General features: G+C 41.7%; 2 protein-coding genes across 3 annotated transcripts in view; both read right to left on the bottom strand.

The window, feature by feature from the left end:
* LOC132882858 (early growth response protein 1) overlaps window positions 1-162 on the bottom strand; it is a 1,705-nt gene extending 1,543 nt beyond the window's left edge. Inside the window, exon 1 of the mRNA XM_060915965.1 lies at window positions 15-162. Within this exon, the coding sequence (XP_060771948.1) occupies window positions 15-162 (148 nt within the window). The remainder of the gene's footprint in view (window positions 1-14) is intronic.
* Window positions 163-36,333: 36,171 nt separating this feature from the next.
* Window positions 36,334-52,021, bottom strand: mogs (mannosyl-oligosaccharide glucosidase). Of its 2 annotated transcripts, XM_060917178.1 has the most exons (6): window positions 51,915-51,969; window positions 50,433-50,625; window positions 43,258-43,625; window positions 42,810-43,033; window positions 39,085-39,278; window positions 36,334-38,480 (listed from the first exon to the last, which is right to left on the bottom strand). In XM_060917178.1, the coding sequence occupies exons 3-6, from the start codon at window positions 43,607-43,609 to the stop codon at window positions 36,722-36,724; spliced, it is 2,529 nt and encodes an 842-aa protein (XP_060773161.1). In that variant the 5' UTR covers window positions 43,610-43,625; window positions 50,433-50,625; window positions 51,915-51,969; the 3' UTR covers window positions 36,334-36,721. The 2 variants fall into 2 exon arrangements, with proteins under 2 accessions (XP_060773161.1, XP_060773160.1); XM_060917177.1 differs by lacking the exon at window positions 50,433-50,625 and having other exon boundaries at window positions 51,915-52,021.
* Window positions 52,022-72,089: the final 20,068 nt, after the last annotated feature.

Genomic DNA, 72,089 nt, shown 5'->3' with positions numbered 1-72,089 from the left:
AGAACTCGACTCACCGTGTGCAAAAGGAGGAGCTGTGCGCTCAGCATCCAGAAAGACATCCTGATGCTCCTTAGTGTCCATCATTCCGATGGCTGAGTCGTTACAGGTGTCAAACTGGGGGTAGAAAGAATCCTGAGAGTTCAAATCGACGTTGTTGAGCATGTTTTCCCCGAAAACCAAAAGCAAACAATATATCTATAGATATAGATATAATTATATTTGAAGATCCGGTCCAAAGATTTGCTTTCTCTTTTAAAATGGAGAATAAATACAAATCTGGGATGCAAAATGTCTCTGCGACAGACAAGTCCGTAAATAGATTGAGGTCCTGTAGAAACAATTTAAAAAAAAAAGTGAACAACAATAATAATGATCAGGAATTCCCTTTTCTGTGTGTATAATGTCCGGGATGTGTGCACTCGCAGTTGGCTGCTCCTCCGCTATCTGTTGCTGCGCTCCTCTCACCCACAGCCGCCTTTTATACCCCCGAGCTGGAGCCTCAGCCCTCCCTCCCTCATTCACTGCGTGCTGGGAGAGGATTCCCCCGCTGCGTGGCATCTTCATGCCCATATATGGACACAGAGGATGTGACGGGGTTCCCCTCCCCTTTAAAAAAAAGAAAGAAAGAAAGAAAAAGAAAAGGGAGAAGAGGTGCGCTCCTGACGCTTCCAACAGGTCTCTGGTACGGTAAGTTCAGCATTACTGGATTACAATCTCAGAAAATAAGGGTTCTAAGGGTACTTTTAGGACATAACTTTGACATTAAAAGGTGTATTCGTTACCTTTAGAGCTGTGCAGCTGAAATCATTTTCAAAGGTACTATAATATTCACATTTCCAGGTGAAAGATAACTACAAGGTACAGAAGAGCAACATGAAAAGGTACACTTCAGTACTCAGTATTCTCTGAAAGTGAGGTGTGTGTGTGTGTGTTATACTGTGTCTCATCTCATCTCATCTCATTTCATCTCTAGCCGCTTTATCCTGTTCTACAGGGTCGCAGGCAAGCTGGAGCCTATCCCAGCTGACTACGGGCGAAAGGCGGGGTACACCCTGGACAAGTCGCCAGGTCATCACAGGGCTGACACATAGACACAGACAACCATTCACACTCACATTCACACCTACGGTCAATTTAGAGTCACCAGTTAACCTAACCTGCATGTCTTTGGACTGTGGGGGAAACCGGAGCACCCGGAGGAAACCCACGCGGACACGGGGAGAACATGCAAACTCCGCACAGAAAGGCCCTCGCCGGCCACGGGGCTCGAACCCAGACCTTCTTGCTGTGAGGCGACAGCGCTAACCACTACACCACCGTGCCGCCCATATACTGTATCGTATAACAATAAAATACATATTTATTAAAAACTAAAGAGCATTAATTCCATGATGGTGAGATTCTGAGATTAACTAGGCTTGTTTGTTTGTATATTATACTACATTATTTTGTCGTACTACTCTTTTAAATTCATTTCATTTCAAGAGGAGCCCAGTGAATAAGTTTTTGTAGTTTATTATTATTATTATTATTATTATCTTGTTCTACGGCGGCACGGTGGTGTAGTGGTTAGCGCTGTCGCCTCACAGCAAGAAGGTCCTGGGTTCGAGCCCCGGGGCCGGCGAGGGCCTTTCTGTGTGGAGTTTGCATGTTCTTCCCATGTCCGCGTGGGTTTCCTCCGGGTGCTCCGGTTTCCCCCACAGTCCAAAGACATGCAGGTTAGGTTAACTGGTGACTCTAAATTGACCGTAGGTGTGAATGTGAGTGTGAATGGTTGTCTGTGTCTATGTGTCAGCCCTGTGATGACCTGGCGACTTGTCCAGGGTGTACCCCGCCTTTCGCCCGTAGTCAGCTGGGATAGGCTCCAGCTTGCCTGCGACCCTGTAGAAGGATAAAGCGGCTAGAGATAATGAGATGAGATGAGATCTTGTTTTACCAACTAGGGATGGACAATCTGTCAAAAACATCATATTCCAATCCTCGGTGATATCTTTACGATACATGATGTTTAGCTTTCCTAAGAAATGTCTTCTAGCAAAGCTGTAGTGTTGCATTAAACAAGCAGTGAATCGCTTTTTCTCCTCCAAAACCTGCAAAGTCCATTTTAATTCAATCAGAGAACAATCAAAATTTCATCAAATCATTTCCAGTTTTAATATTTGTACGAAGATGGATGGCATTCCTGTAACTCATCTCATCTCATCTCATTATCTCTAGCCGCTTTATCCTTCTACAGGGTCACAGGCAAGCTGGAGCCTATCCCAGCTGACTACGGGCGAAAGGCGGGGTACACCCTGGACAAGTCGCCAGGTCATCACAGGGCTGACACATTGACACAGACAACCATTCACACCTACGGTCAATTTAGAGTCACCAGTTAACCTGACCTGCATGTCTTTGGACTGTGGGGGAAACCGGAGCACCCGGAGGAAACCCACGCGGACACGGGGAGAACATGCAAACTCCACACAGAAAGGCCCTCGCCGGCCCCGGGGCTCAAACCCAGGACCTTCTTGCTGTGAGGCGACAGCGCTAACCACTACACCACCGTGCCGCCCCATTCCTGTAACTATAATAAGATATTTTAGAGACATTTTCAAACTGGTGAGTGAGAAAGTGTTCTATACAGGAGTGTGCAAACATGTTGACTGAAAGTAAAGCTCATGCATAATGTCTTTGAAATTCACTCTAATCATGTGAAAGTGCAACAGCGCAATGACCTTCAATATCACTGAAAAAGTCTACATCAGGAGCCAGATACAGAACTCGCAATCTAACATTACTGTGACCTGGTAGTCAGTGCTGTCAGTGCTGTCAGTAGCATTTATGATAAAATCGACTTATTTAGTGTTTTTTAAAGTAGATTTTAGAAATAAGCCCTTCAATTCTGTAAAACGTAACAGTTTCAACTTCTTCCAATCAATTTATTAAAAAAAATGTTTTATGATGTGACATGAAATCCAAATGTATTGTGACATAATTTATCACAGTAGAAATGTTATATTGTCATACAGTATTTGTCATCCAGCCTTACTACTATCACCAGTCCAAATGAAATTATTCTCCTAATGCTTAACGATTCATGCTCATTCATGTTACAAAATGCCGAAATTCATTTTTTAGACACCAGATCTGAGCATAAAGGCATAACAGCAGGAGAAAAAAAAACATAATAGGAGAAAAACATGAGTCATAAAAGCAGATTCATGAAAAATGATGAGAAGTTGTAGTCGAGAACACATTTTTACTCAGTAATGTCTGAATCTCAGTTGAGTCGCAGATCTGTAATGAAGGACAAACACCATGGACAGCGACACTGCTCATGGACAGCGACTCTGACGCTTCTTTCCTTCACAGCAGCCATTTTCAAGCTTTTAACTCCTTATTTTTTTTGGTATGGCCCTCCATATTTGGCAAACACCACGTTGTGACGCTAAATAGGCTTGGACATCAAATTGAGTGGTTGTTACTGAATTAGGGTTCCTTTAAAGAATCGATCATGTTTTCAGAACTGTTGCACCAGAGTTCCTGAAGCCGTTCTTTCTCCTGAAACCTCGAAATCGGAGACTTGTGAACTTTTTTTTTGCACCCAGAGAACTATAAAATAAAATAAAAACCACTGAGCTCTTGAGAACACATTTTTTGTTTTAATGAATCCAAATATATTTTTTAAATTCCTTTTTCATTTCTTTATCTTTATTTTCTTCATGACCTTTCTACAGACAGAAGATGCTAGATCCATCCAATATCTATCTATCTATCTATCTATCTATCTATCTATCTATCTATCTATCTATCTATCTATCTATCTATCTATCTATCTATCTATCTATCTATCTATCTAATACAGCTTGGTTTTTTTTCTTCCATTCCATTCTTTGAAGGAGAATAAGGACTTGGTTTACAGTATAGTGTTTAAAGCGACATTTTATGAAATATTAAAAGCACAACTAAGAAGCGGAGAGAAGAAAGAGAAGGAAAGAGAAGGAAGAGAAAATCTGAATAAATAAAATGAATATAAATTCAAAATTAAGAAAAGGAAATGACTAATGGGAATAAGAAGGGAATGAATAAATAAAATAAATATTGAAAATGGGGGAAATTAGGGGGAAAAGGAAATGAAAATGAAAGCAGTTGTGAATGAATGAAATATAAATAAATAACAAAATGAGAAAATAGAAGAAAAAACATTATACATGTGTGCATCCATGTACATATCACCAGTTAATTAAAACATGACACTATTTGTCAACAGACCAAGAATAAAAAAAAGATGGCAGGAAAGACAATAAAAAGAAGATAAAGAAAAAAAAACAATACAATGCAGCTGGAAAATTTTTAGAAGGTGAAATATACGCCATTTTGCTGAAACTCCACTGCTCCATGCTCCTTATTTTAATAAACTACTTTGGAAATGATGGCATAGTCACTCTACATAGTGACACCAGGCACAAATTTATCCATCAAAGCTGATCTGTAAAGTGAATGAAAGGCCCTGTATTAAATCTGTTTCCATGCATGATAAAGAGCAAAAAAAAAATCAAATCAATCATCAAACAGGATGTGTGCCGAGTGTTCTTCATACTTATTATGATAATGACACAATCGGACTCGTCTCGAAAAGGCAAATAAGTCTGACATTCTCTGGAGCAAATCATTTTCACCGTGGTAATGTGCTCTTATCTGAGGACCCGGTGTGTTGCCTCTCTTCCAGTCGACCGAAATCTATTAAGCAGTTCATAACACTGACGCTACTGTGGCGCTAACTGCAGAGCAACACTCACCTCTCGCCTCTGCAAAATGCCACCAAGCTCCATAATGGCTTTATGTAATGTGCTGCACTTACCAAGATTAATACACAGAAGTGTAATGCAATGGGTGTAAAAGTGTAAGGATGCAGACGTATTGCTATTTATTCAAAAGGCTGATTTCCAGTTGACTGACGCTGACTTGGAGCCAGAAAAGCTCCAGGATAAAAGGAACGATCCCAGGATGTTAGTCACTTGATGCAAAACAGCTGTTACTTGCCTCCCATCTGTGGCTGCATTCACAAAAATCCTGACCAAGAAGAGCCTTTAAAGTGGAACAAACATTCGTACCTAAGAGTGCGCTCCTAAAATCGATTTGCGACATGAATATGTTAAGTTCAGAGCAAAAAAGAGGATCTGTTGGAAGAAGGTGGAGCTTCAAGTGACTCCCAAATGTTTATTATTTCATAACTCTGTTTAAGGATTCATGGAGATTCAAACACCCTCTAACGATCTTACAAGAAATGAATGAAGTGTACTGTTTTAAATATTGGGCATTTGGACAATCTACAGTCATTAGAGCTTTCAGTGTGTCTTCATCCAGTTTGTTCAAGTCACCAATTGGACATGAATATTTTACAGTTTAGTTTTTGTTCAAACCCTTAAAGTGCTGATGACATGTTTTTGACATCTTTGGCGATGTTTTATAACATAAAAAGTAATTCCTGATGATCCATATATTAATTCACGAAGGCGCCTATTTTACAAGTTATGATAAAAAACGCGGCTATTTGGGCAAATTTGACGGGGCTGCAGCACCCAGGAGACGAAGGAGGAGCTATATGACGTCAGCGAAAGAACCTTCCTCCTAACTTACCAGTTTGTTGTTGATGCGGCAGGTGTTCAGTTTATCATTATTAGTATTTTTATTAGACATTATTATACATTATTATATATATATATATATAGTTATTATGCCTTCGCGTTGTGTTGCCGGCTTTTGCTCCAAAACCCACAAGGATGGGGTAAGTTTATTCAAGTTTCCCAGAGATCCCGAGCTGCATGCGAAGTGGGTGAAGCAAGTCAGGCACACTCGTGACAAGTGGGAGCCCTCACCAACATCCGTCCTGTGCTCTGAACACTTCGATTTGGATTGTTTTGACACCCTTCCCAGCTTAAAGGAATCTCTTGGGTGTTCAGTTCAGCACAAACGTGTGTTGCTACCATCAGCAGTGCCTACAGTATTCCAGAGGGGGTCTACTAGTAGCTATGCCGGATCCAGCAGTCGCCTGGGACAAGGCGACTCCTCCAAAGACAGTCCAACTGTCAGAACATGTGTTGAGAAACGACATACGATAAAGGTACGTAGAGCTATAGAGTGCTCCGACATGATGCTAAAAATAGTAACCATGTGGTCTGCGCGGCCATCTTGGAAGTGACTCACTCCAGAGCGCTCATAGAGTACACATCATAGAGTACACATTCATGATAATCATAAATGTAATCATAAAGTCGGCGTGATATCAGTCATGTATTTGCTTGTGAAAGCTTGTTTCTCAAAGCAAACACTGAGGGAAAGCTAACTTAGCCAGACAAGTAGGCTACAGATTGTCATTTGCTTACGCTGATGTAGGTTATCAAATATTTTGCTTCATTCAAGGATAAAACTAAGAAGCCATAAACTAGAAGACGTGCCTGCCAATATTATCCTAAATGTATCACGGATCAGGCATAGTCATAAGCTTATTATGTTAGCCGTTTGCATGCTCCATTAGGAACTATGTATTCAGTGTAGCATACGGCTTACATGATATAAGCAGTGTTTACACATGCAAGACAACAATACACAATATTAAAATATTGATTCCGTAACATTTTGAACAAATACGGGTTGACCTACCAATCCTTGTTATCCAACCTTGTGGTGTTCAATGCTGGGCTGTCTGCCTGTCTGCTGTCCATCTCGGAGTCGGAGTCGCTCTCAGATTGCACAGTAACAGGTTCAAACCTGTACGGTTGGATGCACCCGTGTTCGTCATCACTTGATTCTTCCGATCTATCCCACTCACAACACAATTCTAGACTCCCAGAAGAGGAAGAGCTAGAGAGTTCACTGGCGTTTTCATGCTCCATTTCCACTGAGTAAAACAGCCAGTGAACCGCAGCATGTTCTTCCGCTGACGTCACAGCATGGCCGCGAGCCACGGACCCAGTTTTCTTGCGCTGTGCAATTAAAAGTTGGATATTCGCGTAACAACAGCTTCTTTTCACATAATTATAACAGAAATCTAACATGTTTGCCATGTTGTATAGTTTATTTAAGAAATTGCATAGAGTCATGTTTGTGTCATCAGCACTTTAATGTTTCTAGATTTAATATACAGTGTTGTGCAAAAGTCTTAGGCACATGTAAAGAAATGCTGTTGAGCAAAAATGGCTTAAAAATAATAAAATGAACATGAATATGTTTCAACATAAAAAAATACTATAAACAGTAAGCAGTGAGCCATAATAAATGAAACAAAATCAATATTTGGTGTGAGACGACCCTTTGCTTTAAAAAAATAGTAGTCTGAGGTCCAGTGAGTGCAGTTTGATGTGGAAATGAGCTGTAGGTTTTACTGAGCATCTTACAGAACCAGCCACAGTTCTTCTGCACACTTTGACTGTCACACTCGCTTCTTCATTTTGCACCAAAACCCAGCAGCCTTCATTATGTTTTCTTTTTTTCATCTGAAAAGTGCTCTCTTATGGAATATGCTGCTCAGATACAAACTTTTTTTTTCCCTTGTAACATTTAATTTTGTGCTGGAAAACAAACATTTGGACTCAAAAATGTTTTTGTACCGACTCAGTAATGTAGAAGTCAGAAAATAGAAATCTATAACAAAGTTTGTATGAAAAAAAAAATAGGGGGGGGGGGGCTAAGACTTTTGCACAGTACTGTAAGTTGATGGAAATTATGCTTTTCTTAAAAGTAGTTTTTGCAGAAAAAAAATCATTATTTTTTAAGGATTTTCATTAAGAATCATGAAGGATTATTTATACTCATTTCGATGATAGTTTCATCCAAACAACATCCAGCATCCAGTTGAGACCATTTATCAGGTGGAGGATCTTAAAACAACAACAACAACAATAACAAAACATGTATATGATGTAAGTCTTGGAAAATGCCTCTGGTAGATGTGGACTAAAATTTCAGGTCATGCCGCTATTGGAAAATATAATCACAGTATTACATTAATTTTTTTTTTTTTAAAGATATTTTTTGGGCTTTTTTTCACCTTTATTATTGGATAGGACAGTGTAGAGACAGGAAATGAGCAGGAGAGAGAGACGGGGAGGGACCGGGAAACGACCTCGGGCCGGAATCGAACCCGGGTCGCCCGGACCCACGGCATGGCGCCCCATCCACCCGAGCCACGACGCCCCCACAGTATTACATTAATTTGAGGTATTTTTGTTTCTTTTTCATATACACTCACCAGCCACTTTATGGGGAACACCCATACATCCACCTGCAGGTTGATGCAGTTCTCTAATCAGCCAATCCCTTGACAGCAACATGATGCATCAAATCATGCAGATACAAATCAAGAGCTTCAGTTAACGTTCACTTCAAACATCAAAACGGGAAAAATTGGGATCTCAAAGTGTGACTTTCTTTCACTGTGGTATGGGTGTTGGTTTGAGCCAGATGGACTGGTCTGAGTATTTCAGAAACTGCTGATCTCCTGGGGTTTTCACACACAACAGTCTCTAGGGTTTACACAGAATGGTGCAAAAAACAAAAAACAAACACTTATTGAGCGACAGTTCTGTGGGTGGAAACAAACGCCTTGTTGATAAGAGAGCTCAGAGGAAAATGGTCAGATTGGTTCGAGCTGACAGGAAGGATATAGTAACTCATATAATCACTCTTTATAACCATGGTGAGCAGGAAAGCATCTCAGCATGCAACAGCAGAAGAACACGTTGGGTTCCACTCCTGCAGCCAAGAACAGGGATCTTAGAATCAACAACAAGTTCCTATTAAAGCGGATTGGTGAGTCAATAATGATGTGGTGACAGTTTACCTGACCGATAAACTTGTCCAAATGCAGTGTACGATTCTAAATGAAACAATTAACCTTGTATTTGTTGTGACAAATACACAATTGTGATCCTGTTGCAGAAAACACTGCAAACATTTCAAATAGCTGAAGTGATTATGATCAGATGGTTATGTAACAAGGGCGGCACAGTGTCGCCTCACAGCAAGAAGGTCCGGGTTCGAGCCCCGTGGCTGGAGAGGGTCTTTCTGTATGGGGTTTGCATGTTCTCCCCGTGTCCACGTGGGTTTCCTCCGGGTGCTCCGGTTTCCCCCACAGTCCAAACATGCAGGTTAGGTTAACTGGTGACTCTAAATTGACCGTAGGTGTGAATGTGAGTGTGAATGGTTGTTTGTCTCTGTGTGTCAGCCCTGCGATAACCTGGCGACTTGTCCATAGTCAGCTGGGATAGGCTCCAGCTTGCCTGCGACCCTGTAGGACAGGATAAGTGGCTACAGATAATGGATGGATGGTGGGTTATGTAACAATGGCAACAGGCTGTAACTTCCATTTCTGAATCAATGAATCGTGCCAGATCTCTTCCTCGATTCACTACTTGGCGAAAATAACAAGCTCTTCGAAATCTTCAACTTTTACTCCAGGCACTTCAATCACCTTTTTTGCCCCGATACACAACCATGTGCATTTCCATACAAGATGAAGAGAAGGAAGAATTTTTGGAGCTCTCTCAGCAGAGGTTGTTTCATATCACCCCCCACCCACATGCACATCATATTTCTGCATATGTCCCACATTATAATTCCCCTAAAGGCACTGGATGAAACCTATCAAACACAGGAACAATGGTGCTTCTGAGAAAGCGCAAAAAGGGATTGGGCGAGCTCGCATGAGTGAAACCTCGGCCGGAATCACGACTCACTATAAATACAAGACGCTCGTTCTCAGCTGCCAAGATTTTCTCCTCTCTCTTTATTGCTGTCATTGCTCTCTTTCCAGTCCTCAGCCATTTCTGTCAGTTTTTTTTCCTTTTTCACTCATGTAATATATACTGTTGCTTGCGCACTATTAAGAAAGACAAAGAAAGAAGTAAAATGAAGAAAGTTCATCTGTTTTTTTCCTCTTTTCCTGCTCTGTCTCCGGAGAGTGTGGGAGCAGGGTTAGGGAAGCCCGATGCATCTCATGAAGCCCCCCCGCTGATCTGCAGGTTTCCCTGATGTTCCAGAAATACACCCCGCTCGCCCACTCTCGTACCCGGATGCCTGTCCTCGCCTCTCTGGATGGGAGGGGAAGAGAGCTGAGAAGCTTTTCCTGATCGTGACTGCGGAGGTCTATAGCCATTTTTGAGAAGAACTACACACCTTGACCCATCAAATCCTTCAATTCCTGAAAGGAAACCTTCATTCTGAAACACATTAAATATATTTATACAGTATATTAAATACTTGTCATGCATTGGTGCCAGTTTGTTGGTTGGTTCTGAATGAGTAATTTAATAAGAGAAAAACATTCACGGATAATACTGTGTTTGTCAGTTTTGCACTTAACATGTATAAATTAATCATTTATACACCAAAGATGTTCAAAATCATTCTAATGAGAAAGCTAGCATTGAAAGAAATGAGACCGTAAGTAGCAATACATAGTACAACAGTAGCTTTTGCAGCGATCCAACAGCTCGGTGAGTTGGTGATCTTCAAGATGAAATGCACGATGGTGTTGATGGTATTGGCATGAAAGTTGAAGCATTGGAAGCTGATCAGTTCCAGAAGAGTGTACAGATGAGGATCGTAGAAAGAGAGAGATGGACGAAAGCTCTTCTAAAGGACTATAGCATGTAATGGAGGAAACTTAACCAACCAAACCAATGAGCAAGTGCCAAAGGAAAAAAAAAATCCTTTTGCATCAACCAAAGATGACTGCATGTTATAGTATTTATAAACACTGATATACAGCATTGTAAGTGTTTCCTTTGCTGAGATCTCCTCAGCTCCTTTAACAAACATGACCTCGGTTAATCTGGGTGACTAGAGATGATAAAACACCAAAATGCACTGGGTGTGCTCAAGGACAAGGATTTGGAAATGGTGAAATCACACATCTTGGTGCTTCAGGCCAAACCTGATGCCACCTGGAGTTATCTAACCACCACACTGAGCACTCTTGATCTTTGCATAAGTTTAATTTATACAGCAAATTATACACTAGCAAGAGGTTGCGTCATGCACTTCAGAGTTCTCGATAAGGATTCAGGATAAGGATTTTATAATAACATCAGTTCCAGAACTGAGCAGATGAATGGCCAGATGGCCAGTGCCATCATTACACATTTGGAATTGTGTGCATGATGTACAATGTTGTATGGTTCTATAATATAATATAATATAATATAATATAATATAATATAATATAATATAATATAATATAATATAATATAATATAATAATGGCTGCATTGTGTCTTATCCACAGGTTGTTCGACACAAATTCCACTTGAGGCAATAAAAGTTTGATTGATTAATTAATAAAAGTCAGAATACACAAACTTTCTTTTGAGTAACCTTGTTCATGCTCCTCGTGCTAATTCTGCAAACATTATGCACGACACAATCCCATGCAAAGCAGACTTCATAACTGTTGGCCCCACAGAAGGTAATTCAACGCAACCCTTTCAGTGAATTCAATACCCACACTGTGAAAAGGGACGAGCCTATTCAAACACACAGATCGCTGCTTTTCTGAGGAGACCGACGAAGAATGTAGCGCCTCTCTCTTTCCTTTTGCTAGCACAAGTAACTATGGTAACAGGCCCTCTGCATGGCACTGCTTTCCACATGCTCTCCAGAAATAAAACTGTTGGGCTAAGAGTGAGCAGGTAAAGACAAAAGATCCTGGGCGAGACTATTTTTAGTCAAGGTTTTACATAATATCCACCTGGACCAGTGAAAGCAGGGTGAGGCTCGGTGATGGTGAGGGCGGCACGGGGGCACTGACACTCTGGAGGAGAAGCAAAACAGGGCAGTGAGTGCGAGCTGATGGATCGAGAACCGATTCTGAAAGTCATGCTGAATGTGATGGAGATCACGCAGGAATACAGCAGGTGCACCAAGCCATACTCTCAGAAAAATATGGGTTCCTCAAAGGTTCTTTGGGATTTTAAAGATTCAAGATTTCTAAAGGAATGAAAAAGGGAAACACTTTGCTCTACCTTTCTACATGTTTGTTACGGGTTCCACCAAATAGACAAACCAAAAGAACCTTTCGGGGTCAGAGGTCTAACCTTTTTCTGCAAGAGTGCAAACTGATAGAAAAAAATAGGGATATTTGATATTTGATGGTTAGCAGTTAAAGAGGTTGAAAGAGATTCTACTTGGAAATTTTACTAAAATGGAAGACTTTTGGTTTAGGGTTCTATGTGTTCCTCATCAGTTCCAAGAAATCATATAACTTAAAAAAAACTGAGTCAAATTTTATACCTTTTTCTAATGGTTTGAATGTGTTGCATGTTTAAGTCTTCTTAAGAGGTTCTTTGTTAAAAAGAGAATCCTTTTATTTTAGGGTTCTACCCTTATAGGTTTCAACAAATAGACAAACCAGAAGAACCATTATGAGTCAAAGATCAAACCTTTTTTCTGCAGGAGCAAACAATGTTCGAAAAAGTGTTCGAAAGGGATTCTACTAGGAACTTTTGCACAAAAGGGAAACTGTTTGTTGTAGGGTTCTTCATACCCCTTAAGAGTTCTACTGGTGGGACAAACTGAAGAACTCTTCAGGATGCCCGATGGCAATCTTGAAAAAAAAAGTGCTGCTCATAGGTTCTTTAGAGGGTTATTCATTCTAGCTTTGTAAAGGCATTTGATTTGGAAAATTTTCTGAAAAGGGAAACACTTCTCTTTCCTGTTCCACCAAATGGACAAATAAATGCTTTTAACTGTCAGAGAGTCTTAACTTTATCTAAATGAGCTTTGAGAAAAAGTTAAAACTCTGACAGAGTGTTCTTTGGATATTTAATGGTTCTAGTGATCTAAAGAGGGTTTTTTCCCCTGAAAGGTTATCCTTTTGACAGTTTTGACAGACGGAAAAATTGAAGAATCCTTCAAGATGCCAAGGGGCACTTTCTTTTGTAAGAGCGCAAAAAGATATGGAATAACTGAAATGTGGAAAGACAAAGGAGGAAAAGGAAGAAGGAAAGAACCCAGCAGCTACATTTTTAGGGGAAAAAAGGTTTCTCAAAGGTTCATTGGATAGGAAATGGGTCAATATGTGAAACTTTTTTTGGAAAAGGAATCACAACCTTTTGTTGTGGCGGCATGGTGGTGTAGTGGTTAGCACTGTCACCTCACAGCAAGAAGGTTCTGGGTTCGAGCCCAGTGGCTGATGGGGGCCTTTCTGTGTGGAGTTTGCATGTTCTCCCCGTGTCTGCGTGGGTTTCCTCCGGGTGCTCCAGTTTCCCCCACAGTCCAAAGACATGCAGGTTAGGTTAACTGGTGACTCTAAATTGACCGTAGGTGTGAATGTGAGTGTGAATGGTTGTCTGTGTCTATGTGTCAGCCCTGTGATGATCTGGCAACTTGTCCAGGGTGTACCCCGCCTCTCACCCATAGTCAACTGGGATAGGCTCCAGCTTGCCCGTGACCCTGCACAGGATAAGGGGTTATGGATAAAGGATGGATAGAGCCTTTTATTTTGAAGGTTTCCACCAGTGGGACAAACTGAAGAACCTTATGGCCAGAAAACCTTTTTATTCCCAAAGGATTGAAAAGGGTTCAACAATGGTTCTCAGGATGGTTCATGGTTCTAACTTAATGTACACAATGTAGAACCTTTTGTTGTAAAGGGTTCCCTCAGAGGGACTTGGAAGAAGACAAACTTACTGAGCTCATTCTTCAGAAGGTTGCTGGTTCTAGATTTCTACCAAAGCTCTAATTAGAAGTGTTTGGAAAAAGGAAACTTTGTTTTGTGGTTCTTCATAGAACTCACTCATCAGAGTGAAGAGTGTTTGAGAAAGGTTATTTAGATGGCGAATGGATGGCTTTGCTTGCTAAAAAGGAAACCCTGTTTTAGACCTTTCAGGCCAAAAGATCTTTTTGTTTCCCTGGAGGGACAAAACAAATAATTATTTATGGTTTATCATTTGTTAAGGAAAGGAAACAGACCAAAGCATTAATATTGAGGTAGATGTGACTGATTTTGAGCTGGTGGCCAACATGAGTGTGTCAGTTGAAAGCTCCCAGGGGACATCTGCTATCAGCCCGAGGCAGCAGGAGAAAGAGGCTGATGAGCGTCACCGCACCACTTATTACATCATGCCTCCACTCGTTGAGGTAACAAGTGTTTACGAGCGAGAGGAAAACATTTGCAGGGGAAAAACAAACAGGCAGGCTTTAGCCACGAGGCACTGTGAGCCACGCTTTCCACTTTACACACTGACAGCAGTTACAACGTCAACGCATGATGTGGGAGTACTGCTGAAGGCCTGAGAGTTAGTTGGCAAACGCGTCAACATTTTCCCCTGTGAAGATGCAATATTATTGTGCTGAGAGTTGCTGAAGTTAAGGACAATATAATTGTTATAAGTGATCAATCAGAACTAACTTTGAAAAAGGAGAAATATTGAGAAATGATGTTAGGAGTAGAAAGATTTGTTGAACTTCATCAAATCCTGAATTTCCCCATGAAGCATGAAGAAACAGCTCCATCTAGCTAGAGTATGTGAGCATGACATCCCTGTATCAGCCTTGGTGAAAGTGGGCGCAGAGTGTAGTGTGGTCATCGTGTGTCATGTTTGTATGTCTGTTGGATGTTCAGCAGCAGTATGGATAAGATTGAAGAGTCTAGCACAGATCCTCGTGTAGGTACATGCACTATACAGTAAACCTGAACAAACCTTGATACTCTGATACACAGCCCTCAAGGTGTTCAAATTTGTTCAAGGACAGGAAATCATTTTGTCTGACACCACTGATCATTAGTGTTAAAATATTTGTTGAAGGCAACTAGTTTATTTAAGCTATACAAGATGAACAACCCCTGATATATCTAATTCTAATAAATCCAGACTTGTTCATTCAGCTGCACAGATTTAAGATGAAATAGATTTAAATTGTTTACTTCATAAATGAACATTAATCAGTGAACAAATGCAGCTTCCATCAATGGTGGAATATGGCACTGATATGCTATCAATCTGAATCCAGAAACATCCAGACTCAGTTCACATACCCATGTCCATGGGGTTGGATTTTGTAGGATGGTGATGCAAATTTTAGACTTCAACACAGAGTCAGCATTGAAGCTTCATCGTCTGATTTCCCATTTAGCTTTTAGTGAAGAAATGTCAAGCGAAGAGAACACTAGGCTTTCCAGGTTTTGTTGTACTCAATGGGAACACTATCCGTGCACTTTTATACAAGTAGCATGCCAATAATTTGACATACTTTCAGATTGAGAATGCTTGCATGCAATTTAGGATGCATGTCCAATGTCCAAATTGGTAATGTGGCACAAAATTCATCAAAGGAACTTGGGTATGATATGGTTCACTTCACAATAGAAAAAAAAAAAAAACAACCAAATGTGAAATTATTTTAGCATACCATGCACTGTTTAAGTGACAAAAAAGCTTTTGCATTACTACAGAACTACAGTATTATATTATAGCAACATACATTCTCAGAAAATAAAGTACATTATTGTACCTTTAGGGGTACACCAGCCTGTCTCTCGGGCAGTACCTAAGGTACTTATTTGTACCCTTTATATACTGCTTGGGAACATATATGTACCTTTTTGGCCTTAAAAAGGTACCTTGAGGTCCAACAATGAGCCCAAGGGGGTACATTAGTGTAGACTGTACCTTTGGGGACAGAAATGGACTCCTACTATACCTCTATTTCTGACAGTGTAGTAATTATGGAATTCAATCAGGAATACATCCTTTTTTCTGGATTGCTACTATTTTCCACCTTTACTCACTTCCAGTTTCAGAAGTGTTAGGTGTTGTAGATGGGGCATTTTTTTGTGCAAAACAGGACAATTGGTCTAAAATGAATAATTACTCAAGCAGAACCTTGGCTTTGGTCACGATGATGTCTCAAAGCTCCAGGCCAGGAACCCTGGTTCAATTCCATGCTGGGGTTATTGTATTGTAGAGTTTCACACATCTCATCTCATTATCTCTAGCCGCTTTATCCTGTTCTACAGGGTCGCAGGCAAGCTGGAGCCTATCCCAGCTGACTACGGGTGAAAGGCGGGGTACACCCTGGACAAGTCGCCAGGTCATCACAGGGCTGACACATAGACACAGACAACCATTCACACTCACATTCACACCTATGGTCAATTTAGAGTCACCAGTTAACCTAACCTGCATGTCTTTGGACTGTGGGGGAAACCGGAGCACCTGGAGGAAATCCATGCGGACACGGGGAGAACATGCAAACTCCACACAGAAAAGCCCTCACTGGCCACGGGGCTCGAACCAAGGACCTTCTTGCTGTGAGGCGACAGCGCTAACCACTACACCACCGTGCCGCCCACCGCCCTAGTTTCTCACACACACACACACACACACAGATATACACTGTCTGTATATATCTTTTTTGTGTTTGTGTAGTTTGATGTTTGTTTTTGTTTGAGTGTTTTTGTCCGCCGGTGGTGGTGTAGCTCCGGACCCAGTTTTGGGCATCGGTTCCCTCCAGGCCTTGGTTCGCCGTGGGTGATGCCTGTGCTCCCAGCTATGGACTGCATTGAGCTCGTTGCTCATTTTAACTTCGTGGTTGTCCAGCGCTCTGAGCTTTAGTGCTTGGCATGGTGTTCCGAGCGATGTTGCTTGGTGGCTTCATGGCGGCTGTGCAGGCGGTTTGGGACGTACCAGCGCTCTGCGTGGCGGTGCTTCTGTGCTCGCTTTGTGGATCCATGTCATGGTGTTTCGAGTGATGTTGCCCGGCGGCGGCTGTGCTGGCAGTGTGGGACTTGTTTTCATGCGCCTTTTGGTGGGACTGTGGCTGCTTCACCATTGGAATGACATCCTGGCCTCTATTTGGTGGACTTTTTATTTATTTATTTGTTTGTTTGTTCCCTATAATTGTAAAGCGACCTTGGGTTTTGAGAAAAGCGCTATATAAATTTAAATTATTATTATTATTATTATTATATTCTCAGATTAGGGGTGGCACGGTGGTGTAGTGGTTAGCGCTGTCGCCTCACAGCAAGAAGGTCCGGGTTCGAGCCCCGTGGCCAGTGAGGGCTTTTCTGTGCAGAGTTTGCATGTTCTCCCCGTGTCCGCGTGGGTTTCCTCCGGGTGCTCCGGTTTCCCCCACAGTCCAAAGACATGCAGGTTAGGTTAACTGGTGACTCTAAATTGACCGTAGGTGTGAATGTGAGTGTGAATGGTTGTCTGTGTCTATGTGTCGGCCCTGTGATGACCTGGCGACTTGTCCAGGGTGTACCCCGCCTTTCGCCCATAGTCAGCTGGGATAGGCTCCAGCTTGCCTGCGACCCTGTAGAAGGATAAAGCGGCTAGAGATAATGAGATGAGATGAGATATTCTCAGATTATACGTGTGGGTTTCTACTGGTTTCATTCGATCAGCAAAAACAAGCCAGTCAGTGAATTAACTCTAAATTGCCCCTTGCTGTGAATCTTCAATGGGATGACATCCCATCCGGGGCGCATTCCTGCACTGCACCCAGGGTTTCTGGGAAAGGCTCTGGGTCCAACACAAATGTGAGCAGAATGAAGAATTTTGGTTGAGTCAAATTTTTGTTTTCAATCATATTTCAAAGCATGTGAAAGTGGAGTGGCAGGTATAGCAGCAAACACCACCGAGGGTCATCCTGTGTATTTGCCCCTGCATAGTGATGTAATGTCACCTTGGTCTTTTAGTTTTATCTTTCAATACACTCCCTGTCTGTTTCTCTGATCAATGAAGGGAGCTTTGTGTAAGTGATGCATTAATTGGTCTATTGGTGGTCATGGACTATTCCCCCATGTATTGACTCATACAGATTTAGCCCAAATGCTCTGATCAAAAGAGGCAAGTTCAGGATCTCATCAATGCGCAAATGAAGCCCCTCTGACTCATTTATTTATGCCTGTGTTAGATCCCACTAATGCTGTTTTGGCTATTATCCCATTGCTCAGTGAGAATGAGTCTTTGGAAGAGGACAGCGATTGCGCAATGCATGCTTTAGTCACACCGATCAGGAACACACTACAAAGGCAGAGACACGCATTTCAAATGGGGGATGGTTTCTGCACAAATGAGTGAGGGGATGTGAATAGCGCTTGTGCGTTCAACTTGTACCTTATTGCTCCCATGATACCTTTTACAGTTGTATGTAAGGGGGTTTTATTTTGTGAAAAGATCAATCAGTATGTCAGTCATTCAGGGTTCAGCGTGTTGCTGATACAAAAAGAGGGCTTGCAACAGTTTGTCTCATTGACATGGTGCATAAACCATCAACTATGGTATGCTTCATAAAATCAGCTGAAATGGATAGCATCTATAAGAGCAAAGGATGACACAAGAAGGCATGTAAAGGCTTTAATGTGATAGCTGGTAATATGAAGCAGAGGAAACAGAGCATTCTAGTTATTTTAGCCGTTTAAATTCTGCAGCTGAGCTGCCAGAGAGGAGGCCTATTTATAGTACTGTAACCCTCCTGCAGCAAAGCTCTGCCTCTGCATCTATTCAAACTAGAGGCATGAAAGAGATGGTGCCTTGACCCTCTGTGGTGTGAGCATGTGAACATCACAGTCGTATGAAAGAAAAGACTGATAACTGAGATAGAGAAAGTTTACCAAAAGGCATGTTTCGATGCAAAGCACAGATGAGGTGCAGAGCTTCTTTTTTTCACAGCATTGTATTAAAATCTCATGAACTGCATCTCTAGCATGATGACTCTCCATGGAAACAACGTGCAACAAAAAAATTTGCTGGTTGACGTCAGTCATTAGCCTTCATCTGTCTGTGTGGAGTGACAATGGCATGGAGTGGGCGAAACTCAGGTTTCATCAGTTAGTTGAGTTTTCTCCTTATCCATGAAGACTGTCAAAAACCTTAAGATCTGGCTTCAGTGATCACTATGGGTCAGGATGGGGTTGTTAGAAACCGCCTTATTTCTTGCCTTGGGATTCGTATGTGAAGAAGTTAAAATTTAAAATAGGCCTTTTTAATTTAACTCATTTCAACACCTGCTAAAGGCTGTTTTTCAACCTTTAGACAATCAGATTTGAGGCAGTTTTTGTTGGTCTTTTTGATCTTTCAATCTTTTCTTGGAGTTGTTTGATCTTTAATGCAGAACATCCATCCATCCATCCATTATCTGTAGCTGCTTATCCTGTTCTACAGGGTTGCAGGCAAGCTGGAGCCTATCCCAGCTGACTATGGGCGAGAGGTGGGGTACACCCTGGACAAGTCGCCAGATTATTAATGCAGAACTCAATATAAAAAAAAGGAACTTGCAGGTAGGTACTGATTTATTCTTTTGAGCAAAGCAGAATTCTAGTGGTTCTATGACATTATTCTCTTTCCTTTTATTACATCCCATTGCAAATCACACCTGTGCATAGATTTACCACATTAAACAAGTTTACAAAAGGAAATATTTTTCTGGTACTCCATTTTCTTGAAAGTGTGATTTATAAAAGGTTTCTATATATTATTATTATTATTATTATTATTATTATCTCATCATTAACTCTAGCCACTTTATCCTGTTCTACAGGGTTGCAGGCAAGCTGGAGCCTATCCCAGCTGACTACGGGCGAAAGGTGGGGTACACCCTGGACAGGTCACCAGGTCATCACAGGGCTAACACATAGACACAGACAACCATTCACACTCACATTCACACCTACGCTCAATTTAGAGTCACCAGTTAACCTAACCTGCATGTCTTTGGACTGTGGGGGAAACCAGAGCACCCGGAGGAAACCCACACAGACACGGGGAGAACATGCAAACTCCACACAGAAAGGTCCTCGTCGGCCGTGGGGCTTGAACCCGGACCTTCTTGCTGTGAGGCGACAGCGCTAACCACTACACCACCGTGCCGCCCATTATTATTATTATTATTTTTTTAAAATCTCCAGTTTTGCAGTCAAACAGAGATTTTGTTGGGTGGCTACCCCGACCTTGACCTGAACTCTGACTCTGCTCTTCCCAGATATATGCTGAGGGTCAGCTGGGTGCGCTCATATTCCTGATGGGGTTCCCCAAGCAGTCACACCATACTTGTTATGGTCCATGATGCATGCAAGTGTCATCCAGCTATGCAAATCCCCACATTTCATCTTTGGAAGGGTGTGATGCACAGGAGTAGTCATCCAGTCTAGAAGTTAAGGTCTTGGGGTTGAGGAAACAGTTGGCGTTCTTGTCCCTTCCATGCCAGTGGTAGGAGTTGGGCAATGGTCCAACTAGAGTGGTGTTATATTACTTGAACCATGTCTGCAGTTATGGGTAGAAACTTTGGAGGGAAAGGTAGAGTATCCTGCAATTGTGGTGAATCTGGATTCACTCCAGGACAGAACTCCAGGACCAGAAGGTGGGTGGGTTTGCATTTTCAGTGTGCTGCAGCACAAACTCTGAAGGGACCTCACATGTAAATTCAGGAGGAAGATCAATGTAATTCTCCTATTTTATATTAAACTTTGGTCAAATATCTGTAACATTCTGCATTCTCTGCAATTTTTTTTACCTTGCGCAATATCAGAAAAATTCAGTTGAAATCAACCCATTTGAGGCGAATTTGTCCACCTCTGAAAAAAACTTTGCATTTGAATTTCCCGGGAAACATTGATTTTCATGACGTCATCTGCGGGATGCCTCCCTCTGAATTCTACGGCAGCGCTGGTTTGTTTATGAGAAAACGACCTGGTGGTTTTCTGCAAATTTCTTCAACGTTATCACGTAATTATTAAAATGGTTAACAGATGTATCGTAGGAGGGTGTAGCAACACCAATCTTGATGGGATTAGTACTCATCGTTTTCCAAAAGACCGGACAATGAGAGAGAAATGGGAACGCTTGGTCTACACAGGCTGTGCACTGAAACTGTGCAAGCTCGCACAGCCTGCTGGCGCTTCCGCAGATAACGTCACGATTCTGGCTCCAGACTCCCTTGGGATTTTTCCGGATACGTTTTTTTTTTTTTTTCTGCTGTAGACAGATGGCCTTGTGCAAAATTACCCTTCTGGATGAGTGTGTAAAGGGACATACTTTCATATATTATAAAAAAAAACAAAATTGGTCCAGAATATGCCCTTTACTGAGCCCCTCATCACCCAGGATCTGTTCACATGGAATCCAGCCCTCCACATTGATCAAATCCAACCAGTGAGCAACAGCTGGAGGAAGCCTTTGTCCCATGGGAAACCCCTTGGCAAGAAGGCATGGAAGGGCACTGTGGTGAACAAGGCACCTTCAGGGTAAAAGTTCACCACAGTGCCTGCCCTCTCCTTCTTGCCAAGGGGCGTCCTGTGGGACAAAGGCTTCCACCAGCTCCTCATCAGCAAGTGGGACCTCCAGGTGTTGCTCATTGGTTGGATTTGATCAATGTGGAATTCTGGTGCACCAATGACTGTCAAAAAAGTAGCCCATACCTCCAAGCAAAGCAGTCTTGCCAAATGTAAAACAGTCTTGCCAAACCTCACCTAGGCTGGAATAAACCCTTTAGCCTCAAGTCCAAATGTCTCCTCAAACTACTCATTGTAAGACAATTTCAGCCTTGTAAGCTCTTCAGTCGGCACCAAGCCTATCAGCTGGTTGGGTCGATCATGGACACTTCCAGACTCAAACAATACCTCAATCTGGAAGGGGACTTGGACAGTAACCTGATGCACCACAAAGTCACTCTGGATGTGGTCCCCCCCCACCCCCCACCCAGGTGTGGAGGTGGTGTGCGGGTATCCACAGCAATATCTTATCTTGGCAGTTGATGGACTCAACACAAATCTGCAACTCAGGCTCTACTTCACTATGTCCATTAATTGGTCCAGACCAGGGCTCAGTGTCTGCAAGTAATTATAGCTAGGGAAAAGAGACATACCATGGCTTGTTAAAAATAAAATGATGACTTGATGAGGATCCCTGCTGTCTATACTGTCCTCTGGTGTCTGTTCAGTTTGACATTATAGTCATACAATCAATATGTGTGACCCAAACGGCTCCCCAGTTAGACTTTAATAGTTTATTTTTTCCAGTTGCTTTGGCACAATCATCAAATGATGATTATTCTCAAACCACTGTGTGAAATACTGTAAAGATAGTTAACAAGTAGTCAGTTTGCCTGAATATTATAAGCATTTCTCATGGCTTTCACACAGATTTCAAATGTTTGCATAGTGCAAATCACACAGATTTGCAAATTTTTGCATAGTGCATTATTATTTCAAAATTCTGAGTGAATTACTGCTTTGTAAGACAAAGAGTTTTGTTTACAGTGTAAATGGTTGTGGTACTTGCATTTATTGTTTTGAGAACAGAATTTAAAGTCAGTTTCAGTGACTGTGCCAAAGTAACTGAGAAAAAACTCTAACATGGATAAACTGAAGATGGAACAATTTGGGAATTACTGAGTAGTGTTGTAGTCAAACTCACCTATCTAAACCAAGACCAAGTCATGACCAAGACCAGAGCATATCAAGACTGAGACAAGACCAAGACTTTGAGGGGTTGAGATTAGGGATGTTAACCGATGACCGTTTGACCAATGGTTGACCGAATCAACGTCAACCGGTTAATATTTTTTGGTTGTCGGTTAAAAAAAAAAAAAAAATCAATCGTTTTGAAGCTGCCGATTTTGGAGCGGAGAACCTGGAATTCTGTGTTGTAAACACTTGGGGCATGCCATGCGGTGTAAGGACAACAGCTGACAAATCAGAAACACCCATTCAGTCATGTCCCGCCCTCCCGCCCCAGTTGAAGACAGCTGCCACTCGGCGAAAGAAAAGGGTAGACGCAGGCTTTTTAGCTTACAAATTACTATTCTCAGGGATGCAAACGGCGCGCCTTTTGGCGGATGCCGCCTTTTTCACGGCTGAATCGCGCAGATCCGATTTTTTTTTTGGGGGGGGGCGTTGGAGTGTCTGATTATAATTTCAAAGTAAATTCTGTATTAAAATTACTAAATAAGCAAATGCCGTTACAGTCCATGAAACATAGGAAGTATAAGTATGAGAAGAAAACAGTAAATCAGAAAGCTGCGCACGTTTGCGCAAAAACTGCGCAAATGTGCACAGCTTTCTGATTTACTGTTTTCTTCTCATACTTATACTTCCTATGTTTCATGGACTGTAACGGCATTTGCTTATATACAGAATTTACTTTGATGAAATTATAATCAGACACTCCAACGCCCCCCCCCCCCCCAAAAAAAAAATCGGATCTGTGCGATTCAGCCGTGAAAAAGGCGCGCCGTTCTGTTTTTTATTTTAAATTATTATTAGAAGGCACATTGAGTTTAGTCCTGCCTTGGCCAGAGCATTCTGAAGGTATGTTTTGGTCTGTAGCCAACAATGCATGTTATTGCAGATCATATCTCTCCACACAAACTAAAGGCGCAGATGCCGACTTTTGGAGGGAAGGGGAGAGAATGAAATGACAGCGGTGTCTGGAGGGGGAGTGACAAACGCAACTTTTATGTCTGTGAGCCAAGTCGGTGACGGCTTCAGAGCAACTTCAATACCATGCAGTAATGGCGTGTTGATATTGGTAACGGCGTTATAACGATTGTACCATAGCTAATTAATTAGATTACCCGGCGTTATAACAGCCTTTATTTTAACGCCGTTATTCCCATCACTGGATGTTTTGTACTTCTTCTAGCACTTGACTTTATTTTCAACGCCATCATGGCCAACTGAAACTGTCTCTAAGCTGGAGCCATTTGTCCTCCGCTCCAATACAAACCCCTCGACATCAGTGCCGCGTTTGACTAAATGTTTCGCGCTGTAGAAAAGGTAATGTGAGTGGAGGGCAGCGAGTGGGACTGAATGTGCGGATGCTCGCGGTTAGATTTAGAATAGATTCTAATAATTCCAATTCTAGAATTTTAAACTCATAGGTTAACTGACTTTAACCGGCTAATGAGGCTCGGTGGTCGGTCAAGATTTTTTTTTAGTTTTCGCCATCCCTAGTTAAGATCAAGTCAAGACCAAGACCAAGGCAGGGTGAGACCAAGTTAAGACTAGGACCAGGCCAGTGGGTATGAAGGGAGGCGGGGGAGGAGTGATGGCTGTTAACAAAAAGTTCAGGTTAGCAATGGGTCACGTTGTAGGTTATATTTAAAGCAGGAAGTTCTGAATCCAATCACAGTAAGAATGTGAACAAATAAGATGATGCACATGCAATTTAGTGAAATCTCTGTACTTGTGGTCTTGACCAGTCTTGAAATAAAATCCCCAGTCCTCAATGTCCGAGACAGAGACAAGACCCAGAAAAAATGCGGTTGATTCTGACAAGACTGAGATCTTCAAATAGTGGTCTTGAGTACAACACTAGTAGTGAACATTCAATTAATATTTACTTTAAATCATAAACATTAATCAGGTTTACATTAACTAAGAAAAAATATACTACAAATGATTTAATACCAAGTTAAAAAAGAAAAATATGTTCGTATGCAAACATTTTATACTAATATTTAAATATTTATTTGGAGTAATATTTATAATTGTAACTACAATAGATTTATAAACATTTGTTAATGTATAAATTCTAACCACAATGATTTGCTCTGATTTATTATATGATCTAGTAATGAAAATTATTACTGTATGAACTGCTATACCATTTTTTATTTTACTCAGAACGTTTTAGTAACCTTAAAAAAAAAGTTTAAGCTATAAAAGTGTTATCATTTAAAAAGAATGTGATCATGACAAACCTATGGGTTCCCCTGTGGTACAGTATTTTGCTACGAACAATGTCCAGCAGGTGGCAGCCTAGATCTGAATTTTGTTCCTCTGTCGGGGGGGCGAACCTGCCTACATTAATTAGACCACTGGGGCAACTCTCCCCCCCCCCCCCCCCCCCCCCCCCCGATCGCATTATATAGGTCACAGATGCCGAGATTAATATTTTGGCACCCGTTTCCTTCATTTTTTAAACACATGCTGCTCCTGAGATACCAGTGATCCTGACTCCTTCTGTTCTGGATGCCCTACTTCTGGTTGGGGTTCTCATCACTTGGAAAACACTCACTTCTGCTGAGGATAGCCCCTTATAGACAGCCATTGATACAAATAGGTTCTGCGACAATGACTTCAGACTAAAACTGCTCTAATACCATTCGGACTGCAGTTGCCATGAACTCAAGTCTCCCATCATTGAACAACTGATAACTTCAACCAAATAGACTTCATGATAAAATTATAATAAATTTCCTGGTGACACAATTGCACTTTTTGACCATATAGCACACAGTTATAGAAGGGAATTATTTATAATTACACCCAGTATCACCCAGATGAAGATGGGCTCCCTTCTAAGTCTGGTTCCTCTCAAGTGTTCTTCCTCATATCATCTCAGGGAATTTTTCCTCACCACTGTCACCTTTGGCTTGCTTATTAACTCATCTCATCTCATTATCTCTAGCCGCTTTATCCTGTTCTACAGGGTCGCAGGCAAGCTGGAGCCTATCCCAGCTGACTACGGGCGAAAGGCGGGGTACACCCTGGACAAGTCGCCAGGTCATCACAGGGCTGACACATAGACACAGACAACCATTCACACTCACATTCACACCTACGGTCAATTTAGAGTCACCAGTTAACCTAACCTGCATGTCTTTGGACTGTGGGGGAAACCGGAGCACCCGGAGGAAACTCACGTGGACATGGGGAGAACATGCAAACTCTGCACAGAAAGGCCCTCGCCAGCCACTGGGCTCGAACCCGGACCTTCTTGCTGTGATGCGACAGCGCTAACACTACACCACCGTGCCGCCCCGCTTATTAACGCTTTACCCTTTAAAGCAGTTGCTACAGCCACCCTTGTATATGTATATACTGTTCACCCTGAGAACATCTCATTTCATTATCTCTAGCCGCTTTATCCTTCTACAGGGTCGCAGGCAAGCTGGAGCCTATCCCAGCTGACTACAGGCGAAAGGCGGGGTACACCCTGGACAAGTCGCCAGGTCATCGCAGGGCTGACATATAGACACAGACAACCATTCACACACACCTACGGTCAATTTGGAGTCACCAGTTAACCTAACCTGCATGTCTTTGGACTGTGGGGGAAACCGGAGCACCCGGAGGAAACCCACGCGGACACGGGGAGAACATTCAAACTCCACACAGAAAGGCCCTCGCCGGCCACGGGGCTCGAACCCAGACCTTCTTGCTGTGAGGCGACAGCGCTAACCACTACACCACCATGCCACCCCGCTTATTAACTCTTTACCCTTTAAAGCAGTTGCCACAGCCACCCTTGTATATGTATATACTGTTCACCCTTAGAACATATTTACAAGAAAAACGTTTAAAGGCAAGGTTTTGTTCATATCAGTTTTCTCCTTCATTATGTTGAAACAATCATGACATATCGTACATTTTTGAAAAGAGGGCATGACACAGAATACAAAAATCACTCAAAGTTATGTTTCAACATTCACCAACTCACAGGTAGTGTCTGAAAGGTGAGTAATACCTGTGTGAAAACCAATCTTCACATTTTACATGAAAAATTCATGTCAAATGGTGTACAATAAATGATTACTGCAACTTTACAAAGATGCTTTATATAACGTTCAATTATCTTTTCAAAATTCATACACTTTATCATAAATATTCATCTGGGATACCTGTAAAGGGTAAAATACGTATGTAGAGGCAAATTCAGAGTTGTCAAATGCCATCGTTATGATGCATACACGCCGGCGTCATATATCGTCATTAAGGGATAAAGAGTTAAGGATTATTTCATACATGTAATTCATGCAAAACAAGATAAACTGTGAGCTACTGCTCACTTAAATATACCCCCGCTCTTGCTTATATCAGAATGCAAGCAATGGAAGGAATAGGACACTTATTATGAATGCGGACTTCAACAAATAATTAACCCTGAAACAAGTAATTAAAGAGCGGTGTTCTCCCCAGGTATTTCAAATACTTGTAGCATCCTGGTAAACTGTCATTTTGAAATCGCATTTTGCTTCTTGAAATAGTGTCAAAATCCACGCTATATGTTTCGTACATACATTCAGTCTGTAAACAGGAAGCCAATGCGGAACAGACCTGAAAATGGTACAGTATACACGGTACAGAACCCCAAGCTGAAGCTCGGTACTAAATATCAAGCAGTTGTGATTTGTAGCTGCTGAGAAAAGTGTTACGGAAATTTTGTAAATCCACACTATATGTTTCTTCAGTACATTCACTCGGTAAACAGGAAGTTGATGTGCGACAGACCTGAAAATGGTATACATGGTATAGAACCCCAAGCTGAAGTTTGGTACCAAGTGGCTATGATTTATGGTTGCTGAGAAAAAGGGTGTTTCGGACGGACGGAGATACAGACGAATGTATGGACAAATAAACCAGTATACCCCCCTCATTCGGAGTGGGGGAATAATAATAATAATAATAATAATAATAATAATAAAGACTGGACTTGCATGATAAAACATGTACATTCTTGTCAAATGTGTGTATGTCACTGATACAACAATCATAGACAAGATCAGAAGGTAAATTAACCAGAACAATGACTTTACGATGTTTTAAGGCAGGGGTTTTCAAAGTGTGGGAGAGTCAGCCCCCCCCAGAGAGCAAATAAACAACAGCGCCCCCCCCCTTACAATTTTTGTTGTTGCTATACTTAATGTTCCATTCGTATTTAAAAAAAAAGGTTGTTGTACACATTTTTTTTCTTTTTCACATTTTAAACATCTGTGCTTTTTAAAACATCTTGTTTTACACATTTTAAACATCTCATAGCATCGTTAGCTAGCACCTCTTGGCAGACAACACACTGTGGCAGTGGAGCATCTTCAGATCCAGTCCATGAAAATCCAAACTTTAAATAATCCTGGTCATACTTCCTTCTTTTTTCAGTCCCCCCAGGATTTCGCAGGCCTTTTTTGTGATTGTTGCGGGCTAAAATGTCTGATGTTGCGAGGGTTTCCAAAAAATTGCGATGAAAGTTGCGGTGTTTTTTAGGTTTTTGTTGCGATTACATTGCGGGAGGAAGTGAAAGTTCCGAGAAATTGTTGCGATTTTCTCTTTTTGTGATTAAAATTGAGTGATATGTTAAATATTAAGTTATTACTGAAAAATTATTGATTAAAAAAACAGACACTGAGAAATGGTCCTATAAACAACTTTACCAATATGAAAGATTACCAGGACGACAAAAATGCAGAAAAATAGGCTTTACTTATCCAAATGCACCTGTTGGTTCAAAAGTTAAAGTGCATAGAACCTTACAGCACAACATGAAGTTACCTTAAAATATAATATAAATGCCTCAGCTTTCATGTACTGTAAGAAAAAAAAAACTATTAATACTAGTACTGTGTGCAGGCAGTCTCTCCTGAAGACTAAATTAAACAATAATTATAAACTAATAAAATAAATGGCTCAAGCTTCATAGAAGAAAAAAACAATTTGAACAGAATCTCACAGTATGATGCTGAAGCTGCCTAAACAATGGAAAATAAAATCCCATTTTGGCAAAAATGTTGGCAGCCATTAATTTCTTGTATTAAGTAAAAAATAATGTAAAGTGCACACAGTCCTTCACTGCAAACATAACACACTTTCAGTAACAGAATTTAAGCCTACGTAAACATTGTCTCGCACATGCAGTGTTGCCAGATACTGCTGACATTTTCCAGTCCAAAATATGTTCAAAACCCGCCAAAATGCACTTAAAACCGCCCAATCTGGCAACACTGCGCGCATGCTGCTTCTCTTGAATGTATACACGGAAGTAAGGCGGAAGGTAGTTTGTCGATGTCACCTCAAGATGACGTCAACGATTGGTCAAATTTGCGGGAAGGTTGCGGTGATTGGATATAATTGCAACACTGCCCTGAATTAGCGGGGATTGGCTGAATTTGCAAATCGCAACATCGCGAAATCCTGGAGGGTCGGTTTTTTGCTTGGCCCAGACTCTGTCTCCTCACTCACTGTAGCTTTAGGTACTAAAAATCGATCCATTTTGTCTCTGGTAAAGGCTAGCTGAAGTTCGCTAAATGTCCGCAATAGTAACTTATTCTGGTTCATGTTTCCTCACGTTGCGCCCCCCCTGAAGAACTCTGGCGCCCCCCCCCCCCCCCCCCAGGGGAGGCGCGCCCCACACTTTGAAAAGCCCTGTTTTAAGGTAATGTAACAGTCCGTATTGTGGTTTCAACATTCTGAGGATATGAAACATCTTTGCATAAATACTGACTGACTGCTTGATCAGCTTGGCTGCGGTGAGGGTGTTTGTATGCAGTCGGTCTGTTTGCCTGTAAGCAGGATTGAGCAAAGCCAACCGATACGATTTCCCTGAAACTTGGTGGAAGGGTGTAGCATGGGCTAAAGAAAAACCCATTATATTTTGGAGCAGATCCGAGTCATTTCACTTTCACTTTGAGAAACAGCATTTGGCCTTGGTGGAAGACTGTGCTCAACAATATCATACATCTTATAATCCAGGAGATAGAAGTGAATTTCAAAAGTGACAAAACATAACCAGTCTAGAAATATCACAGTCCTCATTCAAGAGTACTAGTAATCCTCTGGGATACACATGCAGGCTCGCTGCTCAACCATAATACAGAAAGCAGTCACCATGGAGCACTAAGGGACAGTGGTTTCAAAATACGTCTTAATGTGAAATGAACAGGTTGTGGAATCATTGCCAGTAAGAATGACTCATCCAGACATAAAGTGATTGCATTTGCAGATCATAGAAGAGTTACCTGTCATCCTTGGCAGAGATCTGTGCTTTCCAAGTGCCCTTCCAGCTGAAGTTTGTTATTCAGAAGCTTACTTAGCTCAGTTTTCCTGAATGTTTATGTTGTTTTCTGCTGTAAATTGAACTGAAACTTCACACCAATTCCACAGTATTGAGCCAAAAAAAACCCAAGCCTGCTCAGATGAGATCACCAGCTTCTTGGTTGGCAACAGTAGGTCATAAAGGGTAACATTTGAGTTGCGTATTGAGGAACTAGAGAAGGCAAAATGTCGAAAAACACCAACATGCCCAAAGTAAATACCCGTTTAGCAGCGATAATAAAGACGCAAAGACACAGCAGGAAAGCACCGACCAATGAGGTGATGTAAAGTGATAGTGAATTAATTCTAATGATATTACAAACTGCACCTTTCGTTCTAAAAAGTTTGACTGATACGTTTGTTAAAAAGTGTATGCAATGCCTCTAAACCCCACTTTTTTCCTTGTACAAAACAACAATCATTATGTTGATTGACCCATGTGTTTTCGAACCATAGCTGATCCAAAAGGCCATAAACTGATGGAAAATAAATAAGATCAGCCGATTTTCATGAAATCTGCTGAGACTGAATCAGAAGATCCCGAAGGGGTGCATGACGTCACACGTGTAACAATCCAGGTATCAATTTTGTTCATGTGCGCAGCAGTGGTTAGACCAGTCTCGATATGGAATCACGTTTTGGAGAGAATTCTGGTAGTGATTGGGATTCTTATATGTCGGATGGAGGGGCAGATGATTATCAAGGATATTCCAGAGTAAATGGTCATCTTTTTGAGCCCCCAAGATGAGAAACTGCCAGTTCATTCAGTTCATGACAGTCTTCCTCTGCAGCACGCGAGAGATGTTGATAGATGGATAGAGAGAGATGTGCAGAACACAGTGGTTACCTTTCATCATGTTTTCCTGAACAAAACTAAAAACAAATCCAGTTGTGCACTATTGCAATCTGAGAGCATTTAACATGTTTCAGTTAATAATTAATGATTGCACATGCCCATTTTTCTTCCTGTTAAAGTGCATCAGGCATAAGCTCGGATGTTGCGAGCATGTAAATGTTGCTCATAATCCTGCGTCTGGTGCACTCTGTGTTTGTGTGATAATAGATCATCTCATCTCATTATCTGTAGCCGCTTTATCCTGTTCTACAGGGTCGCAGGCAAGCTGGAGCCTATCCCAGCTGACTATGGGCGAGAGGCGGGGTACACCCTGGACAAGTCGCCAGGTCATCACAGGGCTGACACATAGACACAGACAACCATTCACACTCACATTCACACCTACGGTCAATTTAGAGTCACCAGTTAACCTAACCTGCATGTCTTTGGACTGTGGGGGAAACCGGAGCACCCGGAGGAAACCCAAGCGGACACGGGGAGAACATGCAAACTCCGCACAGAAAGGCCCTCGCCGGCCACGGTGCTCGAACCCGGACCTTCAAGCTGTGAGGCGACAGCGCTAACCACTACACCACCGTGCCACCCCAATGTCAGATCAAATGTCATTTATTAAATAAATGGGTTTCTTTTTGCTCCAATAATTCCCATGTGGTCGTTCTGGTGGCGATGAACACTTGAATCCGATTTATTAGTAGGTGACACGAAATCTGCCTGCTTTGTTTGCACGAACTTCACCCACTGGTGCTTAAGGTTAGTGTCATTTCTCAGAAATTCATGAACTGAATGTCCTGTTGTACATGAATCTGAACATCCAAACACAATGCAGCGCTTTCACATTGTTATTTTTGTAAGATTCCTACAACAATATCCAATTTCAGCGAGTAAACAAGCACGGAGTCAGATGAACCGAAATTACCCAGACAACCGGAGTATCATGTGTGATGTCATGTGAGATTAGCTCTGGGGCAAGGCTGCCTTTTACTGGGATCCAGAAGCCGCGCTTTATCAATAATTTTATGCTTGATAATAAAATAACAAATAATTATTATTAATTAATTATAATTTATTTTTTATGAATTCATTTTGGTCATTACGAATGATATATGTTCATTTTAGAGCAGTACAATAAGGCATTACATTCACTTTAAAGTATTTTGAAAATGGATTTAAACTTGGCAATTTTCATGTCAAAAATCATTTGAAATCATCCTGGTTCCATCCTGGAATCAGTTCCCAGTTGAAGAAACTTGACGAATTAAAAAGGGACCAAAATGAGCAGAAATGGAAAACTCTTCTGCAGTTTTTTTCATCATGCCAAGCCAAGAATAAGGAGTTTGTCAAGATTCTTTGCCACAGAGAAAAGCAGTTTCCCTTGGCACCAATACGGGCTCAAATGAAAACCTTCATTGCATTGCACTAACATCACTTTATTTCATCCATGAATAACAATCAGCAGGAAGCTGCTTTTTAAGACTTAAATGCTGACTTCATGACAAAAGTAAATGCAATTCCTATTAGTTTTGCATTTCAGTTTCATCAAGTACAATTCACTTATGTTACACCAGAATAAAAGCACTATCCAAGCCAATTATAAGCCATACTCAGGGACGTGGCTATTATCAGAAGATAGCAGCAAGACGTCCTGAGAGGGTAGAAGCCTGAGAGCACAGTATCATAATAGCGTAGTAGCTTGTCAATGCAGCAGGTCTAACAATGTGGAAGCTTGAGAACGTAGAAAGCCTGAGAGTGTGGGAGCCTGATACGGTATCCGTTGTTAATTCACCTAAAAACGCTGGCATTGAGGAGTCTTTGGCAAGAAATGGATGGATGACTTCACTTGGATACAAGAGATTCCAAGCTCATACTGAAGATCCTTTCAACACACTCAGTGCTGTCTGACTTTATAAGTATACAGCTCTGGAAAAGTAATGATTTGAGGATGGGTTCCTTGTTGAGTCTGGTTCCTCTCAGGGTTTCTTCAATTCAATTCATTTCTCATCACTTTTAGCAGGGTGGCATGGTGGTGTAGTGGTTAGCGCTGTCACCTCACAGCAAGAAGGTCTGGGTTCGAGCCCCGTGGCCGGCGAGGGCCTTTCTGTGCGGAGTTTGCATGTTCTCCCCGTGTCCGCGTGGGTTTCCTCCGGGTGCTCCGGTTTCCCCCACAGTCCAAAGACATGCAGGTTAGGTTAACTGGTGACTCTAAATTGACCGTAGGTGTGAATGTGAGTGTGAATGGTTGTCTGTGTCTATGTGTCAGCCCTGTGATGACCTGGCGACTTGTCCAGGGTGTACCCCGCCTCTCGCCTGTAGTCAGCTGGGATAGGCTCCAGCTTGCCTACGACCCTGTAGAACAGGATAAAGCGGCTAGAGATAATGAGATGAGATGACTTTTACCACTGGCTTGCTCATGACTGCTCTGGATTTCTGTAAAGCTGGTTTGTGACAATGTCTATTGTTAAAACCATGCCATAAATAAGTGGGACAAGGGGAGATAAAACAAGAACACTGCGCCCTCTGGCGGCCATACATAACAATAACATTTTAACCGAAAGCTATGCAAATCCAGTTTGAAATATTACAAGAAGTGCCACACTAACATTACAGTCTAAAATACAGGATAAAAAGGTTCAATATGCAACTCCCTATCTTGTGCGTGCGTGTGTGTATACACATACATACAGTACCAGTCAAAAGTGTGGACATGCACCCATAGTACTGTATCCAAACATTTGACTGGTGTGTGTAGATGTGCATGTATATTGATTCCAATGTCTTACATGTTTATTACATTGATGATTACCAATGTTTGCCATCCTTAAACAAATTAATTGGGTGACTGAATTTAATTAAAAAAAATATATATATGACTCCTTAGTCTGTGCATGATGCTCAGAATTAGCCTCCTAGGACTTAGCGGTCACATGCGTGGACAGCACTTTATGGAAATTCGGAACAAGAATACACATATGTGGACATACTTTTTCTCTAAAAGTACATCTTATCAAAAGATGATGCTTAGTTTTTATTCTAATCAGGTTCTAATAAGCCCAAATAGCAAAGAGAAATAAAAAAATGCATGTAAAAAAACAGCATGGGCCTTAGGAGGTTAAGATAGTGTGCAGCTGCCTTAAAATTCTCTCAACACCCCCCGTCCCCCCAAAAAAAATAAAAATAAATAAAACCAAACAAACAAACAAACAAACAAAAAAAACCAGGGGCGGCACGGTGGTGTAGTGGTTAGCGTTGTCGCCTCACAGCAAGAAGGTCCTTGGTTTGAGCCCCGTGGCCGGCGAGGGCCTTTCTGTGTGGAGTTTGCATGTTCTCCCCGTGTCCGCGTGGGTTTCCTCCGGGTGCTCCGGTTTCCCCCACAGTCCAAAGACATGCAGGTTAGGTTAACTGGTGACTCTAAATTGACCGTAGGTGTGAATGTGAGTGTGAATGGTTGTCTGTGTCTATGTGTCAGCCCTGTGATGACCTGGTGACTTGTCCAGGGTGTACCCCACCTTTCGCCCGTAGTCAGCTGGGATAGGCTCCAGCTTGCCTGCGACACTGTAGAACAGGATAAAGCGGCTAGAGATAATGAGATGAGACAAAAAAAAAAAAAAAAACAGCATTTTGCAAAGAGCTCCATATGTGAGCACAATATGGGGGTAATCAAGGAGTCACACAGTGACTGACCCAACCAAGTAGTCTTTGTGCCCAAGGTGTGGATGGTTTGGGGTAATTCTGTGTCAACGCTGTTGATGCTTATCCAATATCAATCTGTGACAATCATTTAGGCACAATCCAGTCTATGCAACACTGGATTTAACTTGGGCATACTGCCTGATTTCCTTGAAAATTGGATTTTCTCTTTGTTTAGCGTACACCAATTTGCCACCTTTCTTTTTGGTTTGTACAGAAGCCGAGAGAGGCCCTTCATATAATCCTTTTTTTTTATTCACCTTGTTATCCTGAGATAACGACATAATTAATTCAGGATCTCGAGAAAACAACACAACTAATTCGAGATCTCGAGAAAACAAAACCGTCATTTCGAGATCTCGAGAAAACAAAACAATTATTCCGTGATCTCGAAAAAACAAAATTATTTCATGATCTTGAGTAAACAGCTGAGAAATGGTTCACTCAGGTACGCCAAGAGACTTATTCTGACTTTGGGGCTATTTCTCATTCTGTATAGACGCAACTTTGGTCATTAGAATGTCTGGAATAATCGATCACCTAATAAGGCAATATTTTGATCAGGGGTTGACACAGGGAGAGATTGCATTAAGTGCTTTAATAAGGGATAAATTCAAAATTAGTCCGCGGCACCTCCGCAGAAGACTGGCCCAGCTTCGTCTCTACCGACAGAGATACAGTGATCCAGCTGAGATCATGAAATAATTGCTTTGTTTTCTCGAGATCACGGAATAATTGTTTTGTTTTCTCGAGATCTCGAAATAATGGTTTTGTTTTCTCGAGATCTCGAATTAGTTGTGTTGTTTTCTCGAGATCCTGAATTAATTATGTCGTTATCTCGGGATAACAAGGTGAATAAAAAAAGATTATATGAAGGGCCTCTCTCAGCTTCCGTAGGTTTGTTTGGGGTCCCAGCCACATTTTATTGACTCGGACAGAATCCTCCTTATACGTATGCCTCTGCCTATTTAGAAGAAAGTGACAACTGCAACATCTTGAGGGCTGTACGGAGATCAACAGGTGGTGCTCACAACAAACCTGAAGATGTGTATGATTAGATGAGATATCTGGGCTTTCACTTGATCAGGCACTAATTATCTGGATATCAACAACCTGCACCAGGTCCAGGCCAGTGAACGGATACATATCAGTGGGCTTTTACTCAGGTGAATGCTGCACTTCAATTTTCCTGACTTCTTTCTCCCTTTTGTTGAGCAGATGGCTGCCTCAGACAGGGGGATGTGGGCGGTGTTTTTCTAAGTAGTGGAAGGGAAGGACAGAGAACTGCTTATATTTATTCAAAAGGCTGATTCGATTTGGCTGATGCCAAGTTACAGCCAGTGACATTAAAAGCTCAACTGTTAGTAGCTGGCAAAGGATGCCAGGCTGTCAGTTGCTTGATGCAAGGATTTTAATATTCATTAGTATGATTTTATTAAGGTTTCATTAATATCAAAGTTTTCTGTTCTATTGCTTTCCTAATGCAAACAGCAGGTCTGGCATTTATATCTAACCCCCTTGTCGAGAGCTGTTATTTGTACTTAGCACCTATCTTTGGCTGTGTTTGCAAAATTCCTCACCACGAAGTATTTACCACCCCCTTGGAATTTTCCACATTTTACAAATTCTAAATTAAATTCACTTAACTGGAATGTGTTACAGATCTGCACAAACCAAGCCATAATATTGAAGTGCCTGTATAATTTGCAGAATTATTTACAAATAAAACATCGGACAAGATGGGTAGATTGGTAAATAAATTCAGCACAGATAGTACCGGGGTGTGGCACTGTTCACTTCGCAATGGAAATAATGACCGCATACCACATCATCCCACCTTACTGTTAGAAAAGCTTTTGAACCCCCTTCTTCTGAATGCAATATTTTGTTCTGGTCACACTGTAATTAAAGGAATATTTTTGTTGGTGTGGAAAGGTGTTTTGGTCTTCAATGTAGAACTCCGTAAACTTTATATTAAAAAAAAAAAAAGGGGGGACTTGCAGGTAGATCCTGATTTATTCTTCTGAACACACCTGAATTCCAGAAGTAAAATACCTGTAGTTCTTTGACATGACGTTCCTTTGTTATAGCATTTCTAAACACTCACATGTCCCATAGCAGTTTACAGCTGAGCAGAAATTTATTACATTAAATCACAGTTTAAAAGTGAAATAGTTCCATTATTCCATTTTGTAGAAAGTGTGATTTATAAAAGGACCCCAATGCATCATTATAAAAAAAAAATAATAATAATACTTTTCAGGTCACGCAGAGATTTTTTTTTTTCAATCAAGCAATTAACTATCATTAAGCACAGAACTTTTTTTTTTTTTCAGACAAATAACAGTACCCGTTCATTACAAGAATACAGAACCTGTGGAGGGGTCAGTACTCTTCAGCCATGATGAGTACAATCAGGGCTGACCAGCCTGTAAAAGGGTGGCTACCCTGTCCCCGACCTGTACTGTCACTGTACTGTTCCCAGATATATCCAGTTTCATGGTACTGTTTGTAAATGTTGTTGATAACATTAGTCCTGAGCTCTTGATAGAGATAAGCAGCCTTCTCCTTGTATGGTCCCTCTATACTGCTGTAATGGTGCAATGCCCTTAGTGCCAGGTAGTTGATGTTGATCCATATAGCACCACGCCAGTAAGGGGGATCATGCTCTGTGTTGTGCTTCATATAAAGTGGATCTGAACGGGAAAGTGAGCGCAAGCCATACGGTGTCCATAAGCGAGCAGGATCCCGAATGTCTTTCAGAATGTACTCTAATTTTTGAGAGTCAGGTGTCAGGATGTGAAGCAAGAATGGAAACAGACTAACGTAGCCAAGTGCATTCACATACTGAAGCTTAGGAACTTTACGCACTGCCCGCACGAGGCGTTTTACTGGTAACTGGTGCCTCATCTGACCAGGTGGCACAACAATCTTTTCTTGCTGCAGTGACACAGCCTGAGTGTGGTTACCATAGTCGGCAAAGGCATGAAGCTGCTCGGACCAGTGCAGCTCACTCAAAAAGCTGTTGTTGCTGAGGGTCCGATACATGCTCTCATATTCCTGATGGGGTTCCCCAAGCAGTCGTGCCATGCTTGTCATGGCCCGTGATGCAAGTACCATCCAACAGTGCAAATCCACATGTCTTTCATCTTCGGAAGGGTGTGATGCACGTGGGTAGTCATCCAGACCGGAAGTCAAGGTCTTAGGATTGAGGAAGCGGTTGGTGTCCTCATCCCTTCCACGCCAACGGTAGGAGTTAGGCAAGGGTCCAGCTTGAGTGTTGTTATACCACTCGAACCACGTCTGCAGTCTGGGGTACAGCCTTTGGAGGAAAGGTAGAGCATTCTGAAATTGTAGCCCATCCAGATGTGCTTCAACCTGCTCTAAAAACTCCTCTAGGAGTAGAAAGAATGTAGGTGGATTTGCATTTTCAGTGTGCTGCACCACAAATTCTGACGGGACCTTGCTGAGTGCCTCATCGCCCAGGATTTGTTCGCGTGGGATCCAGCCCTCCACATTGATCAAATCCAACCAGTGAGCAACAACCTCACGAGTCAGCTGGGGATCCCACTTATGGATGAGGAGCTGGTGGAAGCCTTCATCCCACAGGAAACCTCTTGGGAAGAAGGAGCGGGAGGGCACTGCAGTGAACAGTGCACCATAAGGGTAAAGCACAGGGTGCTCGTGATATGTTGACTGCACCACTGACTGTCCAAAAAAGTAGCCCATACCTCCAAGCATGTTACTTAAAGCAGCCTTGCCAAACCTCACCTGGGCTGGAGTAAACCCTTTAGCCTCAAGTCCAAATGTCTCCTCAAACTTCTTATTGTAAGACAACTTCAGCCTTGTAAGCTCTTCAGTCAGCACCGAGCCCATCAGCTGGTTGGGTCGATCATGGACACTTCCAGACTCAAACAATACCTCAATCTGGAAGGGGACTTGAACAGTAACCTGGTGCACCACAAAGTCACTCTGGATGCGGTTATCTTGTTGCAAGTGCGGAGGTGGTGTGTAGGTATCCACAGCAATGTAAAGCCTTCTCTCGGCAGTGGTTGGACTAAAAGCAAATCCGTGACTCAGGCTGTTCTTCACGATGTCTGTTAATTGGTCCAGACCAGGGCTCCGTGTCTGCAAGTAATTATAGCTGGGGAGAAGAGACATGCCATGGCTTGTTAAAAATAAAATGATTAGTTATCTTGTGCAATCACTTCTCTTTACTGGTCTCTGTTCATGTTGACATTGTCATATCAGTGATTCCCCCATAGTCAGACACATTTAACATGAAGGTAAAATAAATTGTCAAATTTGGGTGTGTGTACACACAAGCTTTAGTCAGGTATAACAAAAATAAAATTTTTAAAATGTTAATATTCTAGATTATAATAATCTTTTAGTAACACTTTATACCATACTGGTTACATGTCCAACACATGGCAGCTTAACACAATATCTACATACCGACACATGACATGTACATGTGAAAAATAAATATCATAGTTGACTCTCCCCTACATAAATTAGACTTCTGGTTTAACATTTATTTTCTTACTGATTGCATGATTTCGGTGTGATTTTGTTTGATGCAACTGATTTGAATGACTGCACCAATCTTTTCAAATTTGGTATGTTGTCAAATTTTGGCAAGGTCTATAAAGTTTGTCAGTGTAAAATGGTGACCAATAAACAGAAATGGTATTCCTTTCTTTCTTACAATAGCAATTTGGGTAACATGATGATATTTGAAATACCTGGCATATTTATCGGGAGACGCCTCTCCACTGGTGGGTTTGAGGAAAGTGATTTTGAAGTTTCCCAGTTCCTCTGAAGTGCCTGTAACATGGCTCAGGCGTGTCCTGTTCTCTATGTGAGCTTGCAGAGAACCCTGAGTATCTGCAGCTACGTAGAACATCAATGAGATGACTGGAGCATGAGGGGCAGCACTCTGAGAAAGCAATCATGATGGTGTGAGTACAAGAGATGATGGCATAGGGTCAAATACTAAACTGCATCAAGAACTTCAAAAGTGATGGGACATGATGTAAAAGAAAATTCTGTCACAGAAAGTCATTAACCAACAGCCAACTGAACAAGTCAAAGCATGAACTTGCCCAGCCCAATATTTTGGTTGCCTGGAAACCTGTTTACTAACCTAGTAGGTTAAAAGTAGTTAAGTATTTTGGAGTGATCCTTTGAAAAGTATAACTCACTACAGTAGTTCCTCATGGCTCAGTTCTTGGTCCACTCTTGTTATCTCAATATACGACACCGTGTCATCAGCATAGTCATTTTCCTCCACCCAACTCTTAAGTTTTACAGAAGATATTGGACAGCCTGGACTTCCTGGCTGGTGATTAGTCATCTAAAACTAAACGGTACCCCATGCTGTCCTACTTAATTACCATCAATAAGCTCACCGTACAACAAATACAGTTGGGAATCTTAAGATTTTCATTGATAATTAAGCCTCAGATCCTGCAGATTGCATAAGACCTTTCCGAACTACAAGAACCACTCAAGATAGCTGCCAAGATAGTGGCACATGATCACGGTGCAAGATAGTGATCAGTGACCACTGGGTCCTTCAAACTGGGTTATGTTTCTGAAGCTAGTTTCATTAGGGTTGACTGGTTGAAACTGCCAGAGAACTGCATGAAGCCAAACTGACTTGGAAGAATGTTTTGGGCAGCAAGTTCTCGAATCAGATCTGAAAAATTTCGATTCTTCCTTGAAAGCTTGGTCGAGCAGGATTTGCTGGGAGAGAGGCATACACTGATCAGCAATAACATTAAAACCACCTGCCTAATATTGTGTAGGTGTGCTTTGTGCTGCCAAAACTGCTATGACTTTTTGAGATTTGGACTCCACAATACCTCTGATGGTGTGCTGTGGTATCTGACGCCAAGATATTAGCAGCAGATCCTTCAAATCCTACAAGTTGTTCGGTGGAGCCTCCATGGATTAGTCTTGTTTGTCCAGCACAACCCACAGTTGCTCAACTGGACTGAGATCTGGGGAATTTGGAGTCAACATCTTGTTGGGAGTCAACACCTTGAACTCTGTCATGTTTCTCAAACCATTCCTAAACAATTTTTACAGTGAGGCAGGGCGCATTATCCTGCTGAAAGAGGTCACTCCTATTAGGAAATACTGTTGCCATGAAGGAGTATAATTGGCCTGCAACATTGTTTAGGTAGGATCAGAAGGTCAAAGTAACATCCTCATGAATGCCAGAACCCAAGGTCTCCCAGCAGAACATTGCCCAGAGCATCACACTGCCTCCACCAGGTTGCCTTCTTCCCATACCGTATCCTGGTGCCATCTTTTCCCCAGGTAAGTGACGCGCACACACACCTGACCATCCACACGATGTAAAAGAAAACGTGATTCATCAGACCTAGCCACCTTCTTCACCTTTCTTTCTTCCATGGTCCAGTTCTGATGCTCATGCGCCCATTAGAGGTTCTTTCAGTGGTGGACAGGGATCAAACTCTGATGCAGTTTGTGTTCTGACACCTTTCTATCATAGCCAACATTAACTTTTTCAGCAAACTGTGCTCCAGTAACTCTTCTGTAGGATTAGACCAGAAGTGCCTTCACTCCCCATGCACATCAATGAACCTTGGGTGGCCATGACCCGGTCTGCGATTCTCCAGTTTTACTTCCTTGGATCACTTTTTGTAGGTACTAACCACTGCACACCAGGAACACCACACAAAATCTGCTGTTTGAAGATGCAGTTGCTTACATCTTGACGCTTGCCCATTTTTCCTGCTTCCAACACGTCAACTTCAAGAACTTACTGCTCACTTGCTGACTAATATATTCCACCCTATGACAGGTGCCACTGTAATGAGATGATCAAATGTTATTCACTTCACCTGTCAGTGGTTTCAATGTTATGGCTGATTGTTGTATGAGCTGGCATTTAAAGGAACAGTCCACCGTATTTCCATAATGAAATATGCTCTTATCTGAATTGAGACGAGCTGCTCCGTACCTATCCGAGCTTTGCGCGACCTCCCAGTCAGTCAGACGCAGTCAGACGCGCTGTCACTCCTGTTAGCAATGTAGCTAGGCTCAGTATGGCCAACGGTATTTTTTGGGGCTGTAGTTAGATGCGACCAAACTCTTCCGCGTTTTTCCTGTTTACATAGGTTTATATGACCAGTGATATGAAACAAGTTCAGTTACACAAATTGAAACGTAGCGATTTTCTATGCTATGGAAAGTCCGCACTATAATGACAGGCGTACTAACACCTTCTGCGCGCTTCGGCAGCGCATTGATACGGAGCTCAGATATCAATGCGCTGTCGAAGCGCGCAGAAGGTGTTAGTACGCCTGTCATTATAGTGCGGACTTTCCATAGCATAGAAAATCGCTACGTTTCAATTTGTGTAACTGAACTTGTTTCATATCACTGGTCATATAAACCTATGTAAACAGGAAAAACGCAGAAGAGTTTGGTCGCATCTAACTACAGCCCCAAAAAATACCGTTGGCCATACTGAGCCTAGCTACATTGCTAACAGGAGTGACAGCGCGTCTGACTGCCTGGGAGGTCGCGCAAAGCTCGGATAGGTACGGAGCAGCTCGTCTCAATTCAGATAAGAGCATATTTCATTATGGAAATACGGTGGACTGTTCCTTTAAGCTAATTCAACTTGAACCAAGGGCCCCTACCTACCTTACTCCTCACCAACGTCAAATTAAATTTGACTTCATTTTGTGCAATACCCAGGATAATGAGAAAGTAAAGACAAACTTCAACAGCTGATCTCTATGTGCTGCTCTCTCTTAATCTGCAGGATCTTCTCCAAATGAGTTCTCTCATTTAACTTGTGAGCAGGAGAGTTCACTTTCACTTCACTGGCTTTACTTTACATTACGTTACATTAATGGCATTTAACAGATGCTCTTATCCAGAGTGATGTGCAACACACCCAGAGCAGCCTGGGGAGCAGTTGGGGGTTCGGTGCCTTACTCAAAGGCACTTCAGCCATTCCTGCTGGTCCAGGGGATCAAACCAGTGACCTTTTGTCAGTGACCAGTGACCAAAGCTGCTTCTCTAACCTTTAGGCCATGGCTTCCAGTTTCAAACTGGAACATTTCAAAGGACTCTGCAACACATTTTCTGCATAACCTGATTCAGAACTGACTTCCCATTCTCAAATTTCTTCTTCTGGGTGCCTGGCATGTCCTTGTCTGAAATACAAGCATGGTGAGATGTAAGATTGTAAGGTGAAATGTCTCTGCTTCCTTGGCTGCTCAATAGTGGAATGAGTCACTGCAAAAATCTCAACACCTTCCTCTTCAAAGACGTTGCTTTCCCTGAACGTCCTTCATCTTCGTACAACTGACAAAAACACTAAGACTTGCCTGAGCCAGCAGTAACCTATTGTCCTTTTTACATTTTACAGGTTCTAGAAGATGCCAAACGATTAAATAGAAACCTTGCCCCCAGCATTACTTACGTGTTGCTTGCCTATGATTCTCCATGTCCAGTCACCACCATGTTCACCTCCCATCCGTTTCACAAACGTCGTTGTGAGACTAAAATCGGTGTCTTGGATCTGCTGCATGCCAAAGTTCATACCATCATGAATTAACCAGCCGTAGGATTGCAATTTATCCCCCTGCTCACATGTGTGCCTCAGGTTAACGCCTTTGGCAGAGAACTGACGCATCCACATCAAGCCTACAGAGCCACACACACAGACTGATGTTAGCACGAAGGGGGAACTGAAGCGCAACGTGCACAACATTTGGGCTTTTTCTATATTATGAATTTATACAGTTATAATATTCATATATGTCAACATCTATGCAGAGATGAAAAGTTCCATATTTTTTTCATATTAACCACACACTAGGGGTGGAAACCTCATAAATCATAAAACCTGAGCTGGAAATCAGTAGTACCTGTAACGACAGATCTCAGACTTCTTGTTTTCATGCCAAAATACACCTGCGGCCGATATGAGCCCCAGAATCTCTCAGGGGACACAGCAGCGGTGGTGCTGTTGGCATCTAAGACCCGAGGCGAAGGATGAAGTGTCACTGTTCTCCTGGCCAAAGCTGAGCGCATGTACAAGGCATAGAAGAACCAGATGAGGCTGAAAACGCACAACCCGATGGAAATGTTGATGAAGACCTTGCTAATATCGGTCTTTCCTTTTTTCTTTTCCTTCCGGACCAGAACTGGTGTTTTCTCCTCCTTCTGAGAGCGAGGCTCTCCATCTGTGGCTACGTTCCTCTTCCTCACCCTCCCCATATTTGCATTGACCTGACTGAGATGGAGGCATAACGCTCATTTAAGACGAGAAGAAACGTGTGGAATTCTGAATACAAGAAGTGTAACCTTGGGGGCAAATAACCAACTAGGAAAGCGATTTTCATGTTGGATTAATATCCCTTTGTTGAACTTGTTAAACATTTTAAACAAACAGTGACCTCCTCAACAGATCAAAATAGTTATTTAAATGATGAATGATCTGTAGATTGAATTTTTTTAATAAATATGAGACACTTTGTTCAGTTTTTATGAGCTGACATAAAAGGAGTCCTTACATGTGAAAAATCAAGCACCCTGAAGGAAATTTGTCTGTCTGGGGAAAACCTTAATGGTTCTTCATAAATAATAAATAAACAAAACAACAGTGTTGTCCTTTCAGAAAATTTTCCACTAGCAGTTCTTTAGGAAGCTAGAACCTTGAAACTTTCTTTCCTAAGAGCATAGGGTCAATCCATGTGAAATTACCAGAGGCCTCGTCACTGACCATCTCAGATTTGCGTCATACTTTCTGGAAATATTGTCAGTGTGCCCAATAAATAGTGTACAAATTTTTAGGCTTGTACCTTCATTAGTTCTGAGCTATAGGAGCTTTAAAAAAGGGGCGTGGCCCCAATTTCACTGTTAAAACGCGTGCTACAGAAAACGGACCTAAATTCCATAAGTCATTACTTTTAAACTATTCATGCAAGATACATGAAATTTTCAAGGATTGTTCAATGCCAGATGCTTTTAAATACTAAAATAGAAAGTTCACAGTTCAATATTTGCCAAGTTATCGCTTGCTGAAAATCATAAAAAAAATGTGCTTTGGAGCAACTTTGACGCCCCATATCTCCACATTAAAGCACACTAGATCTTTCAAATGTTCTTATGTATTACTCATGTTATAGTATTCTTTAGGCAACTAGGTATGTGTTCAAAAGAAATCAAACTTTCTGATTTATTAGGCTTTAAAAAAACAAAAATTTTGCGCCTATAATTCAAACGCATATTACAAAATGTATGACAAGGTCTACCATAAAAACAATTATAACCACTGGAAAGAGCTTGTTTTGATTAGCAAATGCACAAAATATGAAGTTGGTACCCTAAACCAAACTATAAATATTTAGGTATCAAGTACGGCATGTTTTACAATAGACGGAAATGCCGTTTTAAGGGTTATAATCTACTAGCAGACAAACTAGCAAAACATCATTTCATTGCCAAACACCAGAGTGGATGTTTGAAGAATTTGAAGGAAAATCTGTCAGCATATGAATGTATTATGCTTTTGGATTTTGCCAAAAACTATTCATTCTGTGTACAGGATTCTGCCCAGGGATACCACTGGGACAACAGCCAATGCACTCTTCATCCATTTGCAGTGTACATTAGAGCAAAGAATGAAGATGGTACAAAAGTAACGAAATGCATCTCTATCTGCATAAGAAGTGACTGCCTTAAGCATGATACAGTGGCTGTGCATGCATTCTTAAAAAAAGGTTTTACCATATGTATGCCATTTACATCCCCAGCTGAAAAAAAGGTCATTTACTTCAGTGACGGATCAGTAGCCCAATACAAAAACTATAAAAATTTCACAAATCTAATAAAGCATGCAGATGATTTTGGACTTTTGGCAGAATGGCATTTCTTTGCCACTTCTCATGGTAAATCACCTTGTGATGGTATTGGAGGCACTGTAAAGCGGTCAGCAGCTCAAACTAGCTTACAGGCAGTCACGAGTGATCACATACTAACCCCATCTGATCTGTTTTTGTGGGCAGAAAAACATAAAGAACATCCATTTCATCTGGGTTGGTACGGGGAAGTTACGGAGGGTGGAAAAACATTGGAGACAAGATTTTCAAGGTCAGCTACTACTCCTGGAACAGGAGACAACCACTCATTTGTTCCAATCATGTCCAACCAGGTGCAGGTCAGCAGGGTGTCAGGTGGTCCTAGCTTCATTGTGGATATGAGTGGGAATCGGCCACAAGTAATGCATAAAACCCCTGTTAAATCAGCAGTCTCTCTGGCAGATACAATTCCTGGTAAATATGCTGTATGTTTGTATGACAGACAGTGGTGGATAGGCAACATTCGTGCATTATCAGAGGAGGAACAAGATGTACAAGTAACATTTATGCATCCTCATGGTTCCTCTCAGACTTACAGCTGGCCCAGGAGAGAGGATAACTGTTTGGGTCCCTCTGGTGCATGTCATGAAAATCATTGACGCCCCACTTACATCAACTGGCAGACAGTATAAACTTCCATCTGATGTGGAAAAGCAAATCAATACACTGTTTAAGCTCTTCAAATAAAGTATTTTAAGGCTATTTTTCCTACACTGTAGGTTTGTAATTGTATTGTAATATGCCTTAAAACAGCATTTCCGTCTATCGTAAAACATGCCGTACTTGATACCTTAATATTTATAAATAAAGCCATTTGGTGAAACTTTGAAGAAGAGATTGTACTGGTTGAAAGTTTTTACCTAACGTAATATTATGTATTAGGATAACATGGTCCAAAATGGGCCTCATTAACTAATGAGATCAAACTGTTAGCAAGTTAGAGGTGTTCAGCTTTCTCCTGAAATGTTTTCTTTTATTCTTTTCTTCCTCAGGGCAGTAAAACTTGCTTTCGCTGTGAAGACTGTCGTTATCGCTATCCAGGATATAAAATTAATGCCATTTTGAATCCTCATTCATGGCTGTAATGCAAATTGCTTCCTCCTCGGTATACAAGTGCACTTCCAAGGCAGGAAAAAAAACCTACATTTTGCCGCCTATGTAGTCCCCTCAGGATTCAGCCATGTTTTTGCTTGGCGTTAGCAACAGTTAGAGGTTTTTAGCTTTCTCCTGAAATGTTTGATTTTATTTCTTCTTCCTCAGGGTAGTAAAACTCGCTTTCGCTGTGAACACTGTCGTTATCGCTGTCCATGCTGTAAAATTAATGCTATTCTCCTGAGATATGCGGGCAAAAATTTATAAGATTTTTGATAAAAATCTAATAAATAAATCGCTCGCCAGCCAGTCAGAGCGCAGGATTTGTATGGAATCAATTTTGTGCCAAAATGTTCATACAATACTTTTGAAATACCAAACAAAAACGACAAATCAAAATACAAAAAAAAAAAGTCAATTTTTTTTAGACTGGCAAACAAATTATTCGTGTAATCGTGCAAAATATCAGTCTATTACTCTTCAGAAACCTTTTATTTTTGTGCCGCGTCTTTCTCAGTTTTGTTTGACGTAATTTATTTTGGTTGCGATTCCAGCTTTCTCGTTTGCGCTCCCTGACTTTTTGCTTGCAGTTTTGGCACAAACTTCACGTGTGGGTGGGCTGTCCAGGAATGCATTCCCATTGGCTAACTTGTGTTTGACTGACAGCTACGCTCAGCCATTCCCCCGGAGGCTGTCGCGGCCATTTCCTACTCGGATTCTGGCGGACTGTTTGACGAGTGACCGATCCATTGACGGTAAACAAGGATCGAGTGGACTTCAGTGGCGACTATGATATTGAATTAATTCAACAAAGTGTAAGTACGGGACAAATGTGTTGTATGTGTTGCAGTAGTACACATTATGCAGGTGTTTCGTGGCAAGTCAAATGTTAGACTTATGGCCCTTTTCCACTACCCTTTTTCAGCTCGCTTCAGCTCACTTCAGCCCGACACGGCTCGCGTTTCGACTACCAAAAACCAGCACGACTCAGCTCGCTTCAGCCCTGCTTAGCCCCTAAAACTCGCACCGTTTTGGAGTGGGGCTGAAGCGAGCCAAACCGTGCCGAGTGAGGCTGGGGGCGTGAGCAGACACTCCCCTGTGCACTGATTGGTGAGGAGGAGTGTCCTCACATGCCCACACACGCTCCGCGAGCGCGCTGGGATCTGTAAACACCGCAAACCCGGAAGGAGAAGAATTACGAATTACAAGAATTTCTGAAGCCTTATGCGCCTCGCCTCATCTATACGCTCTTGCCAGTATCTGTTGGCGCTGTCGGTGACAACAAGCCACAGCACCAAGACCAGCAACACTAACGACTCCATGTCCTCCATGTGTATTGTTTACTATCCGGGTCGTGAGACTACCGCTTAAAAGATCACTGATGTCACTGTTTGCGCTGCTTAACGACATCACCTGACGTCCACCCACTTTCGCTAACTCCACCCAATGTGTCCACCCACTTCCAGCCAGCACGGTTCAGCGCAGTTGTAGTCGAAATGCAACTCCAACAGCCCCGCTCAGCTCGACTCAGCACGGCACGGCTCAGCCCGACTCAGCCGCGTTTGTAGTGGAAAAGCGGCATTAGCTCCACTACCCAATATAATACAGTGGTGCTTGAAAGTTTGTGAACCCTTTAGAATTTTCTATATTTCTGCATAAATATGACCTAAAACATCATCAGATTTTCACACAAGTCCTAAAAGTGGATAAAGAGAACCCAGTTAAACAAATGAGACAAAAATATTATACTTGGTCATTTATTTATTGAGGAAAATGATCCAATATTACATATCTGAGTTGCAAAAGTATGTGAACCTTTGCTTTCAGTGTCTGGTGTGACCCACTTGTGCAGCAATAACTGCAACTAAACGTTTGCGGTAACTGTTGATCAGTCCTGCACACCGGCTTGGAGGAATTTTAGCCCGTTCTTCCATACAGAACAGCTTCAACTCTGGGATGTTGGTGGGTTTCCTCACATGAACTGCTCGCTTTAGGTCCTTCCACAACATTTCGATTGGATTAAGGTCAGGACTTTGACTTGGCCATTCCAAAACATTAACTTTATTCTTCTTTAACCATTCTTTAGTAGAACAACTTGTGTGCTTAGGGTCGTTGCCTTGCTGCATGACCCACCTTCTCTTGAGATTCAGCTCATGGACAGATGTCCTGACATTTTCCTTTAGAATTCGCTGGTATAATTCAGAATTCATTGTTCCATCAATGACAGCAAGCCGTCCTGGCCCAGATGCAGCAAAACAGGCCCAAACCATGATACTACCAGCACCATGTTTCACAGATGGGATAAGGTTCTTATGCTGGAATGCAGTGTTTTCCTTTCTCCAAACAAAACGCTTCTCATTTAAATCAAAAAGTTTGATTTTGGTCTCATCCATCCATAAAACATTTTTCCAATAGCCTTCTGGCTTGTCCACGTGATCTTTAGCAAACTGCAGATGAGCAGCAATGTTCTTTTTGGAGAGCAGTGGCTTTCTCCTTGCAACCCTGCCATGCACACCATTGCTGTTCAGTGTTCTCCTGATGGTGGACTCATGAACATTAGCCGATGTGAGAGAGGCCTTCAGTCACTTAGAAGTTACCCTGGGGTCCTTTGTGACCTCGCCAACTATTACATGCCTTGCTCTTGGACTGATCTTTGTTGGTCGACCACTCCTGGGGAGGGTAACAATGGTCTTGCATTTCCTCCATTTGTACACAATCTGTCTGACTGTGGATTGGTGGAGTCCAAACTCTTTAGAGATGGTTTTGTAACCTTTTCCAGCCTGATGTGCATCTATACAACGCTTTTTCTGAGGTCCTCAGAAATCTCCTTTGTTCATGCCATGATACACTTCCACAAACATGTGTTGTGAAGATCAGACTTTGATAGATCCCTGTTCTTTAAATAAAACAGGGTGTCCACTCACACCTGATTGTCATCCCATTGATTGAAAACACCTGACTCCAATTTCACCTTCAAATTAACTGCTAATACTAGAGGTTCACATACTTTTGCCACTCACAGATATGTAATACTGGATCATTTTCCTCAATAAATAAATGACCAAGTATAATATTTTTGTCTCATTTGTTTAACTGGGTTCTCTTTATCTACTTTCAGGACTTGTGTGAAAATCTGATGATGTTTTAGGTCATATTTATGCAGAAATATAGAAAATTCTAAAGGGTTCACAAACTTTCAAGCACCACTGTAGCTGTCTTGCTAACGTTAAACACGCCTGCATAATGTGCACTACTGCAACACATACAACACATTTGTCCCGTACTTACACTTTGTTGAATTAATTCAATATCATAGTCGCCACTGAAGTCCACTCGATCCTTGTTTACCGTCAATGGATCGGTCACTCGTCAAACAGTCTGCCAGAATCTGAGTAGGAAATGGCCGCAACCATAGACATATAAACATATACGCCGCATTGAGCTGGTGGCCCCGTTGCTGGGATATGTCAGAGTGTCCGCCATATTTGTTGTGGCAAATCTTCCCCGTAAACCAATGCAAGTAAATGGACTGAACTTCATAAAGCCCCTTTCTACAATAATATTTAACTCGATGCCTTTTATTCACCCATTAAGACACACACGTATATATTTGGGAAACAAACAGGCATCAAAACAACATATATAACTTTTAATGTGATGGTTATAAATAGTGTGCGAAATACCCTGTACACTGCAAACTAGCGACAGATACGCGATAGATAGCTCAGGTAAGCTAATCAGTCAGCATACCGTAGCAAGCTACCAAAACCTGAGGCCACAATAACCAACCTACAAGACTGAATATGATAAATGATGGAAATAGTGGAAAAACTGGAAATAGTGAATGAAAATAAAAATTTACTGCTTTATTTATTGAGTCACCACACAGACCTACTCTCGTTGAATAAAGTGAGCTGAATGACCGCCAAACTGAGTTCGGCCAGGTTCTAACGTCATACCAAAACAAAATACATCACTGATTCCTTCACATTCAGAAAGGTTAAAAACATTCATCATACGTTCAAAAACATTCATCATAGTGTGGCACTGTATTCTCTAATTCTCACTGCTTATAACTATACACCTACCCGGTGGAGATGAGCTGGGAAACTGAAGACTGAAGGAACAGCTCCCTCTCTGATCCTGACTGTCTGACCTGTTCTGTCAAAATCCTCCGTTCTGAAGTGTTCACTGCAGAGCATGGATGACGGAGTAGCAGAAAACCCTTCCCGTCGCACAGTTGTCTCCCGCTGCTTTTTCATGTCTTTATTTTTGGGAAACCTACATAGTATGTGAAAAGTTAGCTAAGCAACTAACAATAATCAGCGTAGTTACGAAGGAAATACTTCGTTGTTTGGAGACAGGTTTCACCGAGCGGCTATTATGCGCGAGACTAGATATTAGCCACAAAGTCAGAAAAATCTGTTTGTAAAATTACGTTATAATGACCAAATACAATGAAAAGTATTTTTCCAGTCTCGCCTGTGAAAGGTAATCCCATGTGATCTCGTTTGGACGGTAAACCTGTTGGTACAGTTAAACGCAGCACATGAATGAGGCATCTTTATTCTCGGCTACTGTCTAGACGCTATACCAGAGACGGTTGAAGAATCTCCACTTTGCCACATCCAATATGGCGGCGAGGATGACGTATGATTCTACGCAGAAGGCGGCGTCTATGGCCGCAACAGCCTCCGGGGGAATGGCTGAGCGTAGCTGTCAGTCAAACACAAGTTAGCCAATGGGAATGCATTCCTGGACAGCCCACCCACACGTGAAGTTTGTGCCAAAACTGCAAGCAAAAAGTCAGGGAGCGCAAACGAGAAAGCTGGAATCGCAACCAAAATAAATTACGTCAAACAAAACTGAGAAAGCTGCGGAACAAAAATAAAAGGTTTCTGAAGCGTAATAGACTGATATTTTGCACGATTACAAGAATAATTTGTTTGCCAGTCTAAAAAAAATTGACTTTTTTTGTATTTTGATTTGTCGTTTTTGTTTGATATTTCAAAAGTATTGTATGAACATTTTGGCACAAAATTGATTCCATAGATTTGGACCGCGAAAAAAATAAATGAAGTTTATCTTCTTGTGTGGAAAATATTTCACTTGTTCGCGTTGCTCACTCGTGAGATATACAGTCACCATTCAAACTTCATATCCTCACGCCACCATGTAATATTCTATCTATCTATCTATCTATCTATCTATCTATCTATCTCTTAATTAAACTCATATGATATAATATTAAGGGAAGTACTTTGGGTAAATAAACTTTCTTTGAGTTTAAATTAAATATCTTTGACTTTGTATTTTTTATCACAGCTGTATTTATTAGCTGTTATTATGATTATGATCTGAATGTTATGTCCCTCACAGTTCCATCAGACCCGGAAATACAGAATGAATGAACACATTTAAATCCTTCCACAGAGTCTGAGCTTCATGTTCAGATTTTTTTTTTTTAACTGTTACACATTACAGGAGTATAAACCCCACGGATTGCCCCGGTGACGGTGAAAATGAGAAATGATGACGAGTTAAACGCGAGTTAACGCAATCATGTTTACCTTAACAGAGCGTGAGTCCCGGGTTCACCATCTCGACCTGATTCAAGCACTTCCGGATATGACGCGTAACTGTCAGGGACCTCTCTTTCGTGATTGGTCGGTGGTCCTTCTTCGTCGCTTCGAAAACTCTGTAGGCTCGAGACGCTGTTATTTATGTCATACTCCATCTGTTTGTGTGGAAACAGCGGATGCATTCAGAAGGCAGCGACTCGCATCTTTAAACAAAAGTTAATCGAAATCTATTCCGCGGTTAACAACCGCGTGAACTTTCTGAGTTTCGTCGTCTTCTGGTGACGTCAGGAAAGCGGAGGCACTCTCAAAATGGCGCTGCGAGCTCACGTTATCATGTCCGCCATATTGGAAAGGGCGATAATGGCTGATACATCAGAGCAAGTCTACAATGAAATAAAAGAAGTTTAACAAACTCCACTCACCCCATTTACACACCTTTTAATTGGAGGTCGTGTCTTTAATGCATTATAATTAAAAACAAAACAATTAGAAATCTATTTAATAACCTTTCATACCAGGCGGCACAGTAGTGTAGCACTGTCGCCTCACATGCCCCTTTTCCACCAAAGCAGTTCCAGGGCTGGTTCGGGGCCAGTGCTTAGTTTGGAACCGGGTTTTCTGTTTCCACTGACAAAGAACTGGCTCTGGGGCCAGAAAAACCGGTTCCAGGCTAGCACCAACTCTCTGCTGGGCCAGAGGAAAGAACCGCTTACGTCAGCGGGGGGCGGAGTTGTTAAGACCGACAACAATAACAAGACCGTGAAAGATCACCATTTTTAAGTGACGAGAAGCAGCAGCTGTACAAACGCGAAGTCATCCATTATTATTGTTGTTGTTGTTGTTGCTGCTGCTGCTTCTTCCGCGTTGTTTTTGCTTCGATATTCGCGCCAAGGTTTATGCAAACGTAGCAACGTAACTGACGTATACAGCGATGTAATGACGTGTCTTCTCTTAGCATCGCGAGCTATGGAAAAGCAAACTGGTTCTCAGCTGGCTCGCAAGTTGAACGAGTTGTGAACCAGCACCAGCACTGGCTCCGAACCAGCCCGGAACTGATTTGGTGGAAAAGGGGTAACAGCAAGAAGGTTTTGGGTTCGAGCCCAGCGGCCAGCGAGGACCTTTCTGTGTGGAGTTTGCATGTTCTCCCCGTGTCTGCGTGGGTTTCCTCCGGGTGCTCCGGTTTCCCCCACAGTCCAAGGACATGCAGGTTATGCCTCGGTCACAACCGGCCGTACGTGCTCCTACAGCCGGTCTACGTGCAAGAAACGCACGGAGGGCGCACATGAAACACACGGAGGGCGCGCGTGTGACTTGCTGATTTTCGAGCCGTAGACTGGCCGCAGACCGGCCACAGAGGTTCTTTGTCATGTCAAACAAACTCTACGGGCGCTTACGTTTTTTTTTCAGGTTGCAAGACAAACTTATGGCCAACGTGCGTCTTTCTCCACGAACAAAAAAAAAAACCGCAGCGATTTGGGAAACGCCAAAAATTGCATGGCCAAAAAATCGTATGTCTGGTTGTGACCTAGGCTTTAGGTTAACTGGTGACTCTAAATTGACCGTAGGTGTGAATGTGAGTGTGAATGGTTGTCTGTGTCTATTGGCCCTTTTCCACTACCCTTTTTCAGCTCACTTCAGCTCGCTTCAGCTCACTTCAGCCCGACACGGCTCGCGTTTCGACTACCAAAAACCAGCACGACTCAGCTCGTTTCAGCCCTGCTTAGCCCCTAAAACTCGCACCGTTTTGGAGTGGGGCTGAAGCGAGCCAAACCGTGCCGAGTGAGGCTGGGGGCGTGAGCAGACACTCCCCTGTGCACTGATTGGTGAGGAGGAGTGTCCTCACATGCCCACACACGCCCCGCGAGCACGCTGGGATCTGTAAACACCGCAAACCCGGAAGGAGAATAATTATGAATTACGAGAATTTCTGAAGCCTTATGCGCCTCGCCTCATCTATACGCTCTTGCCAGTATCTGTTGGCGTTGTCGGTGACAACAAGCCACAGCACCAAGACCAGCAACACTAACGACTCCATGTCCTCCATGTTTATTGTTTACTATCTGGGTCGTGAGACTACCGCTTAAAAGATCACTGAATCAGTGACACAGAGCATCGTGGATGAGTTCGCGGAGCGCAAGGCTCGTCGTATGCCCTTCAAATAATGCGCACAGTAGGCTATTGATGTTTTATTATGAGCCATGTACAGTATGTCGCCTAATGTTTTTTTGTTTCTGAGTTACATGTTCGTTTGAAGGACTTAATGTACAAAATAACATAGTTGCACCCCGTAGTGTTGAAACTGAAACTCGCACCGTTCTGGTGACTCTAAATTGACCGTAGGTGTGAATGTGAGTGTGAATGGTTGTCTGTGTCTATTGGCCCTTTTCCACTACCCTTTTTCAGCTCACTTCAGCTCGCTTCAGCTCACTTCAGCCCGACACGGCTCGCGTTTCGACTACCAAAAACCAGCACGACTCAGCTCGTTACTCGTTGCATTCAGTGAGGTTTGCACCGCCCTCCTTTTATTTCTGACTCTTCCTGTCACCGTTGCAACCTCTGAGCGCTCATTCGTATGCCCTTCAAATAATGTGCGCAGTATAGGCTATTGATGTTTTATTATGAGCCATGTACAGTATCCTAATGTTTTTTGTTTCTGAGTTACATGTTCGTTTGAAGGACTTGATGTACTAAATAACATAGTTGCACCCGGTAGTGTTGAAATTGGTAAACACCGCAGTTGCGGACATTTTGTAGCCTAAAATGATGTTATGATAAGCTTTAATAAAGGGCCCGGTCATTTGCCCCGCCCCCGGCCCGGCTCTGACTTGTTCCGCCACTGTCACTGATGTCACTGTTTGCGCTGCTTAACGACATCACATGACGTCCACCCACTTTCGCTAACTCCACCCAATGTGTCCACCCACTTCCAGCCAGCACGGTTCAGCGCGGTTGTAGTCGAAATGCAACTCCAACAGCCCCGCTCAGCTCGACTCAGCTCGACTCGGCACGGCACGGCTCAGCCGCGTTTGTAGTGGAAAAGCGGCATATGTGTCAGCTCTGTGATGATCTGGTGACTTGTCCAGGGTGTACCCCGCCTTTCACCCATAGTCAGCTGGGATAGGCTCCAGCTTGCCCACAACCCTGTAGAACAGGATAAGCAGCTACAGATAATGGATGGATGGACATTTCATACCCTAAAGTATCTTACAGAAACTCTGTTGCACATTTCAACCCAAAAAGACTGGTTCACATAATAGCTAAAATTCCCTATAATTCCCAAAGCCTAAGAAATCTGGTTGAAAATATGAGATGGAGTCTATCAATCCAGTGCATTGTTATGTGATTGTTGTGATAATACAGAGACTCCTTCTTCTTTCAACTGTTCCCGTTAGGGGTCATCACAATGGATAATGTCCCTCAGTATCCAGTGGTTTAGCCCCCTGGTGGTTTAGCCCCATCTTCATAAGAAAACAGCTTTTTTAAAGGAATGTTTGAACTTGTTGACTGGATTTTTCATTTGACTTATGAAGAAACTCTGACTAGCTAGCTGAATCAAATCAAGGTTTTGCATGTTTAAATATATGCAGCTCAACAGAGCAGTTCCAAAGCACACTGGGATGTATGGATGCTGTCAGTCCCCACTCGCTTGCTCACTCAAGTTTGTTGACAGTGTAGTGGTTGGCTGCTTTATGTCCCAGGGCTCCCTCATGCCTGTGTTACCTTCTGGCTCTCCCCTTTTAGTTATGCTGTCATAGTTAGTTGCCGGAGTCCCTGCTTGTACTCAGTGCAATATGGATACTGTTCCTACTTATTCAGGTGACATTGGGCATACCTAACAACCTGTGTTTTCTCTCTCTTACCTCCCCCCCCCCCCAAACTGTCCCTCTGAGTTACATGTCAGTCCTGGGATCAAGATGCTGACCTCTTCTGCTCCTCGGACCTGCCTGATCCATCCTGGTACCCTGTGTCTGGTTGGAGTCTCGTTGCATCACTCCTGTGGAGGGCGGCCCCATGTGGACAGTTGGGGGTCGTGCCTGGAGGACGCTCTGGACTCTTGCAGTGGTGCTTTTGTGGCTGGGGACTGCAGTTGACTTGCTGACTTTAGGACTGCAGTTGACTTGCTGACTTTGGGACTGCAGTTGTCATGAACAGTTTTGCGCTCGGGTTTCCGTCGGTGGGGGGTTTATAGCATCAACAAAGCTGACTTTATGTTAGGACTGTTAATGTTATAGTCATGTTGTCTGTTGTTGCCCGGATGGGGATGGGTTCCCTTTTGAGTCTGGTTCCTCTCGAGGTTTCTTCCTCATGTCGTCTGAAGGAGTTTTTCCTTGCCACCGTCGCCACAGGCTGCTCATTGGGGATAGATTAGGAATAAAATTAACTCATATTTTAAGTCGTTCAAATTCTGTAAAGCTGCTTTGCGACAATGTTTATTGTTAAAAGCGCTATACAAATAAACTTGACTTGACATTCTAAAGATGGGATCGTCATTTGAAGAAACATATTATGGTTCGCCAGTAATATAAAATTTGTGATAATTCAAGGTTTCAAATCAAGGTTTTGCATGTTTAAATATATGCAGCTCAACAGAGCAGTTCCAAAGCACACTGGGATGTATGGATGCTGTCAGTCCCCACTCGCTTGCTCACTCAAGTTTGTTGACAGTGTAGTGGTTGGCTGCTTTATGTCCCAGGGCTCCCTCATGCCTGTGTTACCTTCTGGCTCTCCCCTTTTAGTTATGCTGTCATAGTTAGTTGCCGGAGTCCCTGCTTGTACTCAGTGCAATATGGATACTGTTCCTACTTATTCAGGTGACATTGGGCATACCTAACAACCTGTGTTTTCTCTCTCTTACCTCCCCCCCCCCCCCCAAACTGTCCCTCTGAGTTACATGTCAGTCCTGGGATCAAGATGCTGACCTCTTCTGCTCCTCGGACCTGCCTGATCCATCCTGGTGCCCTGTGTCTGGTTGGAGTCTCGTTGCATCACTCCTGTGGAGGGCGGCCCCATGTGGACAGTTGGGGGTCGTGCCTGGAGGACGCTCTGGACTCTTGCAGTGGTGCTTTTGTGGCTGGGGACTGCAGTTGACTTGCTGACTTTAGGACTGCAGTTGACTTGCTGACTTTGGGACTGCAGTTGTCATGAACAGTTTTGCGCTCGGGTTTCCGTCGGTGGGGGGTTTATAGCATCAACAAAGCTGACTTTATGTTAGGACTGTTAATGTTATAGTCATGTTGTCTGTTGTTGCCCGGATAGGGATGGGTTCCCTTTTGAGTCTGGTTCCTCTCGAGGTTTCTTCCTCATGTCGTCTGAAGGAGTTTTTCCTTGCCACCGTCGCCACAGGCTGCTCATTGGGGATAGATTAGGAATAAAATTAACTCATATTTTAAGTCGTTCAAATTCTGTAAAGCTGCTTTGTGACAATGTTTATTGTTAAAAGCGCTATACAAATAAACTTGACTTGACATTCTAAAGATGGGATCGTCATTTGAAGAAACATATTATGGTTCGCCAGTAATATAAAATTTGTGATAATTCTAAAAGCTCTCATAAATAACTGTTATTGGTGTGTTAGAAGGTAAAATTATGATCAAACTTGGTTCAATTCATTGATGGGCCAAAACCACTTGAAGACTGTAAGATGTTTAGCATGTTAGCAGTCATGGCAAAATGGCTACCAATCAGTATACGGTTGCAGGCTTTATTGTTTCTGATCCTTAACTCTAAAAACTGATAAATGACTGTTATTGGTGTCTTAGAAGGCAAAATTATGATCAAACTTTGTTTAATTCAATGATGGGGCTAAAATACCTGGAGCTGGGGCAAATACACTGGGGGCTAAACTTGTTCCTCCATCTTCTCCTGTCCGCCGTATCTTCTTCCGTCACACCAACCGTTCTCATGTCCTCCTTCACCACATCCATAAATCTCATTTTTGGTCTTCCTCCTTTCCTTCTACCTGGCAACTCCATCTCCAGCATTCTTTTCCCAATATACCCTACATCTCTCCTCTGTATGTGTCCAAACCATCTCAAGCTCACCTCTCTCACTTTGTCTCCAAGCTGCCCTACATGTTCTGTCCTTTTATTAAAATACTTATTTCTAATCCTGTCGAACTTTGACACTCCCTGTGAGAATCTCAGCATCTTTGCGATATAACAAAAACTACAGGTCATTTATTTTAATGTATGCAGAAGCACCATGGCTTGATATATTGGCTATAACTGGCTGAACCCAAAGTTTTCTGCGCTTGTTAATGTCTCTCAAAAGGACATTATTTATGGACTCATGGACATGAGATGACTTTCTGGTTCATAGCATTCTTATTCTTGGAAAATTTTCGAGACACAAATAAAAGTATATGAAGGTGAAACCTGGGTTTTGTAGGTGGGGGTGGTTCATATTTATAAAGAGTTTCTTTTGTACAAAAAAGCCCTGAAGATCATAAAAATAAATATGCAATGAAACTTTTTTTTAGCATAATAGAATATGAATTGTAAAAAAAAAATGCCTCAATCAATCAATCAATCAATCAATCAATCAATCAATCAATCAATCAATCAATCAATCAATCCTCTTGTATGTTCTGACTTGATTTTTGTGATATGCACCTGAGCCTATTGGTCTCATGTAAATATGAGAATTTTTTTTAATAATTAAAAAAAGTCTTTGGAGAAATGTGGCTCTGCCCTGATTAAAAAACAAAAAAACCAAAAACAACCCAAATTGGCTGTAACTCGCTGTGTGTTCAACTGATTTTCAAATTTGCTGTGCTGTTGTGAAGATACAACTTTCTGCATAGATCAGGTGATGAATTAAATTGAAATGAGGCAAAGATTAAAGCTTGGAGCTAAGTTATTATTTCTCATGAATAGACTGTCCGTATGTTTCTATGCTCATGTAAGCTAGTTATCGACCTTCTGGACAAATCATTGCCTAAGAATATGAATATATATATATATATATATATATATATATATATAAACTCATCTCATTATCTCTAGCCGCTTTATCCTTCTACAGGGTCGCAGGCAAGCTGGAGCCTATCCCAGCTGACTACGGGCGAAAGGCGGGGTACACCCTGGACAAGTCGCCAGGTCATCACAGGGCTGACACATAGACACAGACAACCATTCACACTCACATTCACACCTACGGTCAATTTAGAGTCACCAGTTAACCTAACCTGCATGTCTTTGGACTGTGGGGGAAACCGGAGCACCCGGAGGAAACCCACGCGGACACGGGGAGAACATGCAAACTCCGCACAGAAAGGCCCTCGCCGGCCACGGGGCTCGAACCCGGACCTTCTTGCTGTGAGGCGACAGCGCTAACCACTACACCACCGTGCCACCATATATATATATATAGATATAGATAGATAGATAGATAGATAGATAGATAGATAGATAGATAGATAGATAGAGTACACTCACCAGCCACTTTATTAGGAACACCCAGCTGTTTTCTGCATTTCTCTAATCAGCCGATCCCTTGACAGCAGCACAATGCATCAAATCATGCAGATACAAATCAAGAGCTTCAGTTAATGTTCACTTCAAACATCAGAACGGGAAAAATTGTGATCTAAAAGTGTGACTTTCTTTCACTGTGGTATGGGTGTTGGTTTCAGCCAGATGGACTGGTTTGAGTATTTCAGAAACTGCTGATCTCCTGGGGTTTTCACACACAACAGTCTCTAGAGTTTACACAGAATGGTGCGAAAAACAAAAAACATTGAATGAGCGACAGTTCTGTGGGTGGAAACAAACGCCTTGATGATAAGAGAGGTCAGAGGAAAATGGCCAGATTGGTTCGAGCTTTTTTGTCAGGAAGGATATTGCTGGGTTTCAGTCACATGACTTTTCTTAGCGGTTTTACCAGAAGTGAAATAGCTGGTTATCTAAACGGCTGCCGTAGTGCAAACAACTAGCGATAACTTATCAGAGTACGCTCGTAATCTAGAAGCCACTGCTCACTTTAGATATAATCAGAAGATTGCTATGTGAAATGGAATCGACCCCTACAGTTTGGGAAAGAAGGATTTGTCATACGATCTCGAAAACTACCCTTCAGTCGAGTTCCCCGACATCTCGAACTATCTGGTGTTGCAGATGTCCTTCTACACCGCAAAACAGATGAAAGCGTGGAAGAGTATGGAGGCTTACAACTTTTTTGTATGTGGCTGGGTGAAGGACCTCGGTATCAAGTCGCTGCTGAATGAATCCTGTATTGTTTTTGCCCGTGTAAATAGGTTTTTTTTTAAAGATTTTCGTTCGCATCTTTACAACAAAGCGCTGCAAGTTGAAGTGCAAACAAACAACAGTTTGCTTGAGTCTCACTTGTGTTGGCTCTTATCTCTCAGGTAAATCATTCACAAAGATCATCAGAAACCCCTTTAAAGACCTGGATCTTAGTTAAACAAGACAGAGAAGTGATCACTGCGCATTGTGACTGTATGGCTGGGTAAGAATTTTGTCGCGACCTTCATGCATATGAACTTTGTGAGGCATGAGGAGTAAACAACAAAACAACTGGGGACTTTAGCGCTTCATGACTAAAAAAAGTACCGTAAAATAACGACACATAGCAAGAAAAGTACTTGGAAAACACTGACATAGCTTAGAGGGAGATACAAACCTTTCACCAAGTGATCACTGCAAACTCAAGCATGCTTCGAATTGGCTCCCTTCAATTTCAGTGAGAGGTTCAAAAGCCACTTTGGCAGCGGGGGCGTGGCCAAGCATCAGTCTGTGAATGGAGGGCGGAGTCAGGGAAGGTAAGTGGTGGAATCATTGCACCTGATGGGAATTAACCTGTGTTTGTGTGTCTTCCCCAGTGACCGCGCCCTTTAAAAGGAGAGGAGAGCAGAGAAAGGGAGCTCTCCCCAACCAGAACACTTGTGTGTGTGTGTGTGTGTGTGTGTGTGTGTGTGTGTGTGCGCACGCGCGCGCGCGCGTGGCTGGGAATTTGAGAAAGGCTGAAAAGCAAAAAAAAAAAAAGTGTTTGTTGAGAACTCAGTTCTGGCCTGCCATGCTTCTGTGCTCCATCCACCTGGTCGAATACAACAGCCACCTTTCTCGATGTCTTTTTGTGAAATCCTGTGTTCGTTCACCCTTTTTTATTAGTTCACGGGGAACCCTGAAGAAACTTTTATCAGTTTCATGGTTTGATCGATTCAAACAACCGAAAACAATGCAAACGTAAGGCATTTTTCATGCGAGCAATGCACCTTCTCTGTACAAATGCTTTGGCAACTGAGCTTTGGTAGACCACCAGCTAAAGTTTTGAATAGCTAATGAGGCGGATGCGACGTCACATGAAACCCAGCAATAGTAACTCGCATAATCACACTTTATAACTGTGGTGAGCAGAAAAGCATCTCAGCATGCAACAGCAGAAGAACACATTGGGTTCCACTCCTGCAGCCAAGAACAGGAGCCTTAGAATCAAGAACAAGTTCCTATTAAAGTGGTCGGTGCGTGTATGTTTCATATTATAGATTCCGCAAAGTATCCAGCATTTACTTTGACACTTTGCACACTATTGGCATTATCTTAACCAGCTTCATGAGCAGTGATGGGAATAACGGCGTTAGAAATAACGGCGTTACTAACGGCGTTACTTTTTTTAGTAACAAGTAATCTAACTAATTACTTTTTATATCGTTATAACGCCGTTCCCGTTACTTACAATAAAATACTATGCGTTACTTTATTAAAGCTGTTCTCATCTGGCACGCTGCTCGTTCAGCCTTTCTTTACTCTGCTTTAGTGTGGGGCGGGGAGACACGAGACAACGGCACAGTAAGCCAATCAGAGTAGATTTGGACAACAGACGTAGGTAGGCCACGCCTACTGCACTACTGCGCGCTCTTTCAATCGGAAGACCCAGCGATGGCGAGCGGTCAGCCCAGCACTGCGCTTTCGCATTGGAAATACAGCCATTACTTTTCATTACTTGAAATAAAAGGCAAGAGTGTTTACGTGCAATGCACATTATGTCGAGGAACAAAGCGTTTGTCCTCGTCAGTGGCCAGTAATTAGTAACATAATTTTAATAACTACAAAAATATATTACATTTGATATATGTCTTATCTCACATTGTCCCACAAACATATTAATATAGTGTAGATAACATTACTAATTGGTTCTGTTAAGTGTCCATTTCAGTCATTAAACACACTTTTATTATGATTACACTAATTGAATTTGATTTTTTTTGAGGGGGAACAAAATGTAACGGAATAATTACTTTCCCTGGTAATTAGTTACTTTTATGACAAAGTAACTCCGTTACTAACTCAGTTACTTTTTGGGAAAAGTAACTAGTAACTATAACTAATTACTTTTTGAAAGTAACGTGCCCAACACTGTTCATGAGGTAGTCACCTGGAATGTGTTTCAATTAGGAGGTGTGCCTCGTCAAAAGTTAAAAACAGATAGATAGATAGATAGATAGATAGATAGATAGATAGATAGATAGATAGATAGATAGATAGATAGATAGATAGACCACTGAAGTTGAAGGTGTGTCCAAAATTTTGATTTTTACTTTACATTCTTACAAAACAGGTTCTTCAAGGATTCACTGAATAATTAAGGATATTTCATTTGACATTGGGATTACAGTGCCCATCAAACATCTGAAAACACCTACTTCAAAGGTTTTTTCTTTATTATTATGCAGACAGGACCAGAGCATGGATATTTAACAATTATTTCACAAAATTGAGTCGTACATGAGCTGATTGCCAACGAGGTGCGTCACACCGAGTTGTCTATAAGCCATGTATGATGAGATTGAGTGGAATAACTGTTTTATTCTATCCACATTCACTGGATTTTGAAAAACAGAGCATTTTTATTTTTTGCAAATTCGATAAATGAAAACTTTTTACAAAACGTCCGCCAAAATAATTTCTGCTTAGAATGTAAACAAACTGGCAAAATGGCAGTAGCAATGTGTGAAAAATGCGACAATAATAATTCTTAAAAAATAAAAGATATATATGTTATTTATCAGCTGGGAGGTCCATATTGTGAAATACCATGACCGAGGTCTTGAAAGTACTGAGCGAGGCCCTCTGGGCCAAGGTCAGTATTCAAGGCCAAGGTCACAGTATTTCACCATACGGACCAACCTTAAGCTGATAAATAATATATTAATTTTTTTCTTTACCAAATTCTAAAAGAAAACGAGAGCGCCCGAAAGGGAAAACTGAGTCGAGCCACCATTTTGAATCCTCATTCATGTCTGTAATGCAAATTGCTTCCTCCTCGGTATACAAGTGCACTTCCATGGCAGGAAAAAAAAACATTTTGCTGTCTATGTAGTCCCCTATTTATACAAATAGGAGTCATTCAGGATTCAGCCATGTTTTTGCTCGGTTTTAACAAATTACAGATTTTTAGCTTTCTCCTGAAATGTTTTCTTTTATTTCTTCTTCCTCAGGGTAGTAAAACTCACTTTTGCTGTGAACACTGTTGTTATCGCTATCCATGCTGTGAAATTAATGCTATTTTCCTGAGAAATGCTGGCAAAATGTATAAGATTTTTGATAATCTTATAAATAAGTCTTATAAAAAAAGATAAATGTTGACAAAAAATGTTGCTATGTTTGTTGTTGTTGTGAACGAGCGAGTCGCCAGAGGTCCATAACCGGGGTCCGTAACTGGGGTCTGTACCGTAGGATACGGACCCGCTCACCAGCCAATCAGAGCGCAGGATTTGGACCACTAAAAAAATAAATGTTCTTATTGTCAAATACTTTTATTCCATATTTTGTTGCTTGTTTTGTCTTTTTTGGGGTTTTGTTTTCAAGCACATTATTTTTTATTTTGTCCTCGTTGGGATCGGCAACACACACTCCACCATTTTGTTTTTCTCTACTCATGGTATATGAGCTGATATCTTAGTAATAGAGTAGCCAATCAGAGCACACAATTGCTCATGTCCAGTGAATGTGGATATAATAAAACATGTTGCACTGCAGCCTCACTATACAGTAATAAACTCCATGGGGGATGTCCAAATATTTCATAATGCCAAAAAGTTCATAATACCGAAATGTTTAACAGAACTACTTACATATTGCACCTTTAATGATTCAAAAGAAAGTTATGAGCAATCGTTTGTATTTCATACCACACTCTTTATCCAGCTTCTTCAGAAAGTAGATCCAGTTTAAGAGGCTTCCAACCCTTACTTATCTAATAAACACTCGAAGAACCCTTGTATTAATTGATAATAATCTTTTAAAACCATCCAAAAAGAAACTTTCATGGTATAGAAGGCTGACTGTTATTAAAAAAGATGATATGCAAGCTAACACATTTGTTTATGTGCAAGTGAGAAGCAGCATTGAGGAGGTAATGGGATTAAGCCTTTGCAATTACAGAGTTCAACAAAGCATAGCTCTTTTCTGATGAATTGTCATCATCCGACATTTCCAGGGGAATAGTTATAATAAAATAATTACCAGAAGTAATAAGCACAGGCTTTGTGCCCACATAATCACATAATCGTAATTAGTTCATCATTTTCCATAAATGAACAAAGCCAAGGTGGATATTTTCTTTTCTCCATCTGTGCTTGATTCGAAAGAAAACACCAAAGTGCTCAGATTTGCATGAAATATGATCGCAGGGGTGTGTTGTGGGTCTTCCTTTGGGTTTAAAGTACAGTAGATTAGGATTGATATCAGTGAGACAGCAGATGGAGCCAGAACACAGACCATGCTTGGGAGAAATACTGCAATAAATACTGTATGAACATACAGTACCGTATATTACAGACTCATTTCCAATTAATATCATTTTTAATTTATTTAATTAATTATTTATTTTCATTTATATAGCTCTTTTAACACCAGACTGTGTCATAGATAATTTTAACAGAAATCTGGTTCTACTGTATACCTCGATCCTTTATAAACAAACCACAGGTGAGAGCAGTGACAGAAAAGCTCAAGGAAGGAACCGTGAGAGGAACCATGAGAGGAATTGTGAGAGGAACCATGAGAGGAACCAGACTGACAAGAGAACCAGACTTCTTCTCCTGGGATTTTCATAATTACAATATACCCACAAGGACAATGAACAGAATCCATAAAACACCAGGTAATAACCATTCTTCCATTCTGATATGTACAAAATGAGATAATATTCCAGTGATGTGCAAAATGGCTCTTTTAAGTGATTTGAGTCATTTAATTCAGGATACTTTAATGACTCTTTAATGAATCTTTTACTTTTAATTTAATCTGGAATCAATTACAGAGCTTTAATGGCAAAAATACAGTTTGAAGGCAGTTTCTATTTATAAATGGAATATAATTTGAATATTAAATAATGCTTATTCTATTGAGAATAAACATTTTGAAAAAAAAGAAATTATATTTACTAGTGCATTTGAAAATATTAGAATATCATGAAAAAGTTCATTTTTCCCTAATTTAATTCCAAAAGGTAAACTTTCATATATTCAATATCTCATCTCATCTCATTCTCTCTAGCCGCTTTATCCTGTTCTACAGGGTCGCAGGCAAGCTGGAGCCTATCCCAGCTGACTACGGGCGAAAGGCGGGGTACACCCTGGACAAGTCGCCAGGTCATCACAGGGCTATTCAATATCCATTATATGTAAAATGAAATATTTCAAGCCTTTTTTTTGTTTTAGTTTTGATGATTATGCTCATAAAAATCAGAAATCCAGTATCTCAAATGATTTGAGTATTTCCTACGATCAATCAGAAAAGGATTTACAATACAGAAAATGTCCAACTTCTGAAAAGTATGTTCCTTTATACACTCAGTACTTGGTTGGGGCTCCTTTACCATGAGTTACTGCATCAGTGCGGTGTGGCATGAAGGCAGTCAGCCTGTGGCACTGCTGAGGTGTTACTGAAGCCCAGTTTACTTTGATAGTGACCTTCAGCTCGTCTGTGTTTTTGGGTTGGGTGTTTCTCGTCTTCCTCTTGACAATAGCCCATAGATTCTCTATGGGGTTCAGGTCAGGCGAGTTCGATGGTGATCAGGCACAGTAATATCATGGCCAGTAAACCATTTGGTAGTAGTTTTGGCACTGTGGGCAGGGGCTAAGTCCTGCTGGAAAAGGAAGTTTGCATCTCCATAAAACTTGGCAGCAGATGGAAGCATGAAGTGCTCTAAAATCTCCTAGTAGATGGCTGTGTTGACTTTGGACTTGATAAAACACAGTGAACCAACACAAGCAGATGACATGGCACCCCAAATCATCACAGACTGCAGAAACTTCACACTGGACTTCAAACACCTTGGATTCTGTGCCTCTCCATTCTTCCTCCAGACTCTAGGACCTTGATTTCCAAATGAAATGCAAAATTTACTTTCATCTTAAAAGAGGACTTTGAACCACTGAGCAACAGTCCAGTTCTTTCTCTCCTTAGCCCAGGTGAGACGCTTCTGATGTTGTCTCTGCTTCAGGTGTGGCTTGATATGCGACAGTCGTGGCCCCTTTCCTGAAGATGTCTGTGTGTGGTGGCTCTTGATGCACTGACACCAGCCTCAGTCCACTCCTTGTGAAGCTCTCCCAAGTTCTTGAATCAATTTTTCTTGACGATCCTCTCAAAACTGCAGTCATCCCTGTTGCTTGTGCACCTTTTCCAGCCAGTCTTTTCAGCAATGAGCTTCTGTGGCTTACCCTCCTTGTGCAGGGTGTCGATGATCATCTTCTGGACAACTGTCAAGTCAGCAGTCTTCCCTATGATTGTGGTTGCGTGTACTTAACTAGACCGAGAGATACACAATATTTATACTGTTTTACTCAAACTCAAAATGAAATATTATCATATTTTGAGATACTGGATTTCTGATTTTCATCAGCTATAAGCCATAATCATCAAAAAAAAAAAACCTTGGAATATTTCACTTTACATGTAATGAAGATAGAATATATGAAAGTATATATTTTTTAATTAAATTAGGGAAAAAATGAACTTTTTCACGATATTCCAATATTTTGAGACACACGAGGATATATTCATGCTTCATACAGTGCTTACCTGTAATTGAATACCTACACATGATTTCAGAATATTTTTCAGATTTTATTCTTTTACTGTTTTCTTGCATGCTTCATAATTGGTGAATAAATGTTTATTTGACATTTTAATATTTCATTTTTATTCACAGGCAGCATGGGGGTGTAGTGGTGAACCTGAAGTCAACTGGGATTGACTCCATCTCACCTGCGACTGTCAGCCGGATAAGTGATATGGATTATGTATGTATGTATGTATGTATGGATGGATGGATGGATGGATGGATGGATGTTTTTATTCACTGATTTTGATGTACTGCATGGTTACATTGAGAGAACATTTTAAAAAAGGAATCGTTGTATCGTTGAATATGTGCTGGTGTCATGCCCTTTTGAAAGTAATTGTTAAAATAAAACAGCTCCTTAAAGGTTCTAATTAGAACTCAGTTGTCAGAAATGCAGGCGACAGATGGATGTAAAAGGAGAACAGAGTGTTTATTAAGGGCTGGCAAACCAATCCAAATCATGAGGCAAAGGCAGTGTCAGTAAACAGGCAATGGTCAGGCGAGGCACAAACAGAATATCAAAGGTGGAGTCTATAATCAATAATCAGAACAGAAACTGGGTCAATAACCAAGTGATCAGCACAAACGAGAAAGGCTTGGTAAGTCAGGCATGGAAACACTGATCGTTACTTCTCAAGGTAACTGTGTAACTAAGAGTCCCTTCTCATATATATGAGCTCAGATCAGTAATACGTATGCCTGATTAAAATTCTGGAGACTGGGAATGATGAGAGGCATGATGTTTGTTGTGGTCTGCGGTGGCCATATTTAAAGGCCACTGCAAACTCTGGGAAGTGGAGTCCTGAGTGCGAGCAGGTGCAGACGTGACAACAATACCCAAAGGTGCTAGAAATAACCATTTCTGACAACAAAGTGCTCCACTTAGAACCTTCCTGGTGCAACAAATGTACTCCAAAAGATTCTTTGAAGGCTACTGGCCAAAATACACTTTCATAAATGGTTAATTTAGAACTCTTAAACACTGTCCCCTAAGGGTTCTATGCAGAACAGTAGAGCTGAGAGTTTAACTATCAGAAAGGATCCCTAGGAAGGACATGTCCTCATCAGGGAACCCCCTGTACTACATACACTTACAAGATGTAAATCTAGAAACCAAAATCTAAGACCTATAAAAGTTCTAGGTAAGACCATCCAGCTGAGAGTTTCCATATCAGAAAGGGTTCAGAGCTAGAAATCCTGGTTCTGCTTTGGTTGGTTGGTTGGTTCCTGAACGCAATACCCCTTTTCCACAAGGTGACATAGTTCCCTGACCAGGCATCTTATTTCAGAGTTCATGAGTTGGTTGGCTCCAGATATCCAAATGTATGTGCAATGTGTATGTGTGTGTGTGTGTGTGTGTGTGTGTGTGTGTGTGTGTGTGTGTGTGTGTGTGTGTGTTATGCGTGGGAATCAGCATCCCATCCAGGGTGTGTTCCTGCTTCGTGTCCAGTGTTCCTGGGATTGGCTTCGGATCCACTGACCAGGATAAAGCGCTTCCTTGAGATAAATGAATGAATTTTCTATACAGGCAGAGACGTCCTTCTGAAATTTTCCCACCACTCCAGACTATGGTACGGACTGGGTCAGGTAAATGTTAAATGCTTCTGTGTTTTCTCTACCTACAAATTTCCAAAAATTCATTTCACATGGTAAAAAAACAACAACAAATAAACAAAAAAACACATGATCCTGCAGCAGGCATAAATAACTTCGCAACAGATATTATCCACACAAATTAACCAGCATTAATTAACCAATTCATTTGTTTACTTGCCAGCCAGATATTCTCTCAAACTGTAAACTCAAATGTACCTCCATTATTATTCTTATTAATTCTCAGTCAGTTAGCGCTGTCGCCTCACAGCAAGAAGGTCCTGGGTTCGAGCCCCGTGGCCAGCGAGGGCCTTTCTGTGCGGAGTTTGCATGTTCTTTCCATGTCCGCGTGGGTTTCCTCCGGGTGCTCCGGTTTCCCCCACAGTCCAAAGACATGCAGGTTAGGTTAACTGGTGACTCTAAATTGACCGTAGGTGTGAATGTGAGTGTGAATGGTTGTCTGTGTCTATGTGTCAGCCCTGTGATGACCTGGCGACTTGTCCAGGGTGTACCCCGCCTTTCGCCCGTAGTCAGCTGGGATAGGCTCCAGCTTGCCTGCGACCCTGAAGAACAGGATAAAGCAGCTAGAGATAATGAGATGAGATGAATGAATTCTCAGTCATATTCTTAGAAATGATTCATGTGATGATGATGACATTCAGCGTCAATGTTGCAAACTGTATGCTCAAGCGAATATGCTGGCACGTAAATTTTATATGTGTACGGTACCAGTGATGTCAAAATATCTCTCTTTAGAACATACTGTACTCCACTGTATACAGCTCACCGTTGGTGTAGCTATAGCAAAGCAAAGATGAATAAGATCAGGGTGGCATATAATGATGCACTTAAAATCTTGCTTAAGACACCTAGGTGGGAAAGTGCAAGTGCTCTGTTTGTAACTGCAAATGTACCCACGTTCCAGGCTCATGTACAAATTTATGTGTAGGTTAACAGTATCAAGAAATGCCATCATAATGTGTTTGACTAGTATTAAGGAAAGTGACACCCAATACTGTTCTGACATTTGGAAATATTGGAAGAGCCAATTGTATGTATCTTTAATCTGATTTTTTTTTTTTAGTGTGTGTGTGTATGTGTGCGCGCGTGCATGTGTCTATATATGAACATATTATAATGTAAGTGTTTGTTTCCTGTATGTATAATTTTGGACCCTGAGTCTGTAAATAAAGTATTTATTATTATTATTATTATTATTATTATTAATAATGATAATAGGGTGGCACGGTGGTGTAGTGGTTAACACTGTCGCCTCACAGCAAGAAGGTTCTGGATTCGAGCCCCGTGGCCGGCGAGGGCCTTTCTATGTGGAGTTTGTATGTTCTCCCCATGTCCGCGTGGGTTTCCTCCGGGTGCTCCGGTTTTCCCCACAGTCCAAAGACATGCAGGTTAGGCTAATTGGTGGCTCTGAATTGACCGTAGGTGTGAATGTGAGTGTGAATGGTTGTTTGTCTCTGTGTCAGTCCTGTGATGACCTGGCGACTTGTCCAGGGTGTACCCCGCCTTTCGCCCGTAGTCAGCTGGGATAGGCTCCAGCTTGCCTGCAACACTGTAGAACAGGATAAAGCAGCTAGAGATAATGAGATGAGATGAGATAATAATAAGATAAGAGACGACATGACAAGGTTTGCTTAAATCTTCATTGGAGTCTGTGTCAGAAATATGGTTTCCAAGTCAACACTCTGTGGCATCTCCACAAACCAGAAAAGGTCCTGCAGAATGAGGATGCAAAAATCCTTTGGGACTTCACAATACAGACTGACCAGAAAACTGAGCACAATAGGACAGGCATCACTGTGGTGGACAAGAAGGCAGATTGATGCTTCCTTGTTGCTGTTGCAGTGCCCGGATATAGCAACATCAACAAGGAAGCATTTGAAAAAAACAGTAACTATGCTGATCTCAAAGTGGAAATTGAAAGGATGTGGAACAGGACAACAACAGTAATTCCAATTCATCATAGGAGCACTGGGGTCAATTCCTCACAAACGTCCATATTTCTTGGACCACTTGAAGATTAAGTACAATATAGAGGTCTTTCAGAAATCTGCATTGCTTGGAACCACAACTATCTTGCAGAAGGTGCTGTCAGTCTGAAGTCATGGGGACCTGATGGACATGCAGCAGTATGAATAGACCAGTCAATTACACCAAGACTTTGAACTTATTAGTATAATAATAATAATAATAATAATAATAATAATAATAATTCTTGGCGGCGGCACGGTGGTGTAGTGGTTAGCGCTGTCGCCTCACAGCAAGAAGGTCCTGGGTTCGAGCCCCGGGGCCGGCGAGGGCCTTTCTGTGCGGAGTTTGCATGTTCTCCCCGTGTCCGCGTGGGTTTCCTCCGGGTGCTCCGGTTTCCCCCACAGTCCAAAGACATGCAGGTTAGGTTAACTGGTGACTCTAAATTGACCGTAGGTGTGAATGTGAGTGTGAATGGTTGTCTATGTGTCAGCCCTGTGATGACCTGGCGACTTGTCCAGGGTGTACCCCGCCTTTCGCCCGTAGTCAGCTGGGATAGGCTCCAGCTTGCCTGCGACCCTGTAGAACAGGATAAAGCGGCTAGAGATAATGAGATGAGAGATTCTTGGCATTTTCACTGATCAATGAATTTCATACCTGTTAAGTTTAAAATAAATGTAAAATAAATTTACTGTTTTCCATTTCTATACATATAAGCGATATACAGTTCTGTACAAAAGTCTTAGTCACATGTAAAGAAGTGCTGTTGACAAAAAATGGCTTAAGATATAAGGAAATGAAATGTTTCAACATTAAAAAATACTATAAACAGCAGTAAGCCATAATAAATGAAATAAAGTCAATATTTGGTGTGAAACGACGCTTTGCTTTAAAAAAATAGTAGTCTGAGGTACAGTGAGTGCAGTTTGATGCGGAAATGAGCTGTAGGTTTTACTGAGCATCTTACAGAACCAGCCACAGTTCTTCTGCACACTTTGACTGTCACACTCGCTTCTTCATTTTGCACCAAAACCCAGCAGCCTTCATTATGTTTTCTTTTTTCATCTGAAAAGTGCTCTCTTATGGAATATACTGCTTAGATGCAAACATTCTTTTTTCTGTAACATTTAATTTTGTGCTGGAAAACGAATGTTTGGACTCTAAATTGTTTTTGTACCGACTCGGTAATGTAGAAGTCATAAAATAGAAAAAAAAATTAGGGGGCTAAGACTTCTGCACAGTACTGTAAATGTTATAATGTTACCGTATTGATAGGTTCTGTGACTGTCTTGACATCTCAACCATCAATGAAATCCTCTGTTTCAAGACAATCATTTGAAACACGTTTGTCATTTGAATACAGCTAATAAATAAATAAATAAATAAATATTGACATGACGATCAAAAACATAATTTATATCTGTCCAGAGATGATAGTCATGCAGTTCATTGATTATTGTTCTCGGCTGCTTTCGGGTCATCCTGCAACTCTTTTTT

Source organism: Neoarius graeffei, chromosome 3, assembly GCF_027579695.1.
Source record: "Neoarius graeffei isolate fNeoGra1 chromosome 3, fNeoGra1.pri, whole genome shotgun sequence".
Lineage (NCBI taxonomy): Eukaryota > Metazoa > Chordata > Actinopteri > Siluriformes > Ariidae > Neoarius > Neoarius graeffei.
The sequence above is the reverse complement of the archived record's forward strand: the minus strand, read 5'-3'. Positions and strand labels throughout refer to the sequence as shown.

Bases quoted from the DNA above. Each gene is read 5' to 3' on its own strand.
- mogs (XM_060917177.1), bottom strand. From the start codon at position 43,609: ATGGGGAGGGTGAGGAAGAGGAACGTAGCCACAGATGGAGAGCCTCGC. The intron at 43,034-43,257 runs GTACTACTGATT...GTGGCTCTGTAG, and splicing joins TCTGAGATCTGTCGTTACAG to GCTTGATGTGGATGCGTCAG. The intron at 39,279-42,809 runs GTAAGTAATGCT...TTGCTTTCTCAG, and splicing joins GAATCATAGGCAAGCAACAC to AGTGCTGCCCCTCATGCTCC.